General features: G+C 34.2%; 4 protein-coding genes and 1 non-coding gene across 10 annotated transcripts in view; 3 read left to right on the top strand and 2 right to left on the bottom strand.

Annotated features, from left to right (window-relative positions):
* The window catches only part of LOC132304494 (bifunctional purple acid phosphatase 26-like), a 16,265-nt gene extending 241 nt beyond the window's left edge, over positions 1-16,024 (top strand). Inside the window, exons 1-10 of one of the 3 annotated variants that reach the window (XM_059802191.1) lie at positions 1-27; positions 959-1,168; positions 2,396-2,596; positions 5,003-5,114; positions 9,702-9,928; positions 10,285-10,423; positions 12,047-12,267; positions 13,504-13,625; positions 13,782-13,943; positions 15,756-16,024. The exon at positions 1-27 is cut by the window's left edge and continues 188 nt beyond it. In XM_059802191.1, the coding sequence (XP_059658174.1) occupies positions 977-1,168; positions 2,396-2,596; positions 5,003-5,114; positions 9,702-9,928; positions 10,285-10,423; positions 12,047-12,267; positions 13,504-13,625; positions 13,782-13,943; positions 15,756-15,798 (1,419 nt within the window). In that variant the 5' untranslated portion in view covers positions 1-27; positions 959-976 and the 3' untranslated portion in view covers positions 15,799-16,024. Of the gene's footprint in view, positions 28-958; positions 1,169-2,395; positions 2,597-5,002; positions 5,115-9,701; positions 9,929-10,284; positions 10,424-12,046; positions 12,268-13,503; positions 13,626-13,724; positions 13,944-15,755 lie in introns of those variants that run through there. The other 2 variants (XM_059802192.1, XM_059802193.1) reach the window with 2 other exon arrangements.
* Positions 16,025-19,817: 3,793 nt separating this feature from the next.
* LOC132304491 (synaptotagmin-4-like) lies at positions 19,818-28,033 on the bottom strand. Of its 3 annotated transcripts, none has more exons than XM_059802187.1 (13): positions 27,634-28,033; positions 27,397-27,499; positions 27,258-27,310; positions 27,014-27,134; positions 26,451-26,572; positions 25,039-25,140; positions 24,805-24,879; positions 24,455-24,534; positions 23,679-23,829; positions 23,367-23,597; positions 21,746-21,949; positions 21,302-21,415; positions 19,818-20,361 (listed from the first exon to the last, which is right to left on the bottom strand). In XM_059802187.1, the coding sequence occupies exons 1-13, from the start codon at positions 27,736-27,738 to the stop codon at positions 20,215-20,217; spliced, it is 1,608 nt and encodes a 535-aa protein (XP_059658170.1). In that variant the 5' UTR covers positions 27,739-28,033; the 3' UTR covers positions 19,818-20,214. The 3 variants fall into 3 exon arrangements, with proteins under 3 accessions (XP_059658170.1, XP_059658169.1, XP_059658171.1); XM_059802186.1 differs by having other exon boundaries at positions 21,746-22,042; positions 27,634-28,032; XM_059802188.1 differs by lacking the exon at positions 21,746-21,949 and having other exon boundaries at positions 27,634-28,032.
* Positions 28,034-38,094: 10,061 nt separating this feature from the next.
* Positions 38,095-54,532, bottom strand: LOC132304492 (synaptotagmin-4-like). 2 transcript variants are annotated; one of them, XM_059802190.1, is made up of 13 exons: positions 54,141-54,532; positions 53,935-54,035; positions 53,785-53,839; positions 53,547-53,667; positions 50,713-50,834; positions 47,618-47,719; positions 46,938-47,012; positions 46,012-46,091; positions 43,812-43,962; positions 43,500-43,730; positions 40,418-40,714; positions 39,957-40,070; positions 38,095-38,989 (listed from the first exon to the last, which is right to left on the bottom strand). In XM_059802190.1, exons 1-13 carry the CDS (start codon positions 54,243-54,245, stop codon positions 38,846-38,848), a joined length of 1,698 nt encoding a protein of 565 aa, XP_059658173.1. In that variant the 5' UTR covers positions 54,246-54,532; the 3' UTR covers positions 38,095-38,845. The 2 variants fall into 2 exon arrangements, with proteins under 2 accessions (XP_059658173.1, XP_059658172.1); XM_059802189.1 differs by lacking the exons at positions 53,547-53,667; positions 53,785-53,839; positions 53,935-54,035; positions 54,141-54,532 and adding an exon at positions 50,945-51,457.
* LOC132305611 (U6 spliceosomal RNA) lies at positions 50,137-50,234 on the top strand. The gene has a single exon (XR_009481651.1). It is a non-coding gene; the product is annotated as a U6 spliceosomal RNA (small nuclear RNA).
* Positions 54,533-58,172: 3,640 nt separating the features above from the next.
* Positions 58,173-71,762, top strand: part of LOC132304490 (probable sucrose-phosphate synthase 1) — a 14,345-nt gene continuing 755 nt past the window's right edge. Inside the window, exons 1-13 of the mRNA XM_059802185.1 lie at positions 58,173-58,593; positions 58,859-58,948; positions 63,735-63,976; positions 64,154-64,217; positions 64,363-65,061; positions 65,193-65,306; positions 65,456-65,587; positions 65,730-65,906; positions 68,094-68,147; positions 68,243-68,305; positions 68,421-69,365; positions 69,566-69,693; positions 71,543-71,762. The exon at positions 71,543-71,762 is cut by the window's right edge and continues 755 nt beyond it. Of these exons, the coding sequence (XP_059658168.1) occupies positions 58,411-58,593; positions 58,859-58,948; positions 63,735-63,976; positions 64,154-64,217; positions 64,363-65,061; positions 65,193-65,306; positions 65,456-65,587; positions 65,730-65,906; positions 68,094-68,147; positions 68,243-68,305; positions 68,421-69,365; positions 69,566-69,693; positions 71,543-71,762 (3,111 nt within the window). The 5' untranslated portion in view covers positions 58,173-58,410. The remainder of the gene's footprint in view (positions 58,594-58,858; positions 58,949-63,734; positions 63,977-64,153; positions 64,218-64,362; positions 65,062-65,192; positions 65,307-65,455; positions 65,588-65,729; positions 65,907-68,093; positions 68,148-68,242; positions 68,306-68,420; positions 69,366-69,565; positions 69,694-71,542) is intronic.

Raw genomic sequence — 71,762 nt, 5'->3', positions numbered from 1 at the left:
TCTCTCTCTCTCTCAACAAAGCTTCAGGTACCACTCTCTCTCTCTCTCCACAGATAAACATAACAATAAATAATAAAAAAAAGTACATATATTTTATGTTATGAAGTTTAAGGAGTGTCTCCGCCTAATTTAACGGCGAATATATATAACAAATATATATTTGTTAAATTGTGTAAGTGTAGAGATAGGAAAATTTAGAAATGAATATTCAAAGCCACAAAAATATCCATCAGTTTTAGTTGAAGATTGATAGAGAGCATGCAATTTTAACTTGTTTGCATTTTTTTGAAGCAAATTTTTGTTGCTAAGTGGGTTAATTGTCTACTTGCCCTATTTTGTCGATTTTAATATTTGGGAAAATGTTTAAACCACCTGTCTTGTTTTCAAATTGTTAATTTTTTTTTTTTTTTCCCCATTAATTAGAGGGAGTTAAGAAGGATCTAAGTGTTAATGGTTTGGTTTAATTAGCCCGGATATTGAGAGTTGAAACTAGATGGAGCAGATTGACTGAGGTTGTGTTAATCAAGAAATTGCCAAAGAAAAAATAATATAAAAACAAATTGACAAGTGAGTTAAATTATCAGTTTTATGTGAATTCCAGTGCTATTAAATCAGTATGGAGTGTGGTCGGGTTGATTCTTGATTGCCTAGAGTTAGATTATTGAATCTATTTCACCACTGTCTGGAATTAATAAAATTGAGTGGACCCATCTCAGAATCCCCAAAGGTTTCGAGATAAGACGCCAATTGAGTCCCAAGACTTCCAACTCCAAAGTGTTTTTTTTTTTTGGTTGCACAATGAAATCCACATTGTTTTGGCCTCCTCCTTCTCTCAGTGCGATTATTATCACTAATGTTATTGTTATGGGTGCACTAATATTTGTTGTACTGCTAGTTTCTGATTTCATTTGGTTCATTGGTATTCCTTCGTGGATTAACTGAACTCTGTCGTCTTCAGGCTGAACTACATACAATAATGCTGTGGGCATATGCGCAGCGCTTAACTTCGTTTCGGTTCTTATATATATTATTTGTTGCCTCGAGCTCTGTGGAACATGGGAGTGCAAGGATCACAAGTACTTTTATTCGTTCTGAATGGCCGTCCATTGATGTCCCACTTGACAATGAAGTTTTCAAAGTTCCAAAAGGTTATAATGCACCTCAGCAAGTAAGCATTCATGTTTTCAAATTTGTGGTTCCAAGCCTTAATATATGATATTTATGGACGAAAAATACTTCTCAAACAGGAAAACTAAGCCAACTAAACGATGCGAAAGGAAAATGACCAATATAGACATATGAGATGACATCATGTGGACCTGCGTGGATAAATCTTTTAGTCATATTCTTCGTGTTGGTCAGTTAGTTTATGTTTTTTGGCTTGACTAGCATCACTCTTCAGTGAAACAAATAGATCTAGACATATGACTTTAAAACGTAAAGTTTTTATTTTTATTTTTATGAATGAGTCCATCATTCCAAGCTCTCTAAATTCCATTCCCAAAAAAAGAGTGTTAATGAGTTGGTAAATATAAGCTTATGTAGGTTAAGATTTTGGATTGTGCATTATTTTTATTAATTCATTGTTCTCAACTTTCATTTTTTGTTATACTTGGGGATTTTAAAAAAATGTCATGTCTGTGTGGTTTATTGTTTGTAGACCTAATTTGATGCAAAAACACATTTTATGTTGCTAGTTAGCATTTGTTGCTCAGAAGTAACACCTGCCTACTGCTATATTGAAGGCGTGTCCAGTAAATTTTATTTGTTTAGTAATTTTTGTGGGGGAAGTGGCCTTTAGTTGGAAATGGGAATCGAAAATGACTGGAATGGAAACAGGAAGCAAGAAGCTGAAAAATAGAGCACATTAAAAGGTGCTACAGCAAAATAATTTCCAGACATTATGGTGAACTCCAACAAAAACTTATGAGAAATTTCTTAAAATGTGAACTGAAGGGTGAGAAAAGTTAGAAAACCTCTGAAGAACTAAGACCTGAAGGGATTTGTTCTATGTATTACAATTTGGTGAATTATGTTTAAATAGTGGTGGCATTTGGTGGCTTGAACACTTTTCACTAAATCCTTTTATTGTTGTTATTAAAGCCAAATAGCGATGGAACTTTCGTTCGGTGAATTTTTGAATTTTGATAATTCTTTCTTTGTATAATGACCTCAAGGAAGAGTGGGTTAGTTGGTACAAGAATAAAATTGCTTTACTGATAATTTTTCATTTTGAAGATGCTTATCTCATAGTTTGGTAGATTTTGAGTCAAATAATGTTGTGCTCAATCTATTATCTATTTAAAATTTATGTTGTGTTTTCCTGTGGGGATATTGGATCTATGTTAAACACTTTTCTTGCGAATTAATTTTACTCCTTGAATTTCCCCTGCAGGTGCATATTATCCAAGGTGACTATGATGGGAAGGCTGTCATAATATCTTGGGTTACAACTGATGAACCAGGGTCCAGCAAAGTACAATATGGCACATCACAGAAGAAATATGATTTTAGTGCTGATGGCACAATGACAAACTACACCTTTTACAAATACAAATCTGGCTATATACATCATTGCCTTGTTGATGGTCTTCAGGTAGATATTATTGAACCAATTGATTCTCATGTCAAATATTTTCTAAATTACTGTAGTCTGAAAGAGCTTTCTCATTTCTGTGTTCATCTAATGTATGTGTGCTTGTCACTAATTTCAGTGTTGATTTCCTAGAGTAATATGAATTAACTAACATACATTCATACATATATTTGTGAACATGCATGTGTTCATATCTTTGTATGTCTATTTCTATGAGTAACTAGTGTCTACATGCTAAAGGGATTATGGCCTTCTTTCTATCTGCATGCTCAAGGGGGACTATAGGCCAGATTGCACAAGGTGGCCGCCCTTGATTAACTCTCAGGGCGTAAAATTTCTTGGCTTTGCATGCAATATCCAGGCACATTTGTCTGTGACTCATAATGGATTGTTGGGTGATTTTCATAACTAAGTGCTGGTACATGGATTTGGCTAAGAGGACTGTATTATTGGCTATGAGGCCTGGACCAAGATTAGTTTTGGCATGAGATGGACAAGCGGTAGTTACTTGCCTCAGGAGGTATGCTTCAGGTCAGTTGATGATGACATGCATAAGTAAGCTTGCTTATGCATAAGCATACATTGTATACACCTATATCCACAGTCCCTCACCTACAATACACTATGTATGGTGCGCACACATGCATATGTGGTAGATAGACCTTCACAAGCATCAAGAAATATACTAGAGATCATTGGAGATGGAAGTTATCATATTGTACATATCGAGTAACTATGTGATTACTTGGTTAGTTTACCTTTATGAAAGCTATAAACTGTGAATATAGCGTGCTTATTAATACATTCATTTTCAAAGAATATGTTTGATGGAAAAAAAGAAAGAAAGAAATAATGTATAGGTAAGGTCTCCCAGCCATAAAATCATTCTATAACATCACGAAGCGGTTCCAGAATCATGCTGCTGAGTCTACTTAATTATAAGAACGGAGGATTAACTGTCACTGATACACATGGGGCCATCAGAGGAGATGTTGCAATAGTTTTCCTTTTTTTTTTTTTTTTTTTTTTTTTTTTTTTTTTTTTTTTTTTCTTTTCTGAGTACCAAATCTAATCTCTATAATTTTTGTTCGTTAACGGTTGTCACTCCCAATTCTCTTTACAATTTTTGTTCCAAATATGTAGGGATTATAGTAACTTCTATGATGAAACAAGACACAGTAAACTATCTCAACCTTAATTGTGCCTTATTACCAAGTATTTATACTTAGTTAAAAGAAGGCCATTTTCAAGTTGCAAGCAGTAGTCTTGCCAAAGCGGGATTCGATAGCATTAACCTAGATGCAAACCTAACTTTTGGTTTTACTTGCACAAATTGGTACTCTTAAGCTCAAACACGCGTTTTCACGCTTGACAGCTCAAGTTTTTTATTACTGCAACAAGCAACAGCCCTACTTTGGAGTTGGGACAGGTTAATACTTACCAACGCCAGTAAATCTCGCTATGCTATACAAGTGATAAAAGGCTGATGTTGAGTGTACGAACTTATAGTTTTTAATTAGCTATATTCCTATTTTTATTTAAATGTGAAATAGCATTCGTTTGTGTTTGCATATGTTTTGGTTCAATATCACTGTCTTTTTTATGGTGTGATGAAGGAATCCACAGGGGTTGGGGTCTAGTTCCTGCTAGTGTCATTTTTTATTTTCTAGATACGATATCCTGTTTCTTGAAAGAGATACACGTGCTAGTGTTCTGCACCAATTCTAGGCCATCAACAATGATAGCACTTGCTACAAATTTGGGAGATCGGTTAAGGCACTGGTTTATTTTCATGCATTTATGCATAGTTGTTTTGTTGCTTATCATGTCAGAGTATTGATTTTGGTATGGTCTGTGTATTGTGTCATAGTGTATATTGTATCATATACTTTGATTTTCGACATATTTTGAAGAAATAAAAAAAAAATATATGCAGAAAATCCAGTCCTTGTTAGGTGAACAAAATATCATTAATGTTCATTTCAGTGACAAAATAAGTATCTAATTTCATTCCATTATATCTAATATAGAAAAGTATGGCTTGGAAAATGTGACATAGCATTATTGATTTAATAGAGAGTAGACAGGATTTTATAACCTTATGAATATAAAATGTGGTTGTATTACTTTTATAGTATGATAGGTAATTGTGTGCTTATGTGGAGGGCTTCATCTCTTTCATTGGTTCCTTAGATGCCTTTATAACAGTTATAACCACCATTGAAAACAGTGTCACCACCAGTTATATATGGTCTGATTTTGTTGAAGTATTCATATTTATGTTAACTTTGGAAATATTACCATATATTAGATTTTGCTATTCTAAATTCTTCTTTACATTTAAAACTTTTTAATTGTTGTTTATATATTTTCATTAACTGATGGTACATTAATTTGTATTTCTAGTATGACACCAAGTACTATTACAAGATTGGGACGGGTGACTCTTCACGTGAGTTTTGGTTTCAGACACCTCCAAAAATTGACCCAGATGCTACCTATATATTTGGTATTATTGGTGAGACATTCCTTCCTCATTATTTCTTAAAAGACTAGTTTAAATTGCTTTTCATTGAATAGTTGAGATATTGAGCTGTGTCAATGCCTGAATGGTTGGTTGTGCTTTGTTTCAGGAAAATAATTTTTTGTGCTTTGTTTCAGGAGAGATTTTCTTTTGACCATTTGAGTTTTCTTATAGGAAACTAGAAAATGTAAATGAAAAAATCTATGGTTGGAAGAAAAGCCATTTCTTTTGGATGAAGAAGAGGAAAAATTGAAACAAAGAAACTTGGGCTTTTAGAAATTGATGATATCCACTCACCTCCCCTTTCCTTCTAGTAAAAGCTACCAAAGGCCTGAGAAAATCATTTAGTTTTTTGTGCAATTTCTGTGTGTGCGCGCGAGCGGGTGCGCGGTCCTTTCTCTTAGCTTTTTATACCAGCAATTCTGCCTAGGTGGGAATCCTTTCTCACTCTGGGTTGCTGAAGTGTAGGGGAGGAAGAAGAGAGTATTTCACAACTTATAATGAGATGAGACCTTGAGGAGGTCAAGATTGTGAGGAGATTAGGGAAGAAGCACAAGAGAGAAACAGTACACTATCTCCTACTGAGCGCTTTAGACTTTTGCCAGATTCAGTCCGTCCTTCTGTTGTCCCCTCCTTATTTATTGAGGAGCCACATAGATGGATTTTCTGGCAGTGACATCCAAATCCATCAACGTTACAGTCATAGTGACTCGGTTTGATATACGGAAAAAGGAATTATCTGAAGGTGATTTTTAGTGGCATGTTGTTTCTCAATATACATCATGACCTTCTCACCCTGTAACATGACACTCTCTGCTACTGTGAGCCGGACCATAACATGCCTCGCTGGATCTGAGGATCACATATGGCTCTTTATTGTGACAAGACCTTGTGGAGTTGATCCTATGTGGACACATCCAAGGAGTAATGATGGATGAATTACCCACTGTGAAAGTAACAGCCAAATGCTTCGTCAAGCTATATTCCACAGGATGAGCATTGCAGAGTCCTGTGCTATTCTACAAGAAGAGATCCCATTATGGTTCCCATCAGTCCACCTTCATGGTCCTGGACACTTCCATTGAGGATCACTCTCGGTACTGCTTCTGATCCCTGGCAAGTGGGCCTCATTTGTGTTCCATACGGGGAAGAAGCTTTCCATGCCACAGGAAAGGAATTTCATTCCTTGTCCTTATTTGCCTCCTTATACCATTGGCGTTCCAGTTTGTCTGTGGACGTCCGCCGTATTAGCTGTGACATACAATTACTAGTGACCATGTTCCTTTGCAATTCTGCCGCATAAACTTTCCTCATTGATCATGTGTCATCAGTTTTTTAACGTTATCACACCCTTATAGTTGGCTCTACGTTAATATATTGATCTATGGCTTCTATAGGACTATGGGTATTACCAATTCAAGACAGTTTTATTATGGCTACTGATGTATGATGCATTGCCATTGCATGGGCGTGGTGCTAGTGAATAGCCACATAACTTTCACTGAGAGCTAAATATATGCTGAGAGGAGCTCCAATTTTCCTAGATATTTTAAATTTACTTTCTATCTGTTATTGAGTCAGAAATATCATTGCTGCATCTGTTGATTGTGACTATTACGGATTCTCTCTGTCCTCAACAATCCCTATGTTCATGGTACTTGCTAGCTTTCTTACACCCTAAGCACATGCATAAGAACTATTTCTCTGTAACTTTTTAAATTTATATGTTTATATACAAAATATTAAATATATTAACATTATTCATTTGTATGTTGTATTATAGTAACACCCCCCCCCCCCCCCCCCCCTCTCTCTCTCTCTGATGAGCAATTTCACTTTATTTATTTTTTTTTTCCCCCCCTTTTCGGAATTGACAAACACTAATTAAATTCCACATAGCCAATGTCCCCTTTCTTCTCCAATATAATCATGATACAGCTATTTATCTGATGACATACTTTTTTACTAAAAAATGTGACCTATTCTCTCTCTCTCACACGCACACTCTCCTTTTATTTTTCTTTAAAGAATATTGTTTAATTATGATGACGAGTAACGACCTTGAGGTGGGGCAGCTTATCATATTAGCTTTTAGCTTTATTATATTTGATTTTACTTTTCAATCTATATGTTCTATAATGAGACTCTGGGTAAACAAATTAGATTTAGACATTGTTGAAAGATTTATATATTTAAGTTACACCATCTCTAACAACTTAAGCTTTTGGAGTAGATGGTTGTTAACATGGTATCAGAGCAGGTTTATCATACCCTGTTCTAAACTCGTCTCGGGTCTCCGGATTAACTCGTCTCAGATCTTCGGATCAACTCATCTCGGATCTCTGGATCAACTCGTATTTGATCTCCCGATCTACTCATCTTGGACTCTCGACAATTTCATATTTAGTTCAAGTTAAACACTTATATTTTAAATCTCCGAGTACCAAAACTTGGGGGGGTTTTGGGTGGGGGTGTGTGGGGGTGGGGTGGTGTTGGGAGAATATCATAGAAGTGATTTTAGTCTATTATAGAAATTGATTGGAGTGATTTTAGGAATCCTCCATCAATGTATTTTTCATATTTATCACTTGTATTCTTTCACCTATAAATAGAGGTGCTCATTGTAAACAATATTAAGAGAAAATTTAATTAAAGTGTAGTCCTTTAGACTTTGTGTGCGGTGGATGTAGGCCATATTGGCCGAACCACATTGTATACCTGTGTTTTTCATGTTTAATTTCTCTCTTCAATTTTTTTATCTTTCAACAGAGATATTTGGCATGCTTGAGATAATGAATGGTTCCCTAATTTTTCTTGTTGCCTTATTTCAACAGACAGAAGTAGGCTACATTAGAGAAATTGGGGTTGATACCTAAGATGTGTTAAAATGTTGCATCATTGTGTTTGAAACTTGAATTTTGGAAGGAGAACTTGTATCGGAATGAAGTTGTTTTTAGGAAAGAAAACTTCTAATTTTGTTGTTATATTAGTCTTATCGTTCTATGTTTTCACAAATAAATCAGCAGTGTGTGTGTATTGCATACCATAAAGTAACTTGTTACAAATATTAATGGGCCTTAGATTTGGTCGCACTAGAATATTTTACCTGAACTTTATCTTATTATTATTTTTTCATTGGATAAAAAAGAAATTTATCTTCAGGTTATGAAGTTACTACTTAAAATGGACATGAATAACAACTCACCCAAGTTCAGATCTAGGTCCAACGTTTATACATATATGGCAGTACCCTACTAACAAGGTGTATTAAGTTGAATGATTGTATGAGCAGCCACATTTTCACTATAAAATCATTATGCATAATGTTGGAAACCTAATCTCTAGTACTATTTGTAGAATATGACAGGCCATCAAACTCCAACTTGCATTTTCTGCGCTTGGCAGTTACCTCTGCAGTAAGGGATGGCCCCTTATTCTAAACCCTGTATTTATTTTTGGATAAATAATAAATCTCTTATTTTAAAACCACTCAAATTATTATTATTATTTTTTTTTTCCAATACCAATTACTTAGTATGAAAAAAATAAAAATAAAATAAAACCACTCATTTTTCTAAATACTTAAAAAAATCTCAGTAATATAAATATCATGTCCTTACACAAGTGTGTGTGCCTATATCTATCTGTGCTCATATATGTATAAAATATGAACATAAGCAACTTGATATATGTGTATATATATTATGTAACTTATCCATATAATTAAGTTTAATTGAAATCCAGAATTTCAAAAATTAGCAACTCCTTGCTAGTGTGTACGTGCGAGCACATGTGCAGATTCCTTCTCTTGGCAGAATGCTCAAAATGATTTCCCAGAAGTGATTGTTATAAGGCTATTTTACATGTGCAAGTGCCTGGAATTACTCTCCTAACTTTCATGGGCTTTACGTTCAGAGGTTGGCCCTACCACATGAAAATGATATGGTTGGAATATCGTGATTAAGTGGTGAGAAATGAAATTCCATTTTTTTTCATGGAAGGATCTGATATATGTGTATCTTGTTATCCTATAATCTTGCATAAAGTTTGTGAGCCTTTCTTGCTTCCTCTAGTTCTTTGATCCATCTTTGTAGTACCTCAAATACAGAGGCAGAATGACCAAAGAATATGATCCCGATTCAATTCAAGTAAAGATTTGTCAATATTTGAAGGAAGGTCTATGCCCAGAATGAATCTTTACAACAATAGCACCAGCAGAGGTGACTGGATTCAAAAAATTTCAGAATTCTTGATAATAGGGACTACATTTGCAGTTAGGGAGCAAAGCGGATTTAGGATTTGGATTATTGTCGTAGCTTAGGCTAACAAGTGGACACAAGTCTAAGTCTGAGTGCAGTCAAAACCCTGGGACTTTTATCATTTATGTAAACATATTTTTTGTTGCAATCTTCTAATTTCTCACTTCCTTTTCATGTTTCTTGCCATTCCCTAATCAGCTATTCCCAGGTTTCTTTCTTTATATGGAAGTTTATTTATGAGTGCATTACACATGTTTTCGATAATGATCAGAACTAGAAAAAGAAAACTCATTTTTAATTGATTTTTTATTATTTATTTTAGGTGATTTGGGTCAAACATATAATTCTCTTTCTACTCTCCAGCATTACATGCAGACTGGAGGACAGACTGTCTTATTCGTTGGCGATCTCTCTTATGCTGATAGATATAAATACAATGATGTCGGTATTAGATGGGACTCGTGGAGTCGCTTTATTGAGCAAAGCGCTGCATATCAGCCATGGATTTGGTCTGCTGGAAATCATGAAATTGAGTACATGCCAAACATGGTAATTTCTACAAGTTCTTGCTTTGTCTTTCTCCCCTCAAGTTTTCTCATATACTTCAGACAGTTGGATACTAATTTTCATCACTGCAATTTACGTTCAATCTTTTTTTTGTAGTTTCATCCTTTCTTTGTGATTAGTTCTGCTATGATCTGTAACATATATCTTCCCCAATCTGTGTTCAGCATCATCCTTTCTCAGTGATTACTAATTTACTTCTGCTATGATCTGTTACATATGTCTTCCCTAATCTGTGTTCAGCATCCAGTATAACTAAAGTTTGATATGTGGTAATAATGGTATTTCATCCACTTTATGGTCCATTGGTTGTTAACATATATGTGACTACATGTTTTCAGGGGGAAGTGTTTCCATTTAAATCATATTTACATAGGTTTGCTACTCCTCATTTGGCCTCCGGAAGCAGCAATCCTCTTTGGTATTCTGTCCGACGTGCTTCCGCTCACATTATTGTCCTGTCCAGTTATTCTCCATATGGTAATATGTCAGTCACTTGTCTGTTGTTGAGTCTGTGGGATTCTGTCCAAATTTTTTATTTTTTAATAATATTTTCATTATTATGAAGATTAGGGGCGTTGATCCAAAAGTTCCATTTGCTTTTTAATTTCATTTGGCGTCGAAGCTTTAAAGTAAAGGAGATCTACTAATTTGGAAGATGTGATCTATCAGTATGCAAAACATGATCATTTTTGCTATTGTGCTCAAATAAGAACATAAAATTTCAGTTGTTAGTGTAACATAATGACTGATAGCTGGGATGGAAAGAATGAATCCAAGACTATCAGGGTTTTTTGACATGGAAAATTTTGGCAGCTATTTCGTTGGGTTCTTAAAATTTAATTAAGGTAGAAATAGTGGGTAGGTTAGAACGTTATTTCTGTACAATGAGTGTGATTGATAGAAAGAAATTGAGATTGCTTAGTGGACTAGAAATTAATCTGTCTGTCAGAAGTTCAAGAAGGCAAAACTTGAGGACAAGATGACTGAATTTATTATATTTTCTTGATCATGTGCAATTGATGCAGAGACATTCAAGAAAGGATAATGCACGCGCCTTTGTTTGTCATGCTCTTTTTTTATTTATACAATTTTCTGGTAGATACTTCTATTTTACTCTATTTTACTCATTTTTCTCAATTATCAAAAAAAAAAAAAAAAAATTACTCATTTTTCTCCCGTGTACCCACTTGTCATTAATGTTTGATGGACTTTTAAAGGAGTAGCCATGTTGGACACAGCCCACTAGGGTGGTGGGCATAGATTATATGATCAACATGTTTGGTCAGATACGCATCTTAAAACTGTATACAATAATTCAAGATTATGATAACCAATGGGCCAGTGGCCCAGCGGTACCAAACTCCTACTTCCCAAAGGGAGGTCAGGAGCCTCAGTGGAGGCATGTGTGTGTGAGTGCCAACTATGAAAAAAAAATTCAAGATTATGATATAATCGTGCATAAAATTTTCCTATGATGCTTCGTTTGTTACATTATTTTTTCAAAACGAGTAACATGTTCATGTTGAACACTTTATGTTACATAAAAGCACTTTTTTCCTTTAAAATAACAGAAGAAATCTAAAGATTGGCTATTTAGCTATATTCCAGTGTTATTGAGTTTGAGATCAGATGCTTATAACATATTTATACCCAATTCTATATGACATAGCTTGCCATGCATCACGATATAAATCTTCTATTATCTATTAAAGCCTTTTCTTATACTTCAATCAAACTGTAGTTAGGTGTTTTGCACATGGACTGATGGACATTGATTGAATTAATTCCTTAACAACTGAAGTTCTTATCTATACTATTATAGGAAGAAAAGACCCATATTGGTGTCATTACATTCCACTTTTCTTCTTTTATTTTTAGCTTACTATGCTATGTACCCAAAAAAAAAAAAAAAAAAAAAAAAAAAAAAAAAAAAAAAGAAGGAAAATTTGGATAAAGGAGGAATTTGGACATTTGTAAATAGAAGCTACATCGTCCATAACTTTTCCTTGTTGAGATCTGATGTTTTTATTTTCTCAATAATGGCTGGTGTCACTTCTCTCTCTGTGATACTAATTAAAATCAATGATAAGTTTTTCCCAGTGAAATCTACACCTCAATGGAAATGGCTGAGAGAAGAACTAAAAAAAGTGGATAGAGAGAAGACACCTTGGTTAATTGTTCTCATGCATGCTCCCATCTATAGTAGTAATGTAGCCCACTACATGGAGGGTGAAAGTATGCGAGCTGTTTTTGAAAGCTGGTTCGTCCGTTCCAGAGTTGATCTCATCTTTGCTGGCCATGTTCATGCCTACGAAAGATCGGTATGGATTTTGTTTTCCTTTCTTATCATATTTGTTTGGACTGTAATTTGACTAAGTGAAACTGTGTGATCTAACCTGAAACCTGTCCCGACACTATTTGGACGAGTACAAAAGCCAGCTCGGTTTTATGGGCAGAGGATGGTGTTAAAAATATAACCTACTCGGGTTTGGGACAGGGTTGGTTTCCATAACATATTTACTTCCCTGTCCTAGTTAAAGCAAAATTTACAGATTTTCACTTATGTTTCTAATACTGAAGTCAGACAATTCATGAAGCCAAATAAATTATAAGTTGTTGGGGAAGTTTGTCATAACAAATGTTGGTCACGGCAATGCCTCACCCCCTCACGCAATAAACAATTACGCAAACACATTTTAACGTGGTTAAACATACTTCCTTACTTGCAAGGATAAGAGATAATCCACTGTATATTATGTAGAGCTAATTACAAAGCAGAAATTATGAACACCTAAATTGGACATTAGTACACAAGTTCATGTTTGTGTGTTTTAGTATAGGGGCAAGCCACTCTGAATCCTGTTTATAAGGGCACTGCATGCAATTTAAACCACTTTTAGAGCATAATCCCCCTATTAGGCCTGGGAAGTTGGGGCTTCTGAACTATGCCAACTTCTTTTAATCCCAATATCCTGAGCCTTAAAGCGTCCTACATTCCCTGCTCTCCATGAATTCTCTCTCTCTCTCTCTCTCTAATCTACTAATGTGAGGTAAAGAAGCTGAATCCCTCACTTACCCAGCTCCTCTCATAGGTCTTATTCTTGTTCTTATAAGGCATCTCAACCAATAGCTTAAATATCCATTTGAAGTTCTACCTGAAGTTTCCTTGGTATACAAGGAAAACTATTCTTTAGATCCCAAGTATTTTCAACAGGATTTTTCCTAAACAAAATGCAACTCGGAAAAATATTTGAGTTATGTCTGAAAAAGAATCCCATCCAGTATTGGAACTTCACCATTCACTTGCTCCACAACCACAATGACAACCATAAATTACATCCATCCCTACATTTCATTGTGTAATTGAGTTGGAAATAATTTCATCCCTCTCATATTCAACAATTTGTCTGAAGTACTACGAACTATCTACAAATAGATATATATTTAGAGGCAATGCATGATCTCATCCGAAATACTTTTATCCTGCATCAAATATAACAGATTATGCTTGTCTTCTTTAACCGTATCTCATAAAGAGTAACGTTTCTGATTTGCAGTATCGCATTTCAAATATACATTACAATGTGTCGAGTGGTGAACGTTATCCTATACCTGATAAATCAGCTCCTGTGTACATAACTGTTGGAGATGGAGGAAATCAGGAAGGCCTTGCTGGAAGGTAAGACAACCTTACACTTTGAAGTATTCCTTATTGATTTCTATGCATGAAGAGGTGGGAATCACTCTAAAATTCTCAAGAGCTTCTCTTAATTTTCAGGGCACATTCACAATCCTTTGGTTGAAACACTTTGTGACTCTTGTTATTGATCTATAGGTTTTATGACCCACAACCAGAGTATTCTGCATTTCGTGAAGCCAGTTATGGTCATTCTACATTGGAGATCATGAACAGAACCCATGCATTCTACCACTGGAACCGCAATAATGATGGGAGAAAAGTAGCAACTGATTCTGTGGTATTTCGCAATCAATACTGGTATAACTATTTTCTCTCCTACTTTTTCTGCTAGGTAACCTGAAATATGAATGTTTAACGGACAGATAGGGAAACCAAGTGTCTATGTAAATCCTAGAGAGATGCTAGTCATATATCTATGGAAATACAAAATATTGTCTTCACCTGCAGATTTGGAGCCAATTTGTTCAACCCAAGTGTTTAATACTCCCCCTTAAGTTGGAGTAATGAAATTTAAACTGGAGTGCCCAACTTGAAAAGAGTCTTGAAATCAACCGTTGTCACAATGCACCCCTTTGTCTAATATGTGATGAATTGTTGTCTGCAAGAAAAACAAAAATGATCCACACACAATAATAAAACATGGTTGAAAAACCACAAATATGCTATAAGAAATACATAAAATATGGTTTTGTGACAAAAATTATGTGTGGATCTGCAAACGCTCTGGTACCATGTAAATTAAATTAAGAAGTATAAGCATGTGGAAGGAAGAAAAAATACATATCTATACATGTGATGTAGCCAACTAACCTACATCTATAGCACAGTGCCGACAAATGGCCATATCTCTTATTGACTTCTTTCATATCATATCATTTTGAGATACTTGGGGTATACCGTATACATAGGGCATAATTGCAGACAAGTAACTTAAAGAGTTCTAGAGCTTTGCAAATCAAATATCTGCAGAGATACAAGATATTGCAATCTCAAAAATCTTTTCCACACTTAGACGTGGGTTGACTTGACCAACCCATATATTCCACAAGTTTATTGTTTGTACCTCATACATGTTACTTATAATATAATTAGTGATTATTTTTCATTAGATAAGAATATTTTACTTATGGTGAATTTATGACAATAGTGTATATTTCAGCTCGTGAATGTATCGATTAAGTTGTAAACTATCCTGATAGGATTATTGAACTTCTCTAACATGCATGGACATGGACAATGGACACAGACACATAATAAAAACATGTTAACACAACAAATCTTAAAAAGCAAGACACAAACACTTTAAGCACACAACAATAGAATATATAGTTTTATATAAAAATTATATACATATGATTATATTATTTCATATTCTATGACTAATGTAAATTTGTAACTTATAAAATATATAGTGCCATCCTTATCTTATAGAGAAGATATAATTCGTAGAATTTTAGGACTCCTCTCATATTCTCATGCCAGCCTTATAGTCTTTCTATAAATGGTTAAATTTATATGACCCTTTAATTTGATTTTCTTCTTCTTGTACTTTTTTCCATACTTATAGAACACATATAATTAAATATCACGTGTCTCTTACTAATGAATATTATTTTTTAACTTACGCACTCATCCAATATGCGTCTTCAGGAATGTCTGTCTCACCCATAAATTGTTCAAGTCTGTGGCATGTAAAGTTTGCTTGCATGAAGAGGATAAAACTTGGCACAAAATTACATAGAATGTCGTCAATAATAAAGGCCTTATTAAGGAACTCATGTTTCTTGTTCAATTGAGCTCTACACAAGGAATGTATACTGTATGCCTATGCTGGAAAATTTTGTTCCTTTAAAACAGAACAGATGGTCCCCGCACTGTTATGTTTTACGTAATTATTTTAAAATTTAATAGGCAGCATCTAAACTCATTTCATCTTGCTTTTACTGCCACAACACATGGTTGATTTATGAACACATACGGGAAGTGGAGAGGTGTTTTTTTTACTATTTTATATTTTAAATATATATATTTTTTATCATCTAATAGGTGAAGATTTTTAAGTTGTTTTCTCATTACTGATTTGTAAAACTATAATGGTCTGTCATCCAGGGCTAGCAATTTGCGAAGGAGAAGACTAAAAAAGATCCTATGAGGCCGACCCCTGGTCTCACTGCAGCTTTCTGATAGTATCTTGTTGGCAGAAAATTATAGCTCGACAGGTTTTCATTGGGGAGTATATAGAAGAATGTAGTTGCAAAAATTCTTGGATACATTTTCTTTATTCTTTGAAATCGTTCAATTTTAATAAAAATCTGTGTATGCTGAGCTAGTGAATTGATATGTAGTTATCGCGCTAGAGATTCAATTTGTTTGTTCCTGATCTCAATTTTCACTGCACATTTAATGTACTTAAGAAAAGAAAATCTCGGAACTTTTAAGAAATGAAAATGATTTTCAACCTCCATTTTTACTGCATTAATCACACTGATTCGGCGTGAGCTCAAAAAATAAGGAAATTTTGTCAATTTTCGAAAAAAAAATGTAGTAGGGGATTTTGCTTCTGCATGGCATGAGGAGAGAGTTGGGTTGCTTCCGTATTTATGTTTTGTGGAGTGTTGTAGAGTGGTGGAGGATTTTAAAAGACTAGATGTTAGATATTTTAGAAAAGTATAGAGTTTTGAAAAGTTAAATATTTAAATTTTTTATATAGTGTTCTAGAGGTAGTTAGCCTATAAATAGATGAGGGTGTCATTTGGAAGCACCATACTCCCGGGGTGAGTGAGATTGAGCCAAGGATTTTTTCAGCAATAGTTTTTGTTTATGTTTTCATCTAAAAGAGAGAACGTGTTTGTTGTGGGGATGCACACCAAGGAAAGGAAGAACTAAGATTAATTAAAGACGGTAGATGTGAAGTAAGATGAGCACAAATGAAAGAAAAATAATGAAAAGTAGGATGTCTAGTCTTCACTCTTTCTCTGGTTTCACTCCTCTAATATTTTAAAAATAAATAAGTATTATGCTTGTATTGTCCATCAATAATCTTCCCTATTATAATATAATATAATGATATAGGTTTTCATATAAATTAAAACAAAAAATTGTACTTATAATTGAAAATTGAGCAAATTTAAATAAAATTATCTTTTATAGTAATCAAATCAAATACTCTATTTTAAAATATTTCATCTAAAATTTTCTCACCAGCACAAATTGTGAGCCGGTTTGGGGGAGCTTTCTGGGACTTGAATCGGGTTTCCAAGCCCAATAAGGCGTTCCTAAAAAAATGGTAGTGTGTGACGAAATAAAAGAAAATGAATTTTAACCAACCTCAAAGTCTTAGGAAGTTTGTTCTAGCAAAGTGTCAAAAATTAGGTTTTGGAATTCATCTCTAGGAAGCCAGCGTAATTTTAAGTAACAAATTTTATGGACAAATTTGTCACCTATTATTTCATAAAACTTGTTGATCTAGTGCTCTAGTAACAAATTTTATGAACAACAAAAGAGAGTTGTTAGGAGTCTTTTACTTTAATTCAAATTCCAATACTAAAATACTTTTCCTATTTAAACTAGTTCTTTGAGAATTTTTGATAGGTCACAATTCTTCAAAAGCTTCATCATCTGCTATCTTTCTTCTTTTTTATTTTTTTATATTTTTATATTTTATTATTATTATTATTATTATTATTATTATTATTTTTATCTGCTATCTTCACTTCGTCACTTTATCTCTTTTGTATGTCAATTCCTTTTTTTTAATTTTTTTCCTGCTGTATGTCAATTAAACTACAATAGATTTGTAGTCTTTCTGGAAATTATTTAGGATAAAATTGTCAAATTAAAACTATATAAATTTTTGAAAGGAATTTCAAAAAATACATCTCCAAACAATTTTATCTTCTAAATTCATTCCTAGAAGGAATTTTGGAATCAAGAAGCCCCTCCAAACAGCGCCGTATGTGTGTGGCAGTAGAAGGGACGAGGAGACGAGGAGCTTATATGATGGAGTAGACTTAAGAGATGAATCTTTACTTGAATATGAGTATCACACCGAACAGTGAATTGCCTGACTATTTATACCGAATACAATTAAGTGGGGAGTTCCAATTCTTTTTTTGTTGCATAATTGACCAATTAAGAGAGTAAATTTAGCAATTCATTACAACTATTCGTACAAAAATCATTTTCCTAATTTTTATTCCTTAGTTATTGGAAAGCAGTTGTCCTATTCAAAGCCTTTTATCATCCATTAACAAAAAAAAAACCAAGAGAATGAATATTTTATAAATATGGAGTATAAAACTACACCAATTTTTGTATTTCTGACCACGACACATGAGGGAACAAAATTCTATCATGTGTCATTGTTCATGTGGAATGCACCTATAAATAAATAAATTAGCTGTAGTGAATTATTTACACTCCTCCAGCAGCCTCCATTGTTTATTCCACAAAGTACAAACATTTTCTAAATAACTCTATTAATCAAAAAAAGATGAATGAGCATCGGTTTGTGAGAGTTTTTGACATTGTTTCAACAAATTGGGGCTGTTTTTGTTTCAACTGACAATAATGTGGTAGAAGGCGTAAGTTACGAATTTATCCAACAGAGAGCACCTTTACATCTAAACCAATAGTGTGAAACCTGGTTTTCATATGACAATTTAGTGGCATAATGTTATGACATGATACAATAACATTTAGGGTTCTTTAGGACGAGAAATTATTGGTTACAACAGTTGTGACCAGTACACTCCGTTAAGTAAAATAGTTGGATTTATCACAATTTACTAAGCTGTTATGTGAGACTATTTGCTTTAGCGGAATTTAATAAGTGCGGCGACATTTTTTCAAGGGTTGCGAGAGAAAAACACTCATATGGCATGCATATAGAATGTATAACCCCTTATAGGTTTTGAAAAATTCATAACATTTAATTTTTGAGCAAATAAATGTCTGAATGCTGAAAAGACTAAAGTGTCTCTCTATAACTGAATAAAAATGGTAAAAAAATAATTAAATGTGAAATAACTAAAGTGTTCCTCTTTTTGTACATTTTTCCTCGTCCTTATATATAAGGGCATTATTAAAAGAGAAAAGGGTATTTTTAAAATTTTATATATCAAAAATGTCATGTGCAATGCACATGACTAAATTTGTAACCAAACAGCGACCTCAAGCCCTTCTTTGATCATTTTTTCACGCACTTGCATACCAAAAAAAAAATAATAATAAATTTTATGGGTGATATTTGCCCAAAATTTAAACATTATGAAAATTTTCTCACTTTGCCCTTTTTTCAAATATGATTCACATTGGAAAAAATTGAAGAAGTCAACAACACATGTTCAACAGTATGAAAATCCAAGGCACATTTTTTACACACCCCATCCACTGCTCACAAACACACACACACTGTAACGACCCACTCCACCACATGGTATGAGGCCTTTTGGGGTGAAACCCAAAAGTAAAACAGTGCGTGCTCCGGCCCAAAGCGGACAATATCATACCATGTGGTGGAGCGGGTCGTTACTGCACCCGTAGCTCGCCAGTGTGGTAGCTTGACAGTGTCTCTCGCACCCGCCCACGGCACACCTGCCCACAAGGTTATCACAATCCACCCCCCTTGGAGGCCCGACGTCCCTGTCGGCACACTTCCGACTGGGTCAGGCTCTGATACCATTTGTAATGACCCACTGAACTGATATGGCTGTGCATCATGAGGTGTGGCTGGTACTAAAGTTGTGGATTGCTCACCTTCACCAACTCTCTGCCGTTTCCCTGCTCGCCAATCTTGTCTACCTCTCTGCCAAGACTGACCCTGCCAGTTTCTCTGAGTCTGCTGCTATTGACCCCTCTGATTTTGTTGAGAGCTGCTCTGATACTATTTGTAACGACCTACTTCTCCAATTGGTATGAGGCCTTTTGGGGTGAAGCCCAAGAGCAAAACCGTGCGGGCTCAGGCTCAAAGCGGATAATATCATACCATGTGGTGGAGTGGGTCGTTACACACACACACACACACAAACCTTTCTAGTAATAAATCAATTTTCAATATTACTCTAGCTGCTATGTTGATTTCAGTAGAAATTTACCACTTCCAAAACAAAGAAATCTTTCCGATTTAACCCTTATGGTCAATTGATGTTCAAAATTTTTATCCCCAAAACATACTGATAAGTAGTTCTGCCTACTTTGTTTATTCAGTTTTAAAAGAACACAATGATCACAAAAAATGTATTAATATTTTTATAAACAGAAATAAATGAGGTTGAACACCAAATCTTAATGTTTCCAAACAACACTATTTACAACAGCATATATGTACCACTGTGCCAGCTTCAACAATTTCAAATCTTCATGATTTCCCTCTAAATTTGCCCTCTAATTGTAATAGACAAAAACAGCAAGACTTGAGCTCAGTTCAACAACTTTTTGTTCCATGTTGATGCTCCAATGAAATTTCTTCGGCCCTTCATCAAGAGGATATGCTGGAAGACTTGGATATAGAACCCGGAACTTGGGAGATTTTCGGTGTGTTTTGTTTTTTTGTTTTTTTTTCAGTTAATCAGTAATCCCGCAATATCGGCTGTGGAGTCCACTTGAGATGCAAATGCAGCTTTCCTGATTCAGTTCCATCTAGGTCAAATGTGTCTGTGAACTCCCCTTCTAATAAAACCCTGGTGAGTGTCATGATGCATTTTCCTATCATATCCTGTAATATTTAGTTGAAATTAGTTTAGCTGAATGATTTAGTAGTATCATAATAGTCTGTAAAGCTCAAAACAAAGATTACAATAGACAACTTGCGAGATCGAGTGGAAAAAACAGCAGCCAGTTGACAGATAATCACTAAAAAATCAAGTGAAAACTCAACCATGATTGGATGCCATCAGTCATAATAATGGCTTCCATTTTCTTCAGCATTTCTATTCATGATTATGGATTTTTAACACCCAAATTCCAAGCGAACTTCAATGGCCATTCAAACCTCTTCGGTATTCAAATGCACATAGAATTTTGATTTTATAATCCCATTAATAATTCTTCTTCTAATGATCATCGGACAGTTCTACTACCCTTTAACCACCGTATAATTCAAGATTGATCCTAAACCAATTAAGTTGAACACTCGATGCCTTACTTAAGGGGAGGAAATTTGGGTGACCAGTTAGGATATTACTGGACTGCTTTAATCATATGCCATTTTTCAGAATTTTTAACTATTACTGGATCTTTATCACATTTTTCCATTTCAACAGCCGTCAAATTATATATAAGAAATTCGAAGAATAGTAAACATAAATGCCAATGCATTCACTTACCAACGTGTAAAGAATTCAATATTTGGTTTCCTACAATATGCATGATTTCTCATGACAAATTTAATTTTTTTTGTGGAGTGACTTCATGCTTTTGAGTGTGACATTTTCACAATATTATATTGGAGGAAAGAATATATTCACAAGTCACAACTAGTACCAACTATAAATTTGCAAATCCTAAAACAGCTATATTGGATTACCATATGATATATTTCATTCTAAAAACTGAAGAACTGATCAAATATTTTTTAACATAAGATATTGCTAACTAAAGGCCAGATTACCAACCAAAAAAGGCAGAAATTGATGTGACTAGTAAGAGAAGTATACCTTCCCAAGAATGTCATGATCCCAGACTTCCAAAATTAACATATCGTGTAGCGCGTCCTCAACAACAAAATGAAATGTTTGATCCCAAACTGGATTTAAGCTGTGATTTGCAACCTGAGAATGAGGGAACGAACAGAAATCATAGTCCCAGTAATTTCAGTATAGAGTACCGCAATAGTTATCTATAATAATTAAGTATACTTGTTTCAACCTTTAAGGTGATTGTATCCACCTAGGAGAGTTCGAAGGTCCTATAAGAAACATGTTTATAAGTAGGTGAATTATGTTCTTTTGGTCCAAAACTTAAAGCCTCCATTTGATTCTCAGAAATAAGTATGGAACGAAAAGCAAATGGCTTAACAGAGGATGTAATTTCTGTACCATAAATCGTTCTTTCCAAGAACCAATTGGAGTGTTATCACAATTGGACAATCAGAATCTTACCCTAGTCCTATTTCTCTGTTTGGATTTCTTCATTGTAAGTACAACATAGGGATCGGCCTTTCCCATCAGATCCACTGCTGGCAAGTCTTCGGCACACATTACTGTCAAAGAAAGGACCCCTCTCAAGATGGCATCCCTCCTCATTTGTTTTTGAGATTTTAAAATATCATAATCTTTACTTTCGATCATTCCTGCTTTAAGGACCTTCTCCAATATAGTTAACGAGTAGTCAGGGTCGAAAGGATTTGTAAACCTACTCTTTGTGCCTAAAGGACAATATAAAAGCTCCAAGTGCACCTAGAAAATGCAACAAATGTAAATCAAGCATGAAACTACACTTAACATAATGAACTAAGAAATATAATATAACACAAACTTCAGAAGATAGGTATATGCAATAAAATTGTTGGAACCTCTCTCTCTCTCTCTCTCTCTCTCTCTCTCTCTCTCTCTCTCTCTCTCTCTCTCTCTCTCTCTCTCTCTCTCTCTCTCTCTCTCTGTGGCATGCATGCACACATGATATGGACACGGTATGACATGGACATGCTGCCATGTCAAATCCTAAAATGAGAGGATAAGGACATGGTTTGGACATGACATATATAAATTAAAATTTTATTTATATGCGTCTACTATATAAGACAATTATAGAACATTATTAACTTTCTAATTTCTATACTAAGTATTGCATAATTTGAAGGATAAAAATATATATATGTCAAGAATTTTATTTTTTATATGCTGCTATCTCCTATTATATTTACCATCACAATTATATTTTTATATAATATTTTAAAAAGTACAATGCATGTTTGTCTTGTGATGGTCATTATCTATGATATGATTTTTCTACAAAGAAAGAAATATTGGTCAATCCAGAGTGTCTTCATCCTATGAAGATGTTTTGTGCTACATGTTGGTTAAGTGGAATGGAGAATAAAATTTATTTTTGAAATATGGAACCGTCCATGAGGTGTCAGATCATTTTCTAGGAGTGTTCATGAAGTGTAGGTATCCAACACCGACAAGGCACCTGCATGTAGAAGCACAAGCTTCTTAGATAGTGATAAAATTTGAGGTAGTGTGTTACCCTATTTGTTTAACGGACAATGAGTAGGATGCTTGTGTTTAACCTATTGTATTTGTAATCCATTTGTGAATTTTTGACTAACGAATTGAGATTTTCTCTTCTATTCCTGTTTTCTTCTCTTGGAAAAAAACAGACCCTCAAAATGAAAAAAATCCATCCAAATTCAGTGGCCAGAAACAGAATATGCTGTAAGTGATGATATATCCATTTTTGTTCTTCGGTGGAAGTCTCTCTGAAATGTGGAAAATCATTGTTAATATAAACCACTTCTGGTCTCATAATTCAATCATGTCATTGTGATTTCCCCCCTTCTACTACGGCTTACCACAAATTTACATACAATTTACAAAAGACCTTATCAATTGCGCTTGGCTGAACGAGTCTTTTACTGTAGTTATAGAGATAATTAGATCCGATCTTTATTAATACTTAAGATCCTATACAAAACTATGCAGTCAAATACTAATCGAATCCGAATACTGTAATCTATTTGAATGAGATTATAATAGAAGATAGAATTGGCATTCTCACCTGACCCCTGTATTTTTTATCCATATGGAACTCTGAACCCTTGACCAGTTTCAACCACATGTCCTTCACCTTACCAGGCTCAAGGTCTTTCAGCAGCACCTGAGCATAGCCGACGAGTTCAGAAGCTTGAACCCCTTCATCATCAAAAACTCTTACTGTCAAGTGTTGAGAAAATGCATCTTCAACTACGAACTCAAAGTGCTCATTCCAGATTGGATTTAGTTCGTTGTTCTAGACAAACAATGCAGAGTTCTGATCAATCCAAAAGAAAGAAAAAGGAAATTGATTGAGAAATAAGGTGACTTGACTTACAATCGTTTTGCTCGTTTTCATTTTGTCACGCAATGGACGTATAAATAACACAGCATAAGGATCAGATTTTCCGATAATGTCTTTATTTAATAAGTCCTTGGCCTGTACTAGCTTCACCTCTAATGTTCCAACAGGCTTCAATTCTAGGTCACTAAAACACAACAAATTCACAAATGAGGCCAACTTGCATCACATACCAGAAAAAAAAGGAACTAGTTTTCTTATAGTTTGAATGTTTCAGTGTAACCATCAAAGTACTTAAAAAGATAAAGTGGCTTTTTGTTTGTCGCTTCAATGAATTCATTGTACATACAGGGAATATTAGACCATTCTATGATCAGGCCTAAGGAACTCTAGTGTCAAAGGTTGTCACATAAAAAAATAAAAATAATATGCATTGGTGTGCATATTAGTATTACTTCAACTTAAACCAAATGAACTAGGAGAATAAAAATATTTAAACCAAATGATATAATGGTGCGACGGACCAAGGCATTGGAGTGCATATAGGGCCATTCCTGAAGTAAATATGCATAAAATTACTTCAACTTTAACCAAATGATTGTTTAAATATGTGTTTCAATCTATTTTTCCTCTTCCTATCTTAGTTTATTCATTCTGCTTGTTTTCGAATTTTTCAGGCCAAATATTGAGGAGTTCTTTCAATAACGAGTTGTTGCTTAGGTCAACAATGCTAAGACCAATACCAGAACTAAAGCCATGAACTCGAGTAGAGTGACAATTGACAGTATAAAAAGACACCACACTTAGCTTACCTATAATTCCCTGGTAATATGGGTATAATTCGCCGAACTGGCCATGTAATAGAATCTTCAATAGCATCTTGTATCATTTCCTATACAAAGGAGAATGAAAGTTTCATCGAACCAATTTACCATCATAACATGTGTCTATTTCGGGGAGGGGTAAATGTCTACTGAACCAAAGAACCGGTACCAAATTCAGTATGAAAGAGTAAATCCAATCACTGTAACGTAACATGAATGTTTAGTTATATAACATCTTGAGCCCCTTCTTGCAAATATGATGCACCATTTTTAGGAGATATTTGGGAAAAAGAAAAAGAAAAAGAAAAAGAGAGAGACAAAGTATAAATTTCTCCAACCTCTATAGCATCAGAAATTCCTGGAATTGTTGATATATCACTACCAACAACCTTGAGCTGAAAATCCAGATTTTTCTGCAGGCAAAAGCATATGGACACTTGTCAAGAGAGAAAAAAAAAAAAAAAAAAAGTGGATTGGTATATTTTTTTATTACATTTGTGAAGAATTACCTATTCCCAAGTTATTAAATTTTCCTTAAAAGCAAAAAACAACAACAAATAACGATGACTGACCTTTTCTTTCAAGGAATAAGAAACAGCTCCAAAACAAGGAAACACATCAACTAGTGGCTTGAAGATTAAACTGAAAACCCCTGTGAATTGAATGTTTTTGACCTAGATAAACATATATAATCAAAATATTATAAAAGATGTCTTTTAGTACAATCATCTACCCAATTATTTATATATCATGAAAGCCTATCTAACAGTCATCTACAAATCCTTCAAGAAGTAAAAGAGACTGAATATAACATTTAAAAAAAAAGGAAATTCCCAAAAATGGAGGAACTTAAAGAATCAATTTCAATCGGGGGAATTTGGTCTATCTTGAGGCAAATGAAACTAGAGCTACATATGAAAAAATAAGAAGGTGCAAGATGGATTACTCGTAAAACTTGTGAGTTGATGCACCGGAGACCTTAACTAAAATCCGCCTTCATCTGAAGGAGGTTGATTATGGGTAAGGCGAGGGTGTAAAGGAGGTTTACTTCTATATAGAGGTAATTCTACTATGAAATACATTAGCGTCTAATTGGAGGAGTGCAACGTGAAAACCAAAAATGTCTAAAAACAGAACGAATAATACATAAACGGAATAGGACCAGTTCCAGTAGTTGATGACTCTGAACAAAGCCATTCCAACTTGATGTCCACTTCACAGAAGACATTTATTGTTTATACAAATAATTAAAATGAATTCAAAGTAAAATTCCAGGCTTCCTTACATACAAGGATTATGAAAATGAGATCGCGTGTATGTTGTCTAGTGTAGTTGTATATATATTGATTGGCCAATTCAGATAAAAAGGCATAGGCCTCGAATTTTCCACAGCTGCTGTACATTTTATTCACAACAGAAAAATTGGAGCAGAAAAACAACATGCGAAGCAAAATGCAGTAAAAGGTTTATCGGTGCAGAGTATATGATAGTAGTATGATACCCCGTAAGTAACCAGAGTAACAAACATACATCAAACATTATTGTATACATCTGGAGAAGAGATCATAGAAGAAGAAATGTTTTGAGTTTCAGATTTGTGTTCATCAGTTCAATCACAAAGGTCTTGTTAAGTTTCTATGACCAAAGTCCAAAATGAGTAACAATTTTGGCCTATACATCATTCAGAATATCTAGTTATACAATAAATCGAGTAACTCAGAATGCCTAAGAAATTTACAATTAAATATTTTTGTACTTATTTTAGCCACTGGAACTCGAGAGCATCAAATTATCTGTATGGCATATCCGCATTCAAATTAGGAATTAGACTTAATCAGTGACATAATACAGTATGCAATTCTGCTGTATATGCAGAAATTACCAATTCCGAGTCAAAAGAAAGTGTTAGAATAGTTGTATATCAATTTTACTATCAAGAATAAGCAAGATTACTGTTGAGATAAGAAACAGGTTGAAGACTGGCCTTTATAGGTAGTACCACGCCAACTTTGGTTTTAACATCAATTGTGATACTAGGGTTTCCATCCCACTGCAACTCTAACTCCATGGTGACCCCCCTAGTGTCGCCTTCGATAACAGAAACACCTAAAAGACATCAACAACTCGTATGAGCACCAACCAACGCCTGACAAATGAGATCAATTTGTTTAAATTTACATGTACATATATACACACACATATATAAACATCTATCAATGTTCAATCCGGAATGAACCTCTTGATCTAGATGATTTTTACCATAGATTTCCCAAGGATTTACCCAGAAAATGTTAATTGATATTTGAAAACATAGGAATAAAATGCATAATGAGTGGCCTTTAATTATTTTATTTAAAATGTAAAAATACCATATTTACATATCATGAACACCACACCAAATTGCAACTAAAATGGTTCTGGTAAAATTTTATTTTCTTGAAACTAGAGGCAGAAATTAAACAGTCTCATGAATGGCCATTTGGGTTCAATCCCTTCATATTAAAATAAAATGAAATGAAATGAAATAACATTACCAATCCAACTAACCTGTGAATTGTGGAGCCACAGTACCAAGTGTCAACTTGGAAAACTTGAGAGAAGATATTATAACTGGTCTATATTGCTCTAGAATTGGCTCAACATAAGTTCGTATTAGCTGTGATGCTGCCTACACAACCACATCACCAACACACACACACACACACACACACACATACACAACAATTGTTAGTGTCACCATATTAAATCCAGCTAATTATAAGCATTAGACTTTATGGAAACCAAAAAATACCTCATTTACATAAGGCCAGATTTTTTCAAGTTGGACATTAAGCCAATTTAACTGCAATTATTAATAATAAATATCAGACAATAATTAAAAAAATAAAAAAATAAAAATATTTATAGAGAGAGAGAGTTGTAACTCAACTTCTGTTGTTGCAAAAAGACTACCCAAGGAGGGTAGCAATCAGGTGGAAGAATTTTTTTTGAATCCTCAACTGTCATCCTTGAAAAGGATATGACCGTTGTTGCCTAAAATCAAATAAGAAGACAATAACAGCTTAATATATATATATATATATATATATATATATATATATATATATATATATATATGATAATAACAAATTTGATTAAATGGGTATGAAGAGAATTGAATCAAATACCAAATGAGACCGACGTTGAGATCGATTTTTCTGTAATTGAGCAAAACAAGTCATTAACCCAATACTGAAGGCGATACCAAAGAAGAGACCAAGAAACAACCCCATTTTTCCCTCAACAAACCCAGAAGTAATACTCAGTTTTCTTAAATGATCAGCTTTGGTGACATTGACACAGGTCCATGAACAGAGCTTGCTGGGTCGTTCATTCTTGTTTTTTTAGAGAGGGAGAGAGAGGGAAAGAGAAAATTTGATTGGGAGGTTATGGTGGGGATGCACAAATGTTTTTGTCATAGTTAATGATTTAAGATTTGATTATTTTATTAATAAAATATCTGTTGGTTACGAGCTTTGGAAAGGAAAAGGAAGAGGATAAGGAAAGTATATGTTCTTTCCTTCTTCCACTTCTTTCTAGATTTCGTTATTCCTTTTTTCTATTTGTTGGCCACAAATGAATTTATTTTTTTATTTTTTATTTTACTTTGGACTTGTGCATATTATTCATGCACCCATGTAATCTTGAATATTCTCTATTTTGAACACATTTTAGATCAAATTTGGGTAAACCGTGTATTCGGTCAATAAAAATTATTATAGCAGTTAGTTGAAAGCAATTTTTAAAAATTGGTGAGACCCATTTCATAAAGTAGTATATTTCGAGTGATTTACTGCCCAATAAATACTCATTTTTGTAATTTTAAAAATAATTTAAATTGTATGTGCTATTATCGAATAAGTAAATAATTTTTTTTTATAAAAAAAGTGACCGCTTGATGCTCGACAAATCAATCAAAATTGGTCAATTCTTTTTCTATCCTTTCATTTTTTAATTGTGTTGTCTATTAATATTTAAAAATTTACAAATTTCATCTTTTGTTGAACAACCATTATAATGGTAGGCCTTTTTCTTTTTACTAAATGATAGATGAATTCCGGAGCTCTTTTAATCACATTCTCATTTATGAAACACCCCCACAAGATGGATAAATGTCACTTAACCAATAGGTGATTATGTTTTGATTATATGATTTTTTTTTTTTGGATAAATAACAGGGACATGAATGCATAAAATATCAATAACACAGTGGATAAGTGCAAATATGGAGAATACTTGGACTCGCCTCTTTTCATAACAAAAACAAATGACCCAAAATGCTGTTTTTTTCTTCAGTGGTATCAGATTCTTTGTTTAACATCGCAATCAAAGCTTCGAGTCGGCCAAAACGGTAAATAACCGTCTATCTGCCACGTTGGTTTCTTGCCGCCATGGACAGTTACTTGCACGTGCCACCTGTCCGTACAAGAAAAGTGCTCCATCTTTTGATTCAAAGAGATTAGAGAGAGTCTTGGTTCAACACGTGTGCTTATTAATCGAATCTTGGCATTATTCTGGATTATTGCCAATTTCTGTCAAATTATTAGTAATAAAAAATATCAAGCTTTCTTACTAATTATTTTTAGAATTAAGTGTAAAAAAATTTCGATATAGTGTAAAAAAAAATTCTTATGCGATATAAAACTTTCTTTTATTATCAATTTGGTGCAAATACTTTTTACATAAAAAAATAATAATATCCTCTTGCCAATAAAATGAAATAAATATTAAAAAATTTATGCAATCTAAAATTACATTTTAGACAATTTCCAAACTCACCCACAAAATTCAGGCAGCCACGCATCGTCAGCTTCTCATAGATGCAATCATCTCTTCGCCATTGACCACCCGAACCAGAGAAGACCAACTGTAACTCTTCTTCCCCATCAAACCCATCGCCGATCGGTTGCTCTATCTTCTTTGCTCATCGCTCAAGCACATCATCACAAGCTTGTAGTCATGCCGGTCTGTCGCCCTAGGGGCAACCCGCCTGCTTTATGCTAGTTAGCCTGGGCGGCCAGCTCACCGACTGTTCCGCCCTTGCTCGTTGACGTCGTTCCTCGCCTTCATCGTCGTGAGCCACTAATCATGAACTTGTCGTCGCCATGAACCAACCTCGTCGCTGCCATCAAAAAATATGAGACCCAGGCTACCGCCGGAGTTACAGTGATGGACGTTATGATCTACACGCACCAACAGCAAAGGCGCGTCAGATCTACTCGCACCAACAACAAGGGTGCGTCACGTTCACGCGTCGCCCTCAGTATCACTTACACTCGTCTTCTCTATAGCTCAACTCAGAGCTCCACATCGGAGTTCATGGTATTGATAAAACGGGTCTTCTCTGTAGCTTGTCGGAGCCTCTGAGCCACTTCCTTTCCAGTTGTCATCCACCGCCGGAATCACTCCAGCATCGACCCATGTTAGGACACCGGTGTACTTTTATAGTCGCCACCATCGCTGTCCTTGCCCGTCATTCTGTCTTGCATTGCTACCGATCAGAATCCTTGCTTCGCTATCGATCAAAATCCTTACTCGCCGACGTCGCGCATCGCTGAATATAGCCGGAGGGACTGTTGGGTTCAAACCCAGTTTCACTCTCTTCTTCTTCTTCTCCTTTTTTTTTTTTTGGATAAATAGGAATGCAACGATTAAAGACTTTGCGAGAGCCGTGGAGTCGCAACAAATCGAATTGCAGCCATTGATGCAACAATAATTTCTCTGAGGAGTTCATCGTTGGTTTGGTGATGAAGAATGGGTATTGATTTTCGGGGGCAAGAAATGGAGGTAAAGAGAGGGAAAGAGAGAGAGGTGGGTTTGATGACGAGAGTGAGCATCCATATTGAAACAGAGGAGGAGGAGGAGGAGGAGGTTGGAGTTTCTATTTTTATTTTTAGGGGTAATTTTATTGACGCTCGGGCTAAATATCACCTTCAAATATATTTAAAAAATAATTATCACTCATGTTACAAAGATTTGTTCCTTTTTTTACTCACACCCTAAAAGTTAGTTAGCAGTTCTGTCAGACCACTTTTTACATGTAAAAAGGCATTCTTACCCTTTGACTTTAGTTTGACCCACTAAATTGTTTCTTTAACGATTCAAATGACATATTTACCTTCATTTTATTTTAGTTTGACTAATTAAATTATTTCCTTAAGTATCCAAATGATATGTTTACCCTTACTTTTCTATTGAAATCAACTCACCTTCTTTAAGTACAATTTTTTTTTTTTTTTTTACCAGTAATATATTTGTAATTGCTTGCTAATTTGAACCTTATAAATGTGAAAAAATGTATATAAATTTGAGGGTGATATTTTGAAAAATATTTTTAACTTGTAATTACAAATTTTATTTTTGAATATGTAATTGCCAATTTTTTTAAACCTATAACACGTATGTTTTCAAGGGCAATATAAAACAAGGAAATTAACGTTGTGTTTGTAACAATGGGATTTCATGGGAATTGAATTTCAAAAAGGATTTCGAATAGATGGAATTTTAAACGAAATGGAATTCCATGAGATTTCAATGGAAATTTCATAATGTTGAGAAATCCGAGAAAAATCAACAGAATTTGAGGGGATTTGGAGTGTGACCAGATAAAAAATTTGAACTTACCAAATCTCTTTTCACTTCTCTCATCTCTAGATTAAAGTTGTCTTCACTTTAAAAAATTCTACTATTCTATCATCATATGTAATACCCCTAATTTTAAAAGGATAGTCTCGGAAATTTTTTTTATGATTCTATTGTAATTTTTTTCATTTTAATGTGTTTATTTGGCTACTTGTTTATTTGTTTTAATGGTATTTAATTGAATTGAGTTAATTGTAGTATTTGTTTATTTAATTATTTAATTGAGTATTTTGTTTTAATTATTTTTCTGGCTTAAATATAGGTTACGTGGAAATTTGATTTAATTGTTTTATTGTTTTCTTTTGCATTATTTTGCTTTTAGGGTTTTAGTTTCTTCATGGTTAGCCGACTTAGTCTTTTCTTAAGATAGGGGAATTAGGTTTTCCTTAAGCCTATAAATATGTCATTAGACATCGACTTAGGGTTAGAAATCACAAACCCTACTTACGTATAGACACAGAGACGTAACAGTGAGAATTGTGAGGAAAACAGAGAGGGACTTGAGAGAAAACAGAGAGAACTGGTTAATGCTTCGACCGTGGATTAAAGGTCGGACCAGGATGTGACGGAAGGAGTGTTGTTCGTGGTTGGAACCAAGGGCAACAGAGGAGTCGGGAACAGTAGGAATCGCCGGAAACTTTAGGAAGACGACGCTGAGGTTTTGAACTGAAACCTCAAAGGCAAGTTCTATTCCTAACTCTCTCCTTTTGACTTGTGTTCTTTGCATCTCTAACCCAATTCCAGGATTAAATAAAGATTAAAATTAATCTAGTTTGCATGTCTGAGATGTTTAAACAGTATGCTTTACAAATCTGTTATTGCTTGTTTTAAATTCTTTCCTGCGCAATTCATAATTTAATTGATGTTAATTGATGGACAAAGAACTTAATTAGTTCTAGAACACAATGGGAAACACTAGAATTAATCTGGTTTGCATGATAGAATAGATTAAAACAGTATATGTTCTTGAAACGGTAATTGTTGGTTTTAAGTCTTTCATGCTTAATTCTTGTGTTGATTGATGTCGGTTAATGAATGATGAATTTTAAAGTTTCTGGAACACACTAGGACTTAGAATTAACCAGTACGAACATTAACCATGGAAGACAGAGGGTCTGGATCACGTCGGAGAAGGAAGACAGAGGCTGAGAAGAGTGGAGCCTCCTCTACTTAAAATTGGAGCCCCCTCTACCCAAGTGGAGCCTCCTCTACTTTAAATTGGAGCCCCCTCAACCTTTTGTATTTGCCCAGTACGTGAAATATTGTGATTTTTGTTTCTCCAGGGCTAAAAGGAAATTCTGGACTTTGATGAGGGTTTTTAAATGAAGTATAAAACACATTAAAGACTTAAAATTATTGGTTTAAGCTTTGGAAGTGGACATCATGATTTCTTTGGATATTAATAGGTGTGCTGTCAAGGATGGATGAAGGTTTAAATTTTTTCTTTAGTTCTGTTCTAGCAAACTAAATAGTTTGGTATGAAAATTAGTTTTTGGGAATTTATGACAATAATGTATATAACATATTTAAGTCCCAGGAACGTTGGTTTAGGATGTGGTTATAGATTTCATGAACTTTAGATGTTAAATTGCATGCTGTCGGGAGTTGTAGAAGTTTTAGTTGCTAGTTCTAACTTAGCAAACTACACGGACTGGTATGAAAGTATTTTTGGAATTCATATAATGTGCTCAGCTTATATTTTCTATGTACCATTATGTTATTCTCAGGATTTATAGTTAAAGATTGAAATTGATGACATGAAATTTAAATATGACTTTGCATGCCATCAAGGATATAGGAGGATTTATTTACTAGTTTTTGTTTTAGAAATTCAAATGAGCTAGTATGGAAGTATCGGTTGGGAATTCTAGTATAATGTGCAGTTTATGATTCTAATATTCATTATACCATGTTATGGACGTTAATTGGTGGATTGTATAAATTTATGTTCTGTAAATTTTATGGAAGTGGATAGTTTAAATTGGATATCATTATTTTAGCAATTTAAATGGATGTTTCATAATTTTAATCATGTACTGTATGCATATTAGAATCTTGCTTATATCTGATTGCTATTATGTCAGACTCTGGATGTTTTTGATGTTCTAATGAATGTGCATCATTGATGGATGAATTGTATGCACCGGTATGGGAAGGTTTCATACTAGGGGGATTAGCTCAAAAACGCTAAGTCTTACCTACTCTGGAATTAAGGAATGGATTAACTAAAAGTTTAATCCTATTTTATTTGTAGTGTCAAGGCAACATATAGTTGAGCGGCACTACTATGGATTTTGGAATGGAATTTAATTATATTTTTATGGTGCCACGTTATGAGCCTGAGTCTCAGAGTCGTTGGCTAGGGAGCGTATATGCATTGGGATGCATAGCTGGCTATGATTGTTGGATGTGTACCCTGCTAGGCCTAGGTAGTCATGCCTACCTCAGGTGCGTTTTGCATGGTGCCTACTAGTCAGGTTGAGACGGGCCTGTAGTCCAATGAGAGTCCTGTAGTGTGATTATATATATATCTACGGACTATTTAGTTATTGTTGAATTGGTTAGGATGTATATGCGTATCGAGTCCTTGTTCGGATTGTAGTAGGATAGAACTTATTTGTGGGTTTAACCCACTTCTATTTTTCAGGTGTTCGACAGTTCCAGTCGTAGACTTGATTGTGCTGAGCAGAGACTTTTACTCACTCTTCCGATGATGTAGGACTTCTCTCTATGGTTTAACTTTGGATGTTCTTTTAGTATTTGTATTTTGGTTTGGATTTTGATTAGGGGTCCATAAGAGATGGATTCCTGAGTTGTATAAGATGGAGGATGATTTGTATCAGATGTTTTTGTTTATCAATAAAAGTTTTTGGGTTATCGTTTTAGCTCTCTCAGCGTTTTATTTATTTCTGTTTTAACTTAATTGTATTCTGTGTTCATTTATTACTAATTGGTTTGATATCCTCTGGTGATCGGGCGTGGGCCTGGCCAACCCGCATCCGGAGATCTGGAGGTATCACATCATATTTACTGGAAACAAATATATATATATATATATATATATATATATATATATATATTATTCTATCATCGTTGAAACTGTCTCATCTAAATATCTAATACTGCGCTATTCTTTTGGTAATTTAAATATACTGTATCATCGTTGAAACTGTCTCATCTAAATATCTAATACTGCGCTATTCTTTTGGTAATTTAAATATACTGTATTATATATATATATATATATATATATATATATATATATATATATATATATTTCATATGTTTGATCAAATTAAATTGATAAATATTCGTCCTTGTATACATATATATTTATAGGTTTAAATGGTACAAAATTATATTTTATTTTCAATTATTTTTTAAAATTCTAGTTTATTCCAGACACATATATGAAATCCCGTTTTGCTTCCAATCCAATTTCTTTTCTAATTCTAAATCCAAATCCCAAATTTGGTTCCAAGTAGAATAATTGGATAAGAAAACAATATAGTAATTTTTTTTTTTCCGCACAACAATATACTGTATATAAAAGCCAAAAAGCGTTGTAAATTAAAATTTTATCTACTTCAATGGAATGGCCCTCCGTTTGGAATCAAGTTTCCACCTTCACTTCCACCACTATGGGCTTCGCTGCCGCTCAAGGTGGTCGGCTTCGGCTAGACCGGGGCCTGGAGGAGAGCCGGAAGATTCTGGACCAAACCACCGTCGCGTTGGCCCTTCTTCAGCAGTTGGATTTTACAGGAATGGAGGACGTGTCGGAGATCGTGAATTCTTCTATCTTCGGTGAATTGGTCATGATTGGAGAGCTTTGCGGGGTGAAGCGAACAATAATAAAAATCAAATATTGGAACGCTGAGATAGCGTTTGCACGGTCGTAAGTAGTTGGATGGAAGGTATATGGGTTTGATAGGTGATGTATGTGGATGGAAACTGGAACTAGGGCTTAATGGTATGAAGTTTGGACTTTGGAACTAGGGTTTCATGGTTTTGTTAATATGTGGCTTGTATCTGTAGAGAAGAGAGAGAGAGAGAAGAACAATAGAGAAGAGAGAGAAAGAAGAACAATAGAGAAGAGAGAGAGACACTGAAATGTCCTTCAGATAGAGATAGAGATAGAGGAGAGAGAAATAGGGGTATAATAGTCATTTAGGTTATCTGATATTTAGGAATAAATGTGATTAAAAAATTAGGGGCAAAGTTGTCTTTTCTCATGTTTTTAACAGAGACCGTAACGGAAAAGCAAAAATAGACCTAAGTGATAGTGATTTTCAAAAGATATTTGAGGATGATATTTGACCAAATTTAAAGGGGTATCAATAAAATTAACCATTTTTTTAATTGTATTGGGTGTGGAGGTGGTGGTGGTTTTTGGGTGCGGCGACTATGGTGGTGGAGCCACCAATTGTTGTGGCAGTGATGTGGCGGCCAGGTAAATGAGGGTTTTAAAATTATTCTATGTCAATTTTGACCAAAAAGTGGTCAGGTGGACTTATTTGCACCTTTTCTGAACTTTATGGACTGAAATGTACATTTTAAAAAAAGAGAAACTTTTTTGTGCACAAAACCTATGTTACAGGAATTTTTGGCACTTAACCTTTATTTTTAATGGCCAATAAGTTATATATAGTTTCAATAAGACTTTGAAATCTTTTCTACTAAAAAGTTTTAAACCTAATTGTAATGTCTGTGTCTAATTATAAATATAAGTGCATATGTGTATATATGTATGTGTGTGGTGTAATTTAAAAGCAAAAGAAAAAGATAAAAGAAATTGAAAAATAGGTGAGACCTACCATTAACAAACAAAAGGCCATGAGACCTACCATTAACAAACAAAAGGCCATGAGACCATGACTTTGATCTCATTTTCCTCTTTTTCTCGGCTAACTCTTTCTCACCCGTAGTTTGCTTTTTTTTTTTTTTTTTTTTTTTTTTTTTTTTTTTTTTCATTCAAACTTTGAATCTAGATTACTCTCTCAATACTTAGTAATTTTAAGTGCCGTTTGCGGCAAATTGAAGCCCACGGTGAGGTGTTCAAATCCATACCAGCAATTTCAGCTTTTGGCCACTCTAGGGAGTCCGAAAATTGAGACCCATTTTAAGGGTTTGAGGTGAATAGGGGTTTTGCATAAAAGTGAGATAGGGGTTCCTAATCCATGAGATTCTTACTCCATTGTGAATTATTCTTTGTTAATTATAGTTAAACATGCTTAATTTGAGATGAATGCCTCCAAAATGATTTGGCTTTGTATATGGAATTCATGATTATGTGTATATGTGGATTTGTGTGAAAAACATGCTTAAAATGTTGATTTTATATGCTGGTGTGTTTGATAACTTGTTAAAACTTACTATGTGGAAATCATGTATACGTGTTAATTTTTCATGCATATGGTATTAATAATTTATTAGAAATTGTTAAATGGAAGCATGTTAAATTGTATAATATAAAAGTCTTTCATTTGTCATGGCATTTGAGAAAGTATGTAATGTTCATGCATGTCATTGGGCATGAAAATGGGGAAAATTATTTTGAAATGAAAAAGGGAATTTTGGGGAAGAAGCTTTGATTAAAATGTTTTATGAAAACCTGGTCGCCGCGGGAGTACCAAAGGGCCGGTGTGTTAATATAGCCTAGAGGGAACTAGGGAGATTGCCCTAGTGTAGTTGAGCTAGCTAGGCCCAAAATGAAGCCGCGGGGGTACCAAGGTTCAGGGACACTAGCCAATCCTTCTCCCGTGTCGCTGCAGGATCACCAAAGGGCGGGTTATATTAACAGTTTAAAAGTGATGGATTTGAATGTTGAAAATGGGGAGCGACATCGGTTTGCATTGCATTTCATAGCATCATATTGTGTATGCTGAGATTGGATTTAATGTTGTATTTTCTCGACATAGTATGACCCCGATTCCTATTGTCCTATTCCTTGCTTGGATTCACGGGGACACAAGAAGTGTGTCTTAGGCACCACCTACTGAGCAATTTTGCTCACCCCTTTTATTTAACATTTTTTTTTCAGGAAACGGGAAAGAAGTGGCGGATGACAATCCCCCGCAAGCTTGAAGAATATTAGGAGTTATATTTTGTTATATTTTGTATCTTAGTCCATTTTTTTTGGTATAGTCTCAAACTATGTAAAAGAGTATTCATTTTTGCAAATAGTGGCCCTGCAACATAACTAAGATCCTTGATTATTTCTGTTGTAAACTGAGATTATGTAAATGCTTAAGTTGAATGGGATGACGATGATGGGCTAACTTGGGGAGGTTGTTGATGTTGTGGTATTGAGAAATGTATTATATTTCTTTTGTATTGTGTGTTGGGGCAGGTTGGATAGGTCTTGAAAGGCCGTTGTATTTTTTTTTCATTTGAACAGGTTGTTGTAGAACTATTTTTAGCGGAGGTCATGTCAAATTTTTTATTTTTATTTTATTTTATTTTAAATGGTATCAGTTTAGGGTCGTTACACTAATTGGAAGTTTGAAGTTTGAGAACTTTGTAATTAATATTGAAACATTAATAAAAAAGTATGACATGACTTAATTACTATTGATAATTGAAGGGACTTTTTGATCACTTAAAGAAAAAGGTTGAATTTAATGGTAATTTTATCTAATATTATTTATTTAACAAACCATCACAATTCAATGTTAAGAACAGTTTGTTCTTGCATGAGATGAATTTCACTGTAAAACTATATAATTCAATCAAAATAGTTTTTTATTTGTTAGAAACTCTCATTTGCTAGAAGGCCACACATCTATAAATAATTATGATCCATTGGAGGATGATGGAAAGATCTTCATTTCCTTTCTAGAAATAAAAACTGTAAAAAGTGACGATATAAGGGGTAAAAAAAGGGAAAATCAATTCGATACCCCCACATATGTGTTGAGAATTATATACTTCATATATTATTTAAAAATTATTTACATATTCAACTCAGATATTTAATTAAACATGCATATCAAAACAATAAAATAATGATAAACCAATCAAATAAAGAACTTGAATGGAGACAAATTAGCCTCCATGACACTGACCTCCAAAATACAATGGTCTTCTCTATTCGAAAATCGTATCTCCAAGTCTCCCAACGATCTTCTAACTTGACGAATGACCAACGGCTCAAAACGTGAAGTACGGTACTCTGAAATATTGTAGAACTTCTCCATATCAACCAAGTGACGACAAGCTTCAACCTGAATTTTGTCAGGGTAATACATGGTCTTGATGAAAAATACCCAACAAAAATAGAAATTCTATCTAGCAATAAATTAATTTTCAATATTACCCTACCTGCTATGTTGATTCCAATAGAAATTTAACATTTCCAAAACAATGAAAATTTTGTTACTTACATATTGGAAGCCAAAGCATTTGTATATACAGTTTTAAACAACAGAGTTATCACAAAGAATGTATTGATATTTTTATCAACAAAAAACAAATGAGGTATCTTAATGTCTCCAAACAACACTATTTACAACAGCATATATGAAATTTATGAATTTGCCCTCTTAACTGTTATAGACATAAACAACCACACCTGAGCCCAGTTCAAGCACTTTTTCTTCTTCTTGTGTGAAATTTTGTTCCATGATGATGTAGAAAATGCAGAAAAAATTAAATATAGAACCTAAAATACGGCAGATTTGCTGTGTTGTTTTCAGTTAATCAGTGATCCCCGAAGATCGGCAGTGGAGTCCACTTGAGATGCAAATGCAGCATTCCTGATTTAGCTCCATGTAGGGCAATGTTGTCTGTGAACTCCCCTTCTAATACCCTGGTGAGTGTCATGCTGCATTTTCCTATCATTTCCTGCAACATTTATTAAATTAGTTTAGCATAATGATTTAATAGTATCATAATAGTCAGTAAAGTTCAATACACAGAGATTACAATAGACATGTTGTGAGATAGAGTGAAAAAAAAAAAAAAAAACCGAAAGCCAGTTCACAAATGGCCACTAAAAAATCAAGTGAAAACTCAACCATGATTGGACACCATCAGACGTAATAATGGCTTCCATTTTCTTCAGCAGTCCCATTCATGATTAGGGTTTTTAACACTCAAATTCCGTGTGAACATCAATGGCCATTCAAATGCACAAAGAATTTTGATTTTGTAATCTCATTAATATCTTTTCTTTTAATGATCATCGTACAGTTCTACTACACTTTAACCAGATATAATACAAGGTTAAGCCTAAACTAATTAAGTCGAACACTTTATGCCTTTCCTAAAGGGAGGAAATTTAAGTGATCCAGTTAGGTGGCAGTTAGCTACTTTTTGTGGTGCACATTACTGGACTGCTCCAATCATATACCATTTTTCAAAAAAATTAAGCCAACAAATTTTCTCATGAGATTTTTTATATTACCATTTGCTGGTTCTTTATCTAGTTTTTTCCATTTCAACAGCCATGAAAGTTAATATATGAAATATGAAAAATTGTATACTTACCAATATGTAAGGAATTCAATATTTGGTTTCCCACAATATGCATGATTTCTCATTACAAATTAAAATTATTGTGGAGTGACTTTGTGCGTTTAAGTGTGACATTTTCAAATTATTACATTGGAGGCAAGAATATATTCACAACTAGTACCAACTATAAATTTGAAAATCCTAAAACAACTAGATTGAATTATTATATGATATATTGCATTCTGAAAACTGAAGGACAGATCAAATCTTATTTAACATTATGATATCGCTAACGAAAGACCAGATTACCAACAAGAAAAAGCGGAAATTGATGTGACTAGTGCAAGAAGTATACCTTCCCAAGAGTGCCATAATCCCGGACTTCCAAAATTAGAAGATCATGTAACCCATCCTCAACAACAAAATCAAATGTTTGATCCCAAACTGGATTTAAGCTGTTATTTACAACCTGAGAATGAGGGAAAGAACAGAAGTCATAATCTCAGTAATTTCAGTATAGAGTACAACAAAAGTTGTCTACTTTAACCAAGTCAAACTTCCAACTCTCTAAGGTGGAAAAGAGGAAGGGGTTGTTTCAACTTTTAAGGTGATTGTATCCACCTAGGAGAGTTAGAAGGTCCTATAAGAAACATATTTATACACTAGGTGAATTATGTCCTTTTGGTCCAAAACTTAAGGCTCCATTTGATTCTCGGAAATAAGTATGGAAGGAAAAGCATAATGCTCTTCTTCCATAAATCATTCTTTCCAAGAACCAATTGGAGTGTTATCACAATTGGACAATCAGAATCTTACCCTAGTCCTGTTTTTCTGTTCCGATTTCTTCATTTTAAGTACAACATAGGGATCAGACTTCCCCTTCCGATCCACAGCTGGCAAGTCTTCAGCACGTATTACTGTCACAGAAAAGACCCCTCTGCAGATGACATTTCTCCTCTTCTGTTTTTCAGATTCTGAAATACCAGCATCTTTAGTTCCATCGATTCGTTTTTTAAGGACCTTTTCCATTATAGTTAACGAGTAGATGAGGTCAAAAGGATTTTTAAAGCTTCTCTCCATGCCAAATGGACAATATAAAAGCTCCAAGTGCACCTAAAACCAACAACAAATGTACAAGACAGAGGAGAACAAGTTTTAGAATGAATCAAGCACGAAACTGCACTTCACACAATGAACTAAGCAATATAATATAAAAAATTTAGTTAAACAGTTCGGAAGATAGATATATGCAATAACAATCATTGTGTCTCTCTCTGACATGCATGCACATATGATACAGACACAGTATGATACGGACATGCTGCCATGTCAAATCCTGGAAAAGAGAGGATAAGGACGTGGTCTGGACATGACAATATATAAATTAGAATTTTACTTGTATGCATATACTGTATTAGACAATTATAGAACATTATTAATTTTCTAATTTCTGTACTAAGAATTGCATAATGTGAAGGATAAAAATATAAAAATGTTTAAGATTTGTATTTTATATATACTGCTATCTCCTATGTACTGACGTCGTGTGCGGTTCGTGGTCATCAATCCTAATCCATCTGTAAGGCGACCCTGAAAATAGGATAGGTAAGGGGAGGCCCTGTTTCAGCAGTGGAGCAGGGGATGGGGAGTGATGATATAACAAACACCATATTTCGCGCCGGAAGTGACTCGATGGGAGGGTGACGGTCAAGTTGATCTGTTGAATAAAGGTAGCTTGCTTACTCGGCTAGGCTGCATTGACTCCTTTCGAACCTTTGCCTTTGCCAGCATTATGCCCTCTCGACTGATATGATAGATACTTCATTCACTTGCCCGTGATTCAAATCTTATAAAATTATGAGAAATTTTAATTTTAAAACAACTATAAGACATTATACGTACATATTCAAATAAATGACACTATTATAGACTTCTTATATTTGGTACACGAAAATAATGTCTCCTAGTTCAAAATAAGAATGTTTCTAATCATAAGAAGAATTTGTATGAGTGGATCGTCAAAAATAATTTTGTTAAAGGATAATTGACAAACAAAATAGACTATAGAAAATTTCATTCAAATAGTATGACCTATTTGACTATATTGTAAGATTCAAATAGTAGGACTATATTGTAAGAAGCAGACAAAATTAGGTCTAATAGACATCAGCATTTTTTTGGATAAATCCAATAAACACCAACATGGTCATTAAATGTGTGATTTTCCTTTGAACTAAGGAAGAAGTTCCATTTGCCCCTTGCAATTATGGCAATAAGAAACAATCAATTCATAGTAAAATTCAAAAGAAGAAAAAAAAAAATGTAACAAAAACATCCAAACAGTCCAATAACAAAGAACCCTGAAAGTTTTCAAATATTTGAGTTGATTCAGGCAATAACAGAAAGAATAGACACGGCAAATGAAAAATTAAGAGATTTAAGGAGAACTATACTTTTTACCTGATGATTGAAGAAGGTCATACAAAAATCTCTGGCTCGTTTTTTTAAAACCAAAGGAAATAAAAGATTGGAAATGTTTAACAAAATAATAGTGTGTTTACACCATGATCGCAATTAGTGCATGTGATAATTAATATGTCTACAAAAGTTAGACGGATTGTTCATAGAATTTTTGGTTTTCCTGTATACAGGGAATACATAGAGACTTGAGCTTTATAGCATATATTATGTGGATATAAAATAAATTGGGGGACTGCATTTAAAGGGAGAGAAAAGTTTAGTGACATAAATTTTCAGTTTTTCCATTAGAAGAAAGATGTAAAGTTCTCAAGATATCTATAAATTTTTAGTTTATATATCTATATATATATGTATAAATAAGTTGGGCCTTAATTTCAATAAAATGGTACAAAAACGTATATAAAAAATATCGCTTGTACGTACTTTTTGTAAGATACTTTTGATGTGATTAATTTTGTGTTTACAATTATTACTATTATTTTTTGACCAAGGATTTAACAACTAAACTTATAAAAAAAAATTGTATAAAAATGTATATAAAAAATAAAAATTGCTTACACTTTTAATAGTAGTATAGATACAGATTTAGATTTAGATTTAGAAATGTACATTGCATGCTTATCTTGTCATGTGATATCTACAATACCATTTTTCCTTCAAAGAAAGAAAGATTGGACACTCCAGAGATTGTTCATCTTATTTTAAAGATTATCATGCATGCCTCCTTTGAAGATGTTTTGTGCTACATGTTGGTTAAATGTTTGAAGAATAAAATTTAATTTAGAAATATGGAACCGTCCGTGAGGTGTCAGACGTCTAGGAGTGTCCATGAAGTGTATGTATCCAACAACGACAAGGCAGCTTCATGTAGAAGGTCCATGCTTCTTAGATAGTGATGAATTTTGAGGTAGTGTGTTTTCCTATATTAGTTTAAAGAACAATGAGTAGGAGGCTTGTATTTCTAATCCTTGTCCATTTTGGACTAACGAATTGACATATTCTCTTCTATTAAAAAAGGCAGACCTTCAAAATAAAAAATAAAAAATAAAAAAAAAATCTATCCAAATTCAGTGGCCAGAAACAGCATATACTGTAAATGATGGTATATCCGCTTTTGTTCTTTGGTGGAAGTCTCTGAAATGTGGAAAACCACTTCTGGTCTAATTATTCCATCATGTCATTGTGATTTTTCACCTTCTACTATGGCTTACCACAACTTTACATACAATTTACAAAAGACCTTATCAATTGTGCTTAGCCAAATGATTCTTTTACTTTAGTTATAAAGATAATTAGATCTGATATTTATTAATACTTAAGATCCTATACAAAACTATAAGGTCAAATACAAATCGAATCCAAATGCTGTAATCTATTAGAAGGAGATCACAATAGAAGATGGAGTTGGCATTCTCACCTGACCCCTTTTTTTTTTATCGATATGGAACTCCGAATCCTTGACCAGTTTGAACCACTTGTCTATCACCTTACAAGGCTCAAGGTCTTTCAGTGACACCATAGCACGACCAATGAGTTCAGAAGATTGAATCGCTTCAGAATCAAGAACTCTTATTGTCAAGTGTTGAGTAGATGCATCTTCAACTATGAACTCAAAGTGCTCATTCCAGATTGGATTTAGTGAGTTGTTCTAAAGAAACAATGCAGAGTTCTGAACAATCCAAAATAAAGAAAAAGGAAATTGGCTGAGAAATAAGATGAGTTGTCTTACAATCGTTTTGCTTGTTTTAATTCTGTCAGGCAGGGGACGTATAAATAACACAGCACAAGGATCAGATTTTCCAATAATGTCTTTATTTAACAAGCCCTTGGCTTGTACAAGCTTCACGTTTAATGTTCCAACAGGCTTCAATTTTAGGTCACTAAAACACCACAAATTCACAAATGAGGTCAACTTGCATCATGAAAGATTTGAATGTTTTGAGTCTAATCATCAAAGTAACTTAAGAAGATAAAGTGGCTTTTTGTTTGTTGCCTCACATGAAACCCATAGTACACACAAGGAACATTAGACCATTCCATGGTCAGGCCAAAGGATCTCTAGTGTCAATAATTCCTTTAGCCTTGTATGGTTTGCAGACTTGGGTTGGAAAATTTACTGAGATTATGCTAAACAATAAAATATTTGAAGAACTTTCTTAAATTGGATTTAGACGGAAGTTATGGGAAGGACTTCCTGAGCTCTGAACAAAATGCAATCTAATTAACCTAAACTTCAAGCTGCTCCTTATATAAACACCTAGTGTACAACAAACAACTTAAATCGTTAAGCCTGACGGATGACACCTCAACTCCAACATTGAGTATGATCTGAGGTAGGGGACCAATTGCTTAGGTTTCACCAGGATGTTGCCAATTCAGCTGATATTCTAGAAAATGGTGATATGGACACCAGTTCATGTATCAAAGCAATAAGGTATGTATGGCTAAAAATATAAATGTTTATGTGGGGAAATATACCTTCATAGCCCATTTAAATAATGTGAGACTACTAGAAACAAAATATCTAGACCTCAATTTTGAACCAACATCCATATCAACCAAATGCATCCAAGGATCTGGCCTTGTAGTTTTGATTTCAATCTAGCCCACTGCCAAAATATTGACAAACAGGCTGTGTTTGGACAAGATAGAAAAAATGCTCCCTTATTCAAATTGATCAAGTTAGAGGCTTATAGCTATACTGCATGAATGTCCAGTGTTCTTCATTTCTCACCAGGCCTAAGGAAAGATGCATGGAAAAAAGAAAAAGAAAAATAGCACGAGGAATTCAATTGTCTAACAGATCTTTTGTGGTGTCTTTGTGTAAGTTTTCCTACGCATACGTGATTAAAAATTTTTTTAAGAGAATATTTAAATCTAGATTGTATTTGAAGTCTGGAACTATAAGCCTGAACTAGTCGGTTTTTGTGGGTTCCAATAAAAAAGAAAAAAGAAAAAAGAGGAAAAAAGAAGAATTGGGTAGAAAAGCTGCCAAGACCTATTTGACCTGCCACTACGCATCTGTTTCCAGTAATTTTTTTTAGTTTGTTTTGGTGAGTTTGGCGGAATGTATTATTGGCAATAAGTTCAAAGGGAGATAATAAGTTTTAGTTGCCAAATTATCTTCTTGATCAAATCTTGTACTTCTCTATTGCTGCTTTTGGTAGATGAACTTTCTTTTTGCATTGTTTTTTTTTTTCAACACCATGTTTGATGTAGTTTTGTATAAGTTCCTTTTCATTTAGCAAATAAAGTAAGATTTATCAAGTAATATAAGTGTGTCAAATCAACAAATTTGAGAAGCAAGGAAGTGTCTAGAAAACACGAGACTAGACCATAATAGAGGAAAAGAACGTAGAAATTGCATGATTCAGAAAATTATTTGTTGGGTTGTTCAAAGAGAAAAAAAATAAAAATAAAAAATAAAATTGCAACTTACCCTATAATTCAATTTGGAATAAACTCCAAAAACTCAAGTGTTCATTCGTTGTGTGTGTTTTTTCTCTCTTGAATAAGAAGATATTGATAGATATGGCATTTGTATCTAGTAGTCAAGTATGGTGCAATGGTGTGATGGAACAAGGCATCGATGTGCATATAGGGCCATTCCTGAAGTAAATATGCATACAATTACTTCCACTTTAACTGAATAATTCATTAAATGTGTTTCAATCTATTTTTCCTTTTCCTATCTTAGTTCATTCATTCTGCACTTTTTTTTAAAAAATTTCAGGCCATATACTGAGTTGTAGTTTCAATAATGAGTTGTTTCTTAGGTCAACAATGCTGAGACCAACCAAAGGGCCTCTAGAGGTATGGTATAACCTCCCCATCCTCAAAGATGAGGGGAGGGGTTCGATCCTGAGACCAACACCGAAACTAAAGCCATGAGTGTGAGTAGATTGAAAATTACACAACACTTAGCATACCTATAATCCCCTGGTATTATGGGTATAATTTGCCGAAGTGGCCACGTAATAGGATCTTCAACAGCTTGTCGTATCGTTTCCTAAACAAAGGAAAATGAAAGTTTTATCAATCCAATTTACCATCCATAACATGTGTCTAATGATTGGGGGAAAAAAAGTGTCTAAAGAACCAAAGAACCTGTACCAAATTCAGTATCAAAGAGTAAATCCAATCACTGTAATGTTAAATGTTTAGTCTATAACATATTGTGTCCCTTCTTGCAAATTTGATGCACCATTTGTAGGATTTCTTATATTAGTATCTACTGTTTACACCCCCTTCACCAGAAAGAGAGGCACCTATAGAAGGTCTCAGTCTCTTTGGTATGTAAATATCATGTGTTCTGTCTTTATTGTTTGTTTCATTTTTTGTACTTTCTTCATATTTATCACGGTATCAGAGTGGACCAATTGGACCTTATGCTGAATGGCTCTCCTAGTTTCATCTTATCAACTATTTTCCCATCATTTCTTCATCATTCATTCATTTCTCCTTTCAGTAGTACAGCTTTTATCTTTCACACACACACGGTTGGGATTGTCTTATGTCAATTCGCCACTCAACTGAATCTCTATTACCAAATTATGTTATTTTCTGTTTCTTGTGTGGAGTTACATTTTTTGTGCTATAGAGCACATGTGCAAGCTTTGATACCACATGATTGATCAGGTTTCTGGCTCTTCCAGATTTTCTCATTCTCAATCACATACCATAGACAACAACGCACTTGGCAGTGATTGAATTTCAACAACTTCCAGATGACAAGGAACTTAACATCTAGTAATTTAAAGAATATCTAACCATCTAAAGATGCACCCTCTCAGTCACATATTCAAGTGAGATATTTTGGAAAAAAGAAAAAGAGAGAGACAAAGTTTTCTCCAACCTCAATAGCATCAGAAAATTTTGGAATTTTTGATATATCACGACCAACAACCTTGATATTAAAATCCAGATTTTTCTGCAGGCAGAAGCATATGGACACTTGTCAAAATAAATAAATAAAAATAAAAAATAAAATAAATGAAAAAGAAATTAGATTGGCATTTTTTTTTTTAATTTTTTTTTTTATCACATTTGTGAAAATTTGCCTATTCCCAAGTTATTATTAAATTTCATCCTTGATGCTCCGTTTGGTAGGAAGGGAGGAAGAGGGGTGGAGGGAAGTTAGAAAGGAAGAAACAAACTTCCTTCATTTGGTAGAGAGGACACAAGGAGAGAAGAGAAAAGAGGATGGATGAGTCATCCATCCACCTTCACAAATTTTCATCCCTCCAAATATGGACGGAAGACGCGAAGGAAGAAAGGCAAGGCTATTATAGAAGTTTTTAAATTACAAAACTTTCTTTACAATTAACACTCTCTCTTCCCTTCTCTCCTAACAATCAAATAAAGTATTATTTCATTCTCTTCTCTTCCACGCAACCAAACAAAAAGAGGGAAGGATACAATCTCTTCTGTAAGGATATCTCATTCATTTCTTCTTCTCTCCCTTCCATCCAATTTTCTTCCTTCCTACAAAACAAAGCATAAAGGAAAAACAGCAACAATATCATGATGACTGACCTTTTCTTTCAAGGAATAACAAACAGCTCCAAAACAAGGAAACTCTTCAACTAGTGGTTTGAAGATTAACCTGAAGACCCCTGTGAATCGAATGTTTTTGACCTAGATGAAGAAATATAATCAAAATATTATAAGAGATGTCTTATAGTACAATCATCTACCCATTTATATATCATGAAAGTCTATTTAACAAAGGGCTAGTCCAGTGCATGAGGCTCCAGGCATTACGGAGTCTGTAACGAGTTAGATGTACACAACATTACCTCCATCTGGAAAGGCCGTTTCCAGTTTCGAACCCGTGACCTCCAAGTCACAATGGAGCAACATTACCGTTGCGCCAAGGCCCACCCCATGAATGCCTATTTAACAATCATCTACAAATCCTTCAAGAAGTAAAATAAATTGAATATATGTTTATATACATTGACTGAATGATTGTTTGAACATACAAAGGCAAGAAGAACAAAATAATTTTTTTGTTCTTTGCAGGAGAGTGATTAAAGCTCAGCAGCACACAGAGTATATGCAAGGTCACAGATACATACGGCAGCTAAAACACAAATTGTTGCTCCCTTAAGCACAAAGCCCAACAAAATTGGCATTAGATAGTAAGAAGGTGCAAGCTAGATTACCATAGACCTTAACTAAAATCCACCTTCATCTGAGGAGGTTGAGTATGGTTAAGGGCAAGGGCATAAAGCAAGTTTTTACTTCTACGTAAAGGTTGTGCCACTACGAAATACATTATGTCCAACAGGGAATTGAAACCTGCAAACCAAAAATCTCTTAAAATTGAGTAATCCATAATCGGAATATGTAGGAACAGCTCTATTCTTTTTGATGGCTCTGAACAAAGCCATGCCAACTTGACATACACCTTCAAAAGAAGACATCTCTTGTTTATGAAAATAATTAAACTAAATTCAAATAAAATCCCAAGCTTCCTTACATACAAGTACATTATGATTATGAGATCACGCATATGTTGTCTGGTGTAGTTGTATATGCATTGAGTGGCCAATTCAGATAAAGAGGCATATGCCTCTAATGTTCCACAGCTGCTGTACATTTTATTCTCAACAGAAAAATTGGAGCAGAAAAGCAATATGAGAAGCAAAATTAATAAAAGGATATGGGTGCAGAGTATATACTACTAAGATAGTCGTATGCTACCCTAAGCAACCAGAATGACAGATATTCATCAAACATTATTGTAACCATCTGGAGAAGAGATCATACATGGAAGAATCTTTTAAGATTTGGAATTTTTTTTTGGTAAGTTAAGATTCTGATTTGTGTTAATCAGTTTAATCATAAAGGTCTTGTAAAGGTTTTATGACAAAAGTCCAAAATGAGCAAAATTTTTGGCCTATGCAACTCTGCTGTAAACGCCAAAATTTTTGATGTATAGGCCAATTTTTATTTTTTATTTTTTATTTTTTTTTTATGTATAGTCCAAAATGTGTAAAATACATTTTGTTCTTTGCAGAGAGTGATTGAAGTTCAGCAGAACACAGAGTATGTGCAAGGTCACAGAGACATAGTGCAACTTGAAACAAATTGTTGCTCAAATTGGCATTAGATAGTAAGAAGGTGCAAGCTAGATTACCGGTAAAGTTTCTATGCAGAAGCACCAGAGACCTTAACTAAAATCCACTTCATCTGAGGAGGTTGATTATGGGCAAGGGCAAGGATGAAAAGGAAGTTTTTTTCTTCTTTGTAGAGGTTGTGCTATTACGAAATACATTATGTCCAAATGCCTAAAACAGAATGAATAATCCATAAGCAGAATAGGAACAGCTCCAGTCTTTGATGGCTCTGAACAAAGCCATGACAACTTGATGTCCATCTTAAACGGAAGAAATCTCTTGTTTATTCAAATAATTAAAATAAATTCAAAGTAAAATCCCAGGCTTCCTTTATATACAAGTAGATTATGAATATGAAATCAGTGTAGTTGTATATAATTTGAGTGGACAATTCAGATAAAGAGGCATATGCCTCTAATGTTCCATAGAAGGATGAGCATTTTATTCACAACAAAAATTCGAGCAGAACAACAACATGAGAAGCAAAATGAATAAAAGGTTTCAGTTTCGGATGTGTTAAAGGTCTTGCTAAGGTTCTATGACCAAATGAGTAACAATTTTGGCCCGTACATCATTCAGAATATCTAGTTATACAATAAATCGAGGAACTCGGAATGCCTTTAACCAATTTAGAATTAACTATTTGGTACGTATTCAGCCACTGGAACTTAATAGCACCAAATTATCTCCATGACATTTTCACATTGGAATGAGACGTAGTACGTTTGTTAAATATATTCTCATAAGTACATTAGTCACAATTTTAATCTGATTCTAACATATAGATACAGGAACAACCGTAGAATAATTTCCTTGGTTTTGCTTTTCAAAATGAGATTTCTCTATTTTGATAATCACTAACATAATAAAATATGCAACTGGTGCTGTAAACGCAGAAAATACCAATTCTAATATCTAACATAGAGTCAAGTTCTTTTTGGGACATCCGATAAAATTGGAATGATACATGTGCATAAAAGATTAGCGCAAGGTTGACAAGCACAAATTGAGAAATGGTCCAAATTTTTTAAATTTCCGGAAAAAAGTAATAATTATACTTACCTCCCTTGTACATTGTGTAAATAACATGACCTCCCCTCTAATTTCAAATATAACACTGACCTACCCTCTGGTTCAACAATCTTGTGTTGTTGTCATACTCAAAATTTACTTAAAGTCTGAGAATGCCCTTAGAAAGCTTGAAAATGCTATTTTGTCGGTATGTTGAAATTATAAAAGTACAAAGGATATAATAGTCATTTCACACATTCAAGTCAAAGTCAACATTGACAAGGGAGGTCGGTGCTATATTTGAAACTAGTGAGGTCCCTGTCATTTAGGCTATATACCGGGGAAGCAAGTGTAATTATCTCAAAATTAAAAAAAAATAAAAATAAAATAACGTAGACTCAAAAGAAAGTGTTAGAATAATTTTATCAATTTTACTATAAGAATAAGCATGAAAGCATGATTACTGTTGAGATAAGAAACAGATTGAAGACTGACCTTAATAGGTAGTACCACACCAACTATGGTTTCAACATCAAGTTTGATACTAGTGTCTCCATCCCACTGCAACTCCAAGTCCATGGTGATCCCCTCCCTGCCCGCTTCAATAACAGAAACTCCTAAAAAAAATGCACAACTTGTTTGAGCATCAACCAATGCCTAACAAGTGAAATCAATTTATTTAAATTTACATGTATATATATATATATACACACACACACGCACACACATAAACCGTGGAAGGTGAATACTCCCGATATGGGATCTGATTTCTTTATCAAAATAAAGTTCCAAGGCTTATTATTCAAGGCGTATATAAGAGCTTGGTTCAATCAGTTCATCATCAACAGAGTCCTTTGGAAACTGTAACTCTGTGTTGTGTTGGGAGGGTGAACGGTGAAATCTTCAGGGGACACAAGGGTCAGTGGACTTGCCTCCCCCAATGACATAACAAGGCTGAGAGTGCCCCAACTGAGGTATGGCCATTAAGATCGACGGTGGGACTGGGATTCGATTTCGAGGTAGATGAAGGGTTTGAGGGCCAGTTTGTTACAGATGGACATGGAAATGGAAATGGGAGAAAAAGAAAAAGAAAAAGAAAAAGAAAAAGAAGGGTAATGAAGGAAAAATTATGTTTGGTATCAAATGTTAAAAGGAAAAGGCTAAATAAGAACTCCCAAAATTATACCACTGTTGCATAATGACCCTTTAAACTATTTTTTTGGAGTAATCTTATCCTTCGACTATAAAAATGTGCATATTGTCCTCTTGGATTCTCTACTCTCTTTCTGTGACGATCTTACGGGCGTGTGTGCCGTGGACGGGTGTCAGACACTTGCAGGTTATTACACTGGGCGAGTTACGAGTGCACAATTCCACATTGTCTAGTTAAGAGAAAGATAAAGTACTTATATGCAATAATATTATCTCCAATTGATATGAAAACTTTTGATGTAAAATTTAAAAGTAAAACCGAACGACCTCAGGTTCATATTGAAAAATATCATATTATGTGGTGAGGTGGGTGTACCCCTCTCTCTCTCTCTCTCTCTCTCTCTCTCTACACCAACCCATTTTTTCTAAATAGATTTTCATCCTCCTCCCAAAACTTTAAATTGGCTACTCAATTATACTTGCCTCTCTCTCTCTCTCTCTACACCAACCCATTTTTTCTAAATGGATTTTCATCCTCCTCCCAAAACTTTAAATTGGCTACTCAATTATACTTGCCAAAGGAAGAGAGTATATTTTTGCCAAAGGATGTCAGAGTGAGAATCATTCAAAACAGTTGGAGAAATATGATACTTTTGCAAGGAAAAATAAGAAAAAGGAAAGCAAGTTTATATATGCTAATTAGAAGTATAATTTGTCAAAATAGAATCAATAGGAAATCATACTTTTACATCTAATATAGTATCAGTCATTATTTATCAAATTTTTTTTTTTTTTTTTTGTTTAATTTACACTTAATTAGAGTGTAATTATAATGTGAACTTTATTTGACTTAGACAGAGTCAGAAACCAAAAGATCTACTATCATTTTGGAGGAAAAGATTGAAAATTGCACACAACACATCATCATTGAATTCCTATCAACAGCTCTCTGATAAATTCACTGAGAACATTTCATCTCTCTACATACTCGAATTTTCTTCAAATGGATTTTCATCCTCCTCCCCTTCTTTACACTCGCTTTTGTTCACCCATTAGTTCAGGACATTATGTAACAATGGTACAATTTAGGGTTGTTTATTTGAAGGGATATGCATTAATAATAGCATAGTTTTTGTTAAAATATTTTCTAAACAAAATAAAATATTTTTTTTCAATTTTATTTTCTTGTGTTTGTTAACTATCCGTAAAATATTTTTTAAATCAATTTTTGTACATAATTAACTCTCTATTTCAACCTGAGTAGCTTAGCTGGTCAGGTCTTGGGTTTGCTCCCCAATGGTCACCAGTTCAAGTCTCCTCAGGGCCACTAGAGGCTTGCTCGGTCATTAACTTCAGAGCCTCATGGAATTAGTCAAGGTACTCGCAAGTTGGCCCAGACATCCATGATTGTCAAAAAAAAAAAAAAAAAAAAAACTCTCTATTTCTTCATTGTTCTCACCAACATGGAATAGTACTCACAATTAACTCTATGTCTTTCTTTCTTTCCACAATTAACTTTATCTTTCTCTAGTGTTTCTTACCGACAGGGAATTGTAGCCTCTAAACCATCCCCCTCTACCTCTTCGTAAATTTCTCTCTCTTTCTCTGTGCTAAACCATTCCTCTCTCTCCTTCCATTACTTTATATCTCTATTCTCTCTACCCAAATATGTTCCTCGACTTTGTGTCCCTCTTTAACTCGGGATTCTAACACGCATTCTCACGCTTGACAGTTTGATCTTTTACCACCAAAAGTATCTGATTCTAGAGTCCAACAAGAGGATAGAATGGCATAACATAAATGTGCAATGTCAAGGCACTAGATTCTGTAATCAGAGACTGCAATGCTTGGTTGATTCAGCTCATTTTTTTTTTTTTTTAGCAAATGACTATTTGTGTAGTTTAAATGGCTTAACATGTGTAACACACCTTAGTCGGCTTTTGGAACTTTTATCATGGCTTAACATGATTTAACGTAGTACATAAAGGTTTTTAATTATTTTTAAGAAAAAATAAAATAATTAAAATGTTATATTACATATCATGAAAAGCGCTGCACACTAAATTGCAAATAAAATGTTCGAATTAAATTTTGTTTTGATGAAAATAAATGCAGAAATTAAACAATGTCATGAACATTTTGGTTCAATCCCTTTTTTCATTACCAATCCAACTAACCTGTAATTTGTGGAGGCACAGTACCAAGAGTCACCTTCGAAAACTTGAGAGAAGATAACATAGCTGATTTATATTGCTCAAGAATTGGCTCACCATGGGTTCGTATTAGCTCTGATGCTGCCTACACAACACACACACACACACACACAACACACATCAATTCTTAGTGACTGCACCACTTGAAAGCGATCTAATTATAAAGCATTAGAGGTGGTGGAAAGTGGAAACCAAAAGCTACCTCATCTACATAACGCCAGATTTTTTCTAGTTGGACGTTAAGCCATTTTAACTGCAATTATTAATAATAAATATCAGACAAATAATAAATAAATAAATAAATATACTATATATATATGTGTAGAGAGAGAGAGAGTTGTAACTCAACTTATGTTGTTCCAAAAAGACTACCCAAGGAGGGTAGCAACCAATTGGAAGAATTTTTTTAAAATCATTAACTGTCATGCTTGCAAACGATGCCACCGTTGTTGCCTAATAAGTAACGCATATAAATTTGAAATTTCAAATGAAAATCAAACGAGAAGACAATAACAGTTTGATTAAATTGGTATGAAGAGCTAGATTTGAATCATATACCAAATGAGACCGACTTTCAGATCGAATTCTCTGTAAACGAGCAAAACAAATCATCAACCAAATACTCAAGGTCATGCCAAATAAGAAACATAGAAAGAACCCCATTTTCAATTCTTTTAGTCAAATGATGAACTATGACATCAACCCAATTGCTCACACAACAAACCCTACAAGTTATAGTCAATGATCAGCTAGAGAGAGAGGGAAAACAGAAATTTGATTAGGAAGTTATGGTGGGCCTTGACAAATAAATCTCTCTTATGTTTGAGTTTTGGTCAAGAAAGTAATATGTGCTTTTCTTTTATGATAAATTCGGTTAGATGTAAAAAAAAAAAAAAAAAAAAAAAAAAAGAGAAAATTTCCAGAAGGAGAAAATATATTTCATAATCACCTCACTTTCTCATAAAATTTTCCTATGAAAAGTACATGAACATTTTGATTTTAATTTATTTATAAATTTATAATAATACCTTCTCTTTTATTGTAAATTTTATGTTATTTAAATTATAAAATGATACTCGGTCCGTCCCAATTTAAGTGTTATTTATGGGGAGTAGTAATTTTTAGGGGACATGTATTGTTTGTCTGAAAAATTATTATCTTGCCCTTTTAAGTTTTAAATATTAAAATTTTAAATTTTAAACTTAAAGGACATGTATGGAAAGATGTGAAATATTTGAAAAAAGAAAATAAATTATTATTTTGGAGCTGACTAAAAAAAAAGTATAACACTTATTTTAAAACGGAGAGAATAATTTTTTATAATTTTGATGCTAAATAAATACACAAATTAAGTTTTCATTCACTTCACTCTGTTTTTTCTTTTACTTCACCTTTTTTTCTTTCAGGTTTTTGTGTTTCTTCTTCTAACTTGTGCATATTCTGCTTGCACTTCACGCACATAAAACTGTTTTATGAAGATCAACCATGTAGACGTGTCGTAGCTGATTCTTTGTTAAATATTGCAATACAAGCTCTTGGGCGGCCAAAACGGTAAATAACTGTATGCTTGCCACGTTAGTTTGTTCCCGCCATGGGCAGTTAATTACTTGCACTTGCCACCTGTCTGTACCACCAAAAAGATTTCTTTCACTCTCAACACGTGTGCCGTAGAATCAATCAATTCTTTCATTATATATTATGGATTATGCATCATTTCTACCATGGTAAAATGATCAGAACTCACTTTTTATCTTTAAACGCCAATTATAAGTCAAATATAAATTTTCAATAAGACTTCAATGTTCGTGTAAGTTTTAGACCTCTCAAATTATCAATTATCTTATTCTTAAATTACAATTTAAATTTCACAATTATAAATTTTGTGCTACAAAATTATTATTTTTTCATTCTAAAACACTAGTTTTTTTAATGTATAATTTTTTTTTCTTCTAAGTCTCAAAACCTTGACCCAGAGTTTGAGAGTTAAGACCTAAAGTTATTTAGGATAAAGGCCGATTAGTACGTTGCATAATTTTTAAAAAATTGAGTTTTGTTGTCAAAATAAAGAATCTTTCTAAAATTATACAAAAAATCAAAATAATCACTATTTTAGAAAATAAATCAAACCCTTTTAGAGAAAATTAAAATGGAATACAAATACTTAATATTTAAAATAAATAAGTACAAATTATTAAAAAATGAAAAAATAAATTTTAGGCTAAAGGGCATAATGGATCACTTTTCAATGTCCAAGAGTGAAACATCTCATTTTGTTAAAAGGAAATCAAAATTTTAGGGTTGCTTGGCATGTAATGTGTTTTAGGAGGTATATTTTTTGTCAATATAAAAACAGCCATTTTGTTGTAGGAGTGTTTTGAGTAAAAATCGGAACAGTTTTGTTTTGGGAAATTCAAAATTTTGTTTTTGTTCCTCCGCTATAGTATTAAAACACACAAAATCACCAATTTAGTGATAAGAGTTTTTGTCAAAAATACTGATATATTATGAACTATTCCAAACCAATATCAGCTATCCCAAACGTGATATGGGTCCAAATTTGAATACCAATATTAGAAAAATAATATCATAACACTTTCTAAACAGACCCTAGTATTAAAAAATTATTAATTATGAATGAGATTTCAAATTATAAATTTTTTATCTTCAATTACTTGAAATCAATTCACCTACATTAACTAATGTCTAAAGGATGGTTTGATTAGGTACTAATGCTGCATTTGGTGTGCAGGAATGGAATGGAATGCAAGTGGGAATGAAATGATCGAGAATGAGAATGGAATGGAATGACCATTCACATTCTATTATTTGGTTGTAAATATGAAATGTGTAGGAATGGAATGATAATAACCATTCTAGTATTTGGTTAAACCAATTTAAAATTTATAATGGAATCAATTTCAAATTGAATTCTCCAAAATATCCTCTTAGTAACAAATAAATTAAATTAACAAAATGACATTTTCTAATAATTTTTTAAAAATAAATTGTGGTAGTGGTGGTGGTGGATGGTGGAAAGTGGTAGTGCTATAGGTGGTGGTGTTGGAAGACAGCAGTAGTGGCAATGGTGGAAGGTGGTTGTAACGATGGTGGTGGGAGGCGATAGTGGTGTTGGTGGAAGGTGGTGGCAGTAGTGTGATGGAAGGAGATAGTAGTGTAGGTGGCGGTGGTAGAAGCTAATGGAGGTTACTATGGTGGTGGTAGTGGTGGAAGGTAGTGAAGGTGACAGTGGTGGAAGATGGTGATGATGGTGGTGGAAGGTGGTGGCGAAAGGTGGTGGTAGTGGCGGTGGAAGGTGGTGGCGGTGGATATGGTGGCGGATGTGGAAGGTGGCGGCGGTTGCGGCAAAGGGTGGTGGTAGCGGTAGCGAAAGGAGGTGGTGGAAAGCGGTGGTGGTGATGGTGAAAGGCGGAAGTGGTTGTGGTGAAAGATAGTAGTGGTTTTTGGGTTTGGAACATGAGAGTTTTTTGAGAAGTTGATTTTTTTTAAAAAAAAATTACTTGGGAATGGAATGACCATTCCATAGTTTTAATCGTGGAATGGAATTTCATTCCGAGGAATGAATTTTCATTCCAATGAAATGACCATTCACACTTTAAATTGCATACAAAATAAAGTAATGGTTGAAATGGGTATTTCATTCCATTCCTGTATACCAAACGCAACATAAATTTGTTAAGTCAAACATGAATGTGAATGCTCAAAGACAAATATAGTTTATTTAGAAAATCAAATTACTAATTTTTTTTTTTTTTTTAATAATAGTATAGATATAAATAAGATTAGGTAAAGTAAATTGGACAATATTTAGGTCATCATCAGTGAGATCTACAAAATATCGCTGATGTGGACCAATAATAAATAAACATGTCATATTTGATTACCAAATCAAAGATGGTGAATAGTTATTACTTTGATAATTAAAATAGATTTAAGTATTTTCTAAGAAAATTTAAGTGACATGTACATATTTATTGAAGCCCTGTAAATGAACCATTGAGAAAATAAATGATAATTTTTACAGATGGTAGGAAGTAAAGAGGGTGAAACTAATATTAGATGTAATCTTAAAAAATAACTTATAAAAATTAAATATTAGAAGAAAGATGAATTGTAAATATGTAATAGAAAAGAATAAAAATATAATTTATTTAACTGACCTATTCAAATGAGATTAACATAAGAATAATATTGAGTAAAATCAGGAAAAAAAAAAAAACCTCTAAATAATATGATATTGGTAGCATTATTATTCTAAAATTCAAATTTGGGTTAAAAAAAGTCATCATAACACAAATTTTTTATTTATATATCTATTTTCCTTGATATGAATAAAGAATGAAAAGAAACAGAAATTTAGAAATAGGGAATATAAATTCAACTTTTCCCATTTCCCATTTCCCATTTTCCCGATAAAAAAGTGCAGAAATAAAAAATCCCTTCAAAGAGCCACTAATTCCGAATCAGTTCCCTCACTCTCTCTCTCTCTCTCTCTCTCTCTCTAGTGGGGTCGCATTCCTCTATAACAAAAAGCAAGTACCAGAAACAGATCACTTTTACAATTTCCCCCCACCCCCACACACACATATTTTATATATATACACACACACACACACATAAGAGCATTTCTACAACCGCATCTCTACAACCATTTCTGTATGAACACCATTTTCATCTCTCTTCTCTCTCTCTACATGTATAGATCATACGCATCTATAAATCAATACTAATATTCGACACACACTCTCTCTAACATTCTCGGGTTCTCTCTAAAAAAAAATCAAAATTTTGAGCTCTGTGAAAATCATCAATGGCGGGAAACGACTGGATTAACAGTTACCTAGAAGCCATCCTGGACGTTGATCCAGGAATTGACAATGCAAAATCGTCGTTGCTGTTGAGAGAGAGAGGACGGTTCAGTCCCACTCGCTACTTCGTCGAAGAAGTCATCACAGGCTTCGATGAAACTGATCTGCATCGCTCCTGGGTTCAAGTACGCATCTCTATTTCAAACCCACCCATCATTCTAATTAGTCTTGCTGTTACATTTGTTTATTTTTCTCTAAATTGACTGATCATCGCTAGATTTCAATTAGTTTGGATCAGAAAAAAGTGTTTTTTTCGATTGTTTAGATTATAGTTTCTTAACTGTCATTCTTAGATTCAATTTCGTTGATTAGAAGGTTCAAATTTATTATTCAATATATATATATATATATGTCTATGCATTTATATTTATATATTTAATTTATTTGCAGGCTGCATCGATTAAAACCACAGAGGAAAGGAACACAAGATTGGAGAACATGTGTTGGAGGATTTGGAATTTGGCTCGTAAGAAGAAGCAGGTTTTTTTCTTTTCTTTTCTTTTTTTTTTTTTTTTTTTTTTTTTTTATTGACTGATTGTCTCAGTAGTGAGTTGAATTTTTATTTTTATTTTTATTTTTAATTTTAACAGATTTTTTGTTGTGTGGGGTTGTATATATATAAATATATTTGAAGTTAAGAACTTTATTCAAATATAAAAACAAGGGCACTGTCAACGAAGAAGTCAGAGTCATCTTGGACCTTACTATGTGTACCCTGAAGTTCTACCTTGCAAATCTTTACATTACAAACCAGAAGACGTTTTCCAAGAGATAAATTATATGATAATCACATTTGCAAGAGTTAATATTTGTGAGATTGGATTGTATAGAAGCACTGCTGAGACCATGTAGCATTCCAATTGTGAGAGCCCACATTGCATAACAGAGCATTACAACCAAAACCGAAGAGTGTAGATCATTGCTTGGACCGCGTAGCAAGGGAAAAATGATTGGCATTCCAATGAAACCCGCTAGTTGGAAAGATGAAAAACCTCAACCTGTCAATTGTACTTCCTTCATGCTCCACCAACCAAAAAAAAAAAAAAAATGAGGCATTGGTGATGCTAGTTCTGTTGGTTTAAGTGAGAGCCTGAGCTGCCAAGAAAGAGTTATCAACTGGAAGCTAAGTTAGCTCTCAAGAATTTTTTGGATTCCCTTTGGGAAGAGCCTTATCAGTATGGTTAACCATTAACCTTTTCACTTTTGAATATCCCCAACACCTTACAGGTAGGAGTTCATCGTGTTATCATGATGAGCTCACAAAGCCCGATAAATGGTTACCACTTTTTGAATGTTGATCCTTGTCCTGATTCAAGACCCTACCCTGTATTAAAATATTGTATAATTCATTTTTGAACCGAATAATTCTGTACAACCTCTTTTCTCAAAGACAGACTAATTGCAAACGTGTTTCTGGCCATCTCGCAATGAAAAAGAAATGGGATATATTCCCCCTCCTCTTTGAAGCCTAAAGGGCATCTCTCTGCTCTAGAGAAATGCTTCTATGGGTTAATCCAATTTTGAAATGAAGAATATTATTAGATACTCTTAGGAGGAAGCTTTGAATTCCATATCAGACTAGGAAGGGAGGTATGCAGACCATATTGAAAATAAACCAAATGGGGAATAAAGTCATATCAACTTATCTTGCATGTTATTTTTGGAACTTGGAGTGACCTAATAGTTCGTATTCATCTTATGAGAACAAGTTTCGAAGTTGTGGGATCCTCCAACCATGGTTGATTGGTTGGGTTAATAAACTCCTTCATATACAGTGGTTATCCTCCATTGCTCTTGCTACCCTCTTGATCTCTTCACATGAATTTGCATTTGTTTTTTCTATTAATAATAAGGGATCATTCTATACATATGTTCTCACCAAAGAATACAAACAACAGTAACCCTTTTGCGAACAATTCTTTGCACTAGATTACCATACTAGGCCCAAGAGCTGCTTGCTTACACTGAGGATTTTTGTTATCAATTATTACAATATATGCCTGTTAAGGCTCCTAATGAGAGGAGCCATGGGTTATTGGAAGATTTAGACCCTTCTTTAGCCAGAAGTATCATATAGAAACACTTGATTACCCAAATTTGAAATCCTCTTTGCTCTTTGGAGTACACAAAGAAGCCCAAGATTTGTAGTCAAAAAACTTATTTTCTCTTTGGTGTACACAAAGAAGCCCAAAATTTTTAGTGCATTTTCCCAGGTCTCCCTTCCTTTTGGCACCACTGGAATCTGCTACTTTCTTATCAATATCCAAGTATAAGGAGTCTGGGAGCTTGAAACTTGACATGAGGTATGTGGGAAGTGAATATAAAAGTCAGTTAGTTGGGGATTTGTTAAGAGTTGGGATATAAAAAGTTTTTGGGTTAATTTTTCATTTGTAAATTTTAAATGAAAATAATCTGCCAATGTTGTTGTCACGGTTGTGGGTGTTGCTGCTGTCCTTGTATTCTCATGCTTTTTTAAATGAAATGATGATTTGCCAATATTTATATAAGGGGTAGGTCTGGTAAAATCATAGATTTGTCAAGTGAGTTCGAGTCCTCCCATCACCCTTGATTAATTTGAACCAGTATTGAGTATAGTCTGTCCTCTATCTACTTATATTTATAGAATGAATACACTCCACCCTCACCCTTGATTCTACTACTAAAATTTATTACATTGATGAATTGTTGTTTTCCTTTACAAAATTTGAATATATCATTTTTGAAATGAAAAAAAAAAAGGTGGAACTTGGAAAACTTTATGACAAACAAAATTTGAGAATTAAGTCAGAGATTAGCTTTCTTTGTAATGACTATACTGTTGCATAATCTAATTATATTACATGTTTTTGTAAGTCATAACTCTTTGCTTGTCAGAAAAAGGTTGAACTCATCTAGACCACACTCTACCAATTAATTATTAAAACTCTTGCAATCAAATTTATGTAAACCTGCAAACTAATTTCTGTTTTTAAATACTCATTTTACCATCAGATCATTCATCCAGATTCCAAAGTTTTGCACTACTGCAAAAAAAGAAACAACGAGAAAAGAAAAAAAGTATTCGTTATATTAGTTATGAATCACATGTCGATTGACTGAGGCCATGGCCTTAAATAGAGCGGAATGGAAACATGGAATTCATGTAGTTATATTAGTTATGAATCACATGTGGATTGACTGAGGCTTTGACCTTAAACAGAGCAGAATGGAAACATGGGATTCATGTAGCTAACCCCAAGTAATTGGGAAAAGGCTCGGTTGTTGTTGTATATTAGTTATGAATCAGGTTTTCAGCTGTTAGTTACAGAGTATATGATTTATTGAGACGAGTAGATTTTAATAACTGTATAGATAAAATGGATAAAACAAATGAAAGTGTAAGAATTTAGGACTTAGGTTGGCAAACTTGTGATCAAAACTAGGAGTCTGTATTTTTGTTTATTTTAGAGTGTCTAGTTAGTTTAGTTATTGTACCTTGTCCAAGGTACGCTACTAGCAACAAGATGGAAGATTCATGGAGAAGCAAAGTTTGTGAGGAACGGAGTTTGTTGATGGATCAACGACTGAAGGATTGGGTATTGGTTTGCATAATTCTGATTCGGGAGAGACCAACAGATTCTTGGTATTGGAGTTTGGTAAATTAGTCTGTAACCTCTTTCTACTTGGTGGATTGTTATTTGTCTGGCTCGATCCCATGGGTTTTCCCGTTTGGCTTTTCCACATAAAATATGGTGCTCTATGTCTGATTGATTTACTTTATTGCGTTGTTGTTATCACATGCATGTAAATCACTATGGTTGATTCATATTTTTCACTTGCTAGTTAGTTAGAATTTAAATTCCATTTAATATGTCATATTTCAAATATCAATTAAAAAAAACTAAGTTTTAATTTTGTAAAATTTTTAAGGCTTACATACCCTCCTATAGGTCTAGATCACAAGCCTTGCTCAACTCTACATCAGAGTCTAAGGTTCATTCTGATAATTTCTGCAAAGGAATATGCTGGTGGTAAAATCAAATGATGGCTGAACCTCTAAGAAAAGTAGCTTTATGCTAATGGTAACCTTGCCTTAATTCGCACGATCTTTGGCCATCATGTTCAACAGTTATTTACTTATAAGCACAGTCATAATAAATTATATTATTATTACTTCAAGTTAGAGATTTTTCTTTTGGGATTATTGGTGAGTAGCTTGTGTTTCTCATAATCTTCTTTTTGTCCCTTTCTATATTTTTTATATTTAACCTTTGTTACGAACTAACAGCAATTTAAGATTAATTTAGTCATTGTAAGTCTGATATGGTTGTTTCTTTCCAAATTCAGGGAACTTACCCCTGATATTGTCTATATTATAGAAAACTTAAAAAATTTAATGGTACAGTAATCGCATAGTTTGGACCTTTTGTGAATTTGTTTAAGGGCGAGTTTGAAAAAGAATTTTCATGTGGTTCCTCCAAAATTCTTTGAACACCGTTTTTTATTCTTTCTTTGAAAAGTATAAATATAGATAAAAAAAAAAAATTAATTCCATATTTAACAAAAAATAAGTAATTCCATTATTGCGGTAGTCCTTTCTGTAACATATATGTTACAATAAAAAATATATATATATACATATATAATATCTATTATCTATAGGAATTTAAACTTTAAAGAGAGAGAAAAAGGATGTTCAACATTTGACAACATCATTTTTTTTAGGTTTTATGTTCATTGCTGTTTAGATTATATTGAGGGTAGGAAACGGTTATGACGAAGGCACTCTCACTAAGCTTGCAGACTTATAATCATTCAATTGCAAGGCAGTAAGGATCTACCTTAGCCTCTCTATCTAGCAATTACAAGGATGCAACTGTAAGAGTGTCCACAAGATAAATATGCTCTTAAGACTTACATTTTCGAGAAAAATGTATAATAATTTTATATATATTTCAAAATTTTAATTAGTGAATGAGATCTCTTTCTTAGAACATCTGGGCCAGGGAAAAGCTATGAATAGGCTACTATTGAGGAATGTACCAAACAAAAGTTACAAAACAAGCAGAAAATATTTTATATGAAGAGTTCAAATAAGAAAGTCAGAAGTGTAAGGCAAACTGTTCTTCTTAAACTAGAAAACATTGTTCATGGCTCTGTGTGCTTCCCTAGTATTACTTTGGCCCCACAACAGAGAATTTCTAGCTTCGCCCCGGGTTTGATGTTTATGATATTTTACTGTCGTGTTATTACCTTATCATTCTTTAACCTTGTTTTTCTGATGTAGCTTGAAGGTGAGGAAGCTCAGCATACAGCTAAGCGACATCTTGAGCGTGAAAGAGGCCGCAGAGAGGCAACTGCTGATATGTCAGAAGACTTATCAGAAGGAGAGAAAGGAGACTTGGTCAGTGAAATCTCGGCTCATGGTGATAGCAACAGAGGAAGTATGCGTAGGATACATTCTGTTGATGTGATGGAAAACTTGGCTAATCCGAATAAGGAAAAGAAACTCTACATTGTGTTAATAAGGCATGGAATCCACCCCAAAACCAAACCCCCCTCTCCCAATTCATATTATAATTTTGATATCTATTATAAAATAGTCTTTGTTACAAAGAATCTGTCCTGATTTTGAGTGGACAACTTATGATATTTCTGACATTTGTGATGACATTTATTTCTTCCTGACAACTAGTCTTCATGCAGCCTCCATGGTTTGATCCGTGGTGAAAACATGGAACTCGGTCGGGATTCTGATACAGGTGGTCAGGTAGCTTCTGCCATAAAGTTCTCGCTAAATATCCTTGTGTGCATGGTTTTGGATCTAGCTACCAATTATTTGACACTTCCATCAGCAAGAACTATGAGTTGCCTGCGCATGGGAACTTCCTAATTCATTTACTTTTTGTACTCAGGTCAAGTATGTGGTAGAACTTGCCAGGGCCTTAGGCACAATGCCCGGGGTTTATCGGGTTGATTTACTGACGAGGCAAGTATCGGCGCCAGATATAGATTGGAGTTATGGTGAACCAACTGAGATGCTGAATCTGATTAACTCAGAAAATTCCATGGAAGAAATGGGGGAGAGCGGCGGTGCTTATATAATTCGTATACCATTTGGCCCCAAAGATAAATATGTTCCTAAAGAGCTGCTTTGGCCTTGCATTCCTGAATTTGTTGATGGTGCACTTAGCCACATTTTACAAATGTCTAAAGTTCTTGGTGAGCAAATTGGTGGTGGGATACCAGTCTGGCCTGTTGCGATTCATGGACATTATGCAGATGCTGGTGACTCTGCTGCTCTTCTGTCTGGAGCATTAAATGTACGGATGCTTTTTACTGGCCACTCACTTGGAAGAGACAAGCTTGAACAACTTTTGAAACAAGGACGCCAATCAAGGGAAGAAATTAATGCTACATACAAAATAATGCGGCGTATAGAGGCTGAGGAGTTGTCTCTTGATGCCTCTGAAGTAGTTATTACTAGCACTAGACAGGAGATAGATGAGCAATGGCGTATGTATGATGGTTTTGATCCAATACTAGAGCGCAAACTAAGAGCTAGGATCAAACGAAATGTGAGCTGTTATGGCAGGTTTATGCCTCGCATGGTTGTAAGTACCAATTTTGTCTTCCTCAATTTTTGTCCTAACAAATGCAGCTCAGCTGATGGTAGGGGTTTGGCATTTACTATTTCTGGCTTAAATATGTAATATGTATTTGAAATGGTCACAACGGTTTGCAGGTAATTCCTCCCGGAATGGAATTCCAACATATTGTTCCGCATGATGGTGAGATGGATTGGGAAACAGAAGGAAGCGAAGATAACTCTGGGACTCCCCCACCTATTTGGTCCGAGGTTTTAACTATTCTTTGGCCACCGATTCTATGCCTTTGTGAATTGATAAAATATTTTGTGACGCTGAGCATCATCAACAATGAAACACTTGCTTTATGTCTAATGAATATTTTGATATTAGTTTTATCTTGGTGATTTTACATTGGCAGATAATGCGTTTCTTTAACAATCCACGCAAGCCTATGATACTTGCGCTTGCCAGGGCAGACCCAAAAAAGAACATTACAACTTTAGTCAAGGCTTTTGGTGAATGTCGCTCGCTGAGAGAACTAGCTAACCTTGTATGTTTGAATCTTTGAATTGCACTTGTTGATGAATACATGCAAACAATGTTGCCAAGTGGTTGATAACTTGATAAGGCTTATTAATTGAGGTATTTGTTTAGCTGTATGACTGTATTTTGCATTTTCTTTGTTGTTGCAGACATTAATAATGGGTAACCGGGATGCTATTGATGAAATGTCTAGCACAAATGCATCTGTTCTAGTTTCAATACTTAAACTGATTGACAAATATGATCTATATGGTCATGTGGCATATCCTAAACACCACAAGCAGTCTGACGTTCCTGAAATATATCGTCTTGCAGCAAAAACGAAGGTAAGTTTTGTGAAGAACTTTTTTCAAATTGAGGTAAGAGAAGGATATATTTGTAGCACATCCGTAACAATAAAGCATATTTATATAAATCAGCTACAGACACTGTAAAATTTGCATTTGCATATATGGTTTGTACCTTTTTGCAAGTTCCAACTTTTAATGTCCTCTAAATGCATTCCTGGTCCTCTTTTTCCCTTTTAGAAAACCTTTTTCCCCTTTGCCTCTGATGAACCTTGGGTTCTCTCATCTCTGTATTGCTTCCATAAAAACAGGTAAGTTTACAAAGGAATATGGAAGTTCTTAGCACTCTCTGTATTGAACAGATAGTGCTACTGAGTTCTTATATTGTCGAGAGGACATATATATATCAAGTCATTTTAGAGCTTATCTTATTAATGAAGAAGCAACTTGTTTTAATATGATCACCAATATCATGAAAATTGTGCCTTGATGTAATATTGGTTTAACTCTAAAATGCCTTGATATAATATAGCACCTCAACATGAATAAGGAACAACACATCTAACTAGGCATGAATTAGGCTTAGGTTTGTATTGAGCGAAAGGGTAAATTGATTTTATATCTTTTACGTTGTTTTTGGAAAGTATAATAAAGGATTCTTGGTTTTTTTATTAACATACATATATATGTATATATAAATTAATGAAAGTAAGTTTTCATTTTCATATTTTAAGTCCATCATCCTTATGAAATTGGTGGCAAGAAGAAAAAGGCGTGGAACTACAGTAAGATGAAAGAAGCATGTAAGCTGCTGCCACTTTTTTGCAAGTTCTGGGAATGCTTAACTTCATGCTGTAATGAATCTAGTTAAGTCAACCTTAAGTTCATACTTTGCTCATCCTTGGTCAGCCAATGAGAAAGTGGAGTTGTTGGCCAAAGTTTGTGATGGTCCTTCATTAGTTTCTTTGAGGGGTCATTTTTACAGAAGTCAAATATAAATGTTGGGTATATCATGTTTTTTTTTTTAGCATATATTTCGTGTTGGTGGGCCTTTTCTTTGTCCTTTTATAAGGAACAACACATCTAAATAGGCATGGCTTCGGTTTGTATTAAGCCAAAGGGTAAGGTGATACCAAAATCACATCTCTTTGATGTAGCTACTGATATAAATTGATTTTACAACTTTTACATTGTTGAGTGATAGTCATGGTTTTTATGTAAACATACATGTATATGTACATATAAATTAATGAAAATAAGTTACCATATTCATATTTTTAAGTCCATCATCCTTGTGAAGGTGGTGACAAGAAGAAAAAGTCCATTGAACTACAGAGATGAAGGAAGCATGTAAGCTGCTGCCACTTTTTGGCAAGTTTGGGGAATGCTTAACTTCATGCTGTAATGAATTTACTTAAGTCAAGCTTAAGTTCATACATTGTCACTTCGCTCATCCTTGGTCAGCCAATGAGAAAGCTGTCTTGTTGGCTAAAGTTGAAATCCTTCATTAGTTTTTTTGAGGGGCCATTTTTACAGAAGTCAAATAGTGGTTTTGGTGGATGGTGGGTATATCATCCTCCTTTTTTCTTTTTCCTTTTTGTAGCATATATTTCTTGTTGGTGGTCTTTTCTTTATAGTCTAAGAGGTATATCTCACTCAACCTTTTAGTGTGATAATCTTGTAAAGTTTCTTTTATAGATAATATACAACACACACACACACGCACAGATATTTAGAAAGTTTGAGCTAAGTTTTCTGCTTGAGATGGATTTTCTGATCCACCACTAATTACAGGGAACTTAGCTGAAATCAGGAAGTGGGTAAGTAAGAGCCATTGCTTCAAATGCTGCCCTTATCTCAAACAAAATAATTATTAATGCTAATTATGTTGTCATTCTAGGCAGTATATGCATGAGGAAAAGAATTACTGTTTGAGGAGTAAGATAGGGAACTAGGGAAGAACTACAGGTCATAGATCACTTTCCTTTGCGGCTTGGTGCCCTGGTATGTTGCCATAAAAGCAGAAAGGGATGAATATATTATTTTTACATGGGATATTTTAGGTATAGAGATTTACTTGGGGTGAACAGTAGCACATATTAATATACAGTAGTTTTGTTTTTCTCATTTAATTATGTTTATTTTTGCATAATATTTATTGGGATCATATTTTGTGTTATATATGGTTTTTGACTTCCTCATTCTTCTAGTAATTTTTTTTTGTAGGGTGTCTTCATCAATCCGGCTTTCATTGAGCCATTTGGGCTAACTTTAATTGAGGTGCTTAGCCTTGTTTATTACTTGCAAAGCATTATCTTTCACTTCCATGTATTAGCTAATCCAAGATAAACATTTCCACTTCTCTCACTGAACAGGCAGCAGCTTATGGTTTGCCCATTGTCGCAACAAAAAATGGAGGTCCAGTTGATATTCATCGGGTTCGTCCATTGTGGAACTTTCCTATTGCTTGAAGGATTTTCTAATTTGTTCATTGGAGCTGTAACAAGATGATGTTTCATGCTAGTCCACGATACTGACCATGAACTTTTTCAGGTTCTTGATAATGGTCTGCTAGTTGACCCTCATGAGCAGCAATCGATTGCTGATGCTCTTCTAAAGCTTGTTGCGGATAAGCAACTTTGGGCAAGATGTAGGCAGAATGGGTTGAAAAATATTCACCTTTTTTCATGGCCAGAGCACTGTAAGACATACTTGTCTCGAATAGCCATCTGCAAATCAAGGCATCCACAATGGCAAAGAAGTGATGATAGATGTGAAATTTCAGAATCAGATTCACCCAATGATTCATTGAGAGATATAAAGGATTTATCTTTAAACTTAAAGATGTCACTTGATGGTGAGAAAAATGAAGGGAGTGGAACCATAGACAATGTTTTAAATGCCGAAGAAAATGCTCCTGATGAAAAGAGCAGATTAGAGGATGCAGTTTTGTCCAAGGCTGCCAAAGGACAGCCACAAAATGTTGGGTCCTCGGAGAAAACAGAGCATAACATAAGTAAGTTTCCCAGACTGAGGAGGAGGAAGTTCATCTTTGTCATTGCTGTGGATTGTGATACGATGCCTGATTCCCTTGATATCATCAAAATGATTTGTGAGGCTGCGGGTGTGGACAGAAGTGCAGGCTCGATAGGCTTTATATTATCAACAGCCTCAACAATATCTGAGATACATTCTTTTCTGGACTCAGGAGGATTGAGCCCTATGGATTTTGATGCTTTTATTTGCAATAGTGGCGGTGAGCTTTACTATCCCTCTTCGACTTCTGGGGATAGTCCTTCCGGGCTTCCCTTTGTAGTAGACTTAGATTATCATTCACATATTGATTACCGTTGGGGTGGAGAGGGTTTGAGGAAAACTTTGGTACGTTGGGCTGCTTCTATTAACGATAAAAAGGGACGAGAAGGACAAGTAGTTGCAGAAGATAAATCAGGATCAGCTGCACATTGTTATGCATTCAAAGTGGAAAACCCAGCCTTGGTAATTATTTATTTATATATTTGTATTTTATTTTTGGAAAGCTTCCTAAAACGGCAGGATTTTCTCTGTCATTTTGTGAAACTGTCACCTTTTCTTTCTTTCTTTCTTTCTTTCTTTTTTATTTTTTATTTTTATTTAATGTCATTTCATTTACTTGGTGCAGTGCACTTGAAATATTTTAGCGTTAATTTTCTCTACAGGTTCCCCATGTGAAGGAACTACGGAAAATGATAAGAATTCAAGCTCTGCGATGCAACATTATTTATAGTCAAAATGGTTACAAACTGAATGTGATCCCTGTGCTGGCTTCTCGATCTCAAGCCCTCAGGTATGTTGTTTTTTCCTTCATTTTCTTTTCCCGACTACAGTTTAGTTATCCTCCTATATGTAATTTAATCGCCCTCTAATATGGCATTGTGGACAAGTATCATGACTTTGAAATCCAGATTGTTTGGTACTTGTTCAGGACCATAAGGAAAGTTTAATCGAAGACCATAACAAATTCCTTTTCTCCTTTTGTTGAAATAACATTTTTGAAAAAGTAAAAAGAAATAAAAACTTAAGCAAAAACACTAACCTTGTGTTTGGGAGCACAGAATTGGCGCCTTGGATTTGGAATTGGAGGTTTAATCTAAAATTCCTCCAATTCCAAATCCGAGGTGCCGATTTGGAGCTCCCAAACATAACATTAAAGAAAATGTTTTTTTTTTTTTTTTTTGAAGAGCCATGTGTTCATTTTGCCACAAGCCTTAAGTTGCCAAATTATTTTTCTTGAAAGGAGTTATTAAGGTTTCTTGAATTATCTTTGTAATGTGATTGACGGTATCATTCTCTTGGAGCTATAAGAATAATCCACTGATTTTGGTTTTACAAGACATCATAGTATCAATTTGATATATAAATTTCTTTGTAACTGTTAATACGGAGAGATCAATCATGATTTTTTTTTTTTCCCTAAATGATCAATCATGATTATTTATTTCTCTACTATTCTCTCTCTTCTTCTTAGCATTACAAAGTTATTTGGTATGAAACACGATGATGTGTTTTTATTTTGGGGACTTCAGTATACTTTCCTAGTGTGAAGAGGCACTAACAGTACCTAGTAAGAAAAAAAAAACTGTTTGCCAATATATCTAGGACCTATCACAGGATGTCTTCTTTAGATTTAGTGTTAGAACTGCATCACTGGGCCTTCATGATATAATTCAACTGTAAGGCAGACTTTAGAAAGTCTAGGCACTAGCTTTTGGGGGGCAATATTTATAAAAGCAGGAGAGTGTGGGCCTTGGCACAACGGTAAGGTTGCTCCATTGTGACCTAGAGGTCACCGATTCAAAATCGGAAACAGACTCTTCATGCAGAGTTAAGGCTACTTAAACTCTAACCCTCTCCAGACCCCTCAATGGCGGGAGCCTCGTGCACTGGGCTAGCCCTTTTTTATTTATAGAATTCCATATAGTTTTGGTGAGATCACTTCACTTGTTGCTGTAGTTGGAAGTTTTATTTTAGTGTGCTTTGGTATCAGTGTATCACTAGGTTTGATGACGTAACTAAGTTGTAAGGACTGGAGAGAAGTTTGGTGAGACTTATTTGCATTATTAAGTTACCAATCACATTGTTTTTCCCCGATGATTTTTGCCCACTGTTTCTTTTATTTATTTCTATATCTTCTATATTGGTGTATTTTCTCGGTTGTGGAAGTTAAGAGTTGAATTTACTGATATCACGGTGCTTTTGTGCATATTATCTGCTCTTTCATATGGCAGATACAATTTTTTTTTTTTTTTTTTTTTTTTTTCATATGACAGATACGAATTGAATATGTTACTTTTAGGTCATGTAACAGTGTTCGTAGTAGTGTTTCTTGTCAGTTTTTTAGTGTAGTAAAAATGAAATGTTGCTTACAGAATGCTTAAAGTTATGGCATGCATCTTGTATTCTATGAGTCACGGGTTCTTTTTTAACTCCTACAATTGGAGGAAGCTTGTGACAAAAATCTAATGAGATATTCATAAAATGCATTTACAGAATAGAATAATTTCACGTTCATAAGCTTCTGAATAAACTGCTCATGGTTTACCATTATCTCAAATTTGTCCCAGCAGCATTTGGATTAGGATTTATAGATCTTCCATTATATATTTGTCTATTATATAATCACACATTCCCTTCAGGTACCTGTATGTTCGATGGGGTGTAGACTTGTCAAAATTTGTCGTCTTCGTGGGAGAATGTGGGGATACTGATTTCGAAGGATTGCTTGGTGGAGTACACAAAACTGTGATATTGAAGGGAGTTTGCACTGGTGCGCGTAAACTTCATAGTAACAGAAGCTATCCTCTCGAAGATGTTGTGCCGTTCAACAGCCCTAATGTTGTTGAATCCGAGGGTTGC

Source organism: Cornus florida, unplaced genomic scaffold (assembly GCF_030987335.1).
Source record: "Cornus florida cultivar Cherokee Brave unplaced genomic scaffold, ASM3098733v1 CherokeeBrave_3.0.0_Hap2_Chr04, whole genome shotgun sequence".
NCBI classification, from domain to species: domain Eukaryota; kingdom Viridiplantae; phylum Streptophyta; class Magnoliopsida; order Cornales; family Cornaceae; genus Cornus; species Cornus florida.
Note: the sequence above shows the minus strand (reverse complement) of the source record. Positions and strands in the feature narration are given on the sequence as shown.

What these genes read in the sequence shown, in the direction of transcription:
- LOC132304491 (XM_059802186.1), bottom strand. Translation starts at nt 27,738, where the DNA reads ATGGGGTTGTTTCTTGGTCTCTTCTTTGGTATCGCCTTCAGTATTGGG. An exon ending in CTTATTCCTTGAAAGAAAAG is followed by an intron (nt 24,880 to 25,038) that starts GTCAGTCATCGT and finishes TTTTGCCTGCAG; the next exon opens with AAAAATCTGGATTTTCAGCT. An exon ending in ATCATGACATTCTTGGGAAG is followed by an intron (nt 20,362 to 21,301) that starts GTATACTTCTCT and finishes TAAATATTACAG; the next exon opens with GATATGATAGGAAAATGCAT.
- LOC132304492 (XM_059802190.1), bottom strand. Translation starts at nt 54,245, where the DNA reads ATGGGGTTCTTTCTATGTTTCTTATTTGGCATGACCTTGAGTATTTGG. An exon ending in AATTTTCTGATGCTATTGAG is followed by an intron (nt 46,092 to 46,937) that starts GTTGGAGAAAAC and finishes TCCTTTGTTTAG; the next exon opens with GAAACGATACGACAAGCTGT. An exon ending in ATTATGGCACTCTTGGGAAG is followed by an intron (nt 38,990 to 39,956) that starts GTATACTTCTTG and finishes TAAATGTTGCAG; the next exon opens with GAAATGATAGGAAAATGCAG.